General features: G+C 40.7%; 1 protein-coding gene across 1 annotated transcript; it reads right to left on the reverse strand.

Moving 5' to 3' along the window:
- Positions 1 to 32,642: 32,642 nt before the first annotated feature.
- Positions 32,643 to 60,503, reverse strand: cckbrb (cholecystokinin B receptor b). Its single transcript, XM_080477910.1, has 5 exons — positions 59,962 to 60,503; positions 45,263 to 45,514; positions 41,342 to 41,603; positions 36,980 to 37,107; positions 32,643 to 34,288 (listed from the first exon to the last, which is right to left on the reverse strand). Exons 1-5 carry the CDS (start codon positions 60,113 to 60,115, stop codon positions 33,744 to 33,746), a joined length of 1,341 nt encoding a protein of 446 aa, XP_080334036.1. The 5' UTR covers positions 60,116 to 60,503; the 3' UTR covers positions 32,643 to 33,743.
- Positions 60,504 to 60,948: the final 445 nt, after the last annotated feature.

Raw genomic sequence — 60,948 nt, forward strand, 5'->3', positions numbered from 1 at the left:
TATCACTATCATCTCTTAAGCCACCTTTCCATAAGGCTTTACTATTCAATTCAATTCAGTTCAACTTTATTTATATGGCACCCAATACTACACAGTCATTTCTTGGTGCCTTTAACAGAGAGAAATCCAACAATCAAATACTAGAAGAAACATTCTCAAATTTAGTTTAAATCCATCCTCATTTGAAATTTTGATGCAGCAATCTTACTAACTCAACAAAGGTCAACAATATTTGCTTCAGTTTTTATAAGAACTGCAATACTCACTGAGCAGCAGTTCATTATAAAACAACTTGAAAAATCGTTCAATATTCAGTCCCAAATTTGGCTGGGAGTTCAAGGACTAAAAAGTCCATTTCTGACTTTCAAGTTTAATTCATTTAATGAGCATAGCATTACAGAGTCACTTAACACTTGTTTCAAAAAGTTGCCATTTTGAATGGGAAGTTGTCAAATTCCTCTAGTGCTGGAATATAGTAAATTCACTCGAGCCATTATTGGAGTATATCTATTTTCCAGGCAGGAAGCGCAGCGGCTCCGTAATGGACTTTAAAGTAGAGGTTCGGAAAATGAGGGAGCGCTCCGTCTTCACTGTGGCTCGCTTTTAGCTGCGTGGTAATACTATCTACGCTGAGCGCCATCGGGTCTCTGAAAATGCTGTACAGTACATTAAAACTCACTGTGGTCTCTGCCCACTTTCCCATTCGTTCTTTTAGTGTGACAGTTAAGAAAAGGAAAATCTCCGACCACTTGCGAACACAAGCCCTTTCTTTCCTTTTTGAGGGCCCTGCTGTTCTTTTACTGCTTGTAAAGACTTTTCTGCTTTTCATATTTTTATTGATGACACAACACAATGATAACTTTTTTCATGAGCACCATCCTAACTTAACATGGAGCCATTTAAGTATTTAACACTTTTACTAACTGGTTAAAGAACGACTTAAAGAAGTAAATACGCCCTCTCACAATGATTTCAGCTGCTTCATTAGCCTTTTTGATGTGGGATTCCTAGGGGACGTTTGTAAAAAAAAAAACAGAAATCTTGTTTCATGACCAGATTTATAATCCCAGGATGTATCTTTCCATGAAGTAATATCAGATTAGATTGGGTCCAGCTCCCCATCACTTGATTTGGGATAAAGACAGTATGGATGCATTTTCCCTACAAGAAGAATGTCAAAAATACATGAATGTCCTTTTATAGCAGCCGTATATCAGTGGGGCCTGGATTTTCACTTAGCACCCTTTTTTAAAAATCTCACGCAAACTACTAATATTTGGTTGAAATATAAGTGTAGTGTGTCTGACACAAAAAGTACAAAGCAGTAATGGAGCCTGTTGGACAGTTGACAACTGTTGTTTTGAGATAATCAATTCATTTAGTCGACTTAAGAAAAAATGAAGGAACCTTGCAAAAGTGGAAGACTTTGTTCTCATTCATTCATAAGACGTAGTAATGATGGTGAGAGTGGTGGTAGATTGTAGCAGGTGACAACCATGATGGAGGAGGTGAGTAATTACTACGGACCAAATGAACTAATGGATTTGACAGATAAAAACTAGTGCAAAAATGTGGAAGCTACTACTAAATATAGAATATTTATTAAAGGGACACACTGAGAAATGAGAGCATACGTCGTGCACATTTTCCTTCATGAATAGAAAATAATAGAATACTTTTTCAATCGCATAAGGAAATTCTTTAAATTGCGGGCCAGCCTCCTTGATTGCTAAAAAAAACCCAAAAAACTATGGGGAATGAATGCTAATTGATTGAAGTATAATGTACAATGTCATTTGAAAACCTCAGAAATGTTTGCATTGTTTTATTACTGTGTCAGTTTTTGCCACATTTGAAAAGGTGGTGGAATTGGATTAAGGACTTTCTCTCCAACCGGCCCCAGACAGTGAGACTCGGCCCCCACCTCTCCTCCACCCGCACGCTGAGTACCGGCTCCCCACAAGGCTGTGTGCTGAGCCCTCTCCTGTACTGCCTCTACACCTACGACTGCAGTCCGACCCACAACAACAACCTCATAGTGAAGTTTGCGGATGACACTACGGTGGTCGGACTCATCTCGAAGGGGGACGAGGCAGCCTACAGAGAGGAGGTCCAGAAGCTGGCAGACTGGTGCTCAGAGAACAACCTTGCTCTGAACACCAAGAAATCTAAAGAGATCATCGTCGACTTCAGGAAACACAGCACCGACCCAGCCCCCCTCTACATCAACGGCGAGTGTGTGGAAAGGGTCCACTCCTTCCGGTTCCTTGGCGTCCTCATCTCCAACAACATCTCCTGGACAGAGAACATCACTGCAATCACCAAGAAGGCTCAGCAGCGGCTGCACTTCCTGAGAGTTCTCGGGAAGTACAACCAATACATTCTATGACTACAGTATGTTTGATCACTTCATCCACTGACACTTAGAACTCCACATGTGTTTGCAGGGGGTCTGTACTCCATTCAATCACCCATGAAGTGCATGCAGACTCAAAGCAATGTGTTTGTGTGAACATGCAATTTTGCCCCCCTTGCCCACAGTAAGCTGGGATTGACTCCAGCGACCCTGCACAGGACTCGGCGAGATAGACGATGGATGGATGGCAATTTAGCACCCTTGGTAAGTCAGGCAATGATAGTAGATCTGGTTCACTTCCACATTGAGAGACACTAAGGATACAGATGTTTCTGATTGCTGCTTATATCCAATAGGTGTACATGGCCTGGCCAAGTGGGACTGGACCCTGAAGTTGGCTCAGGATCCAATCCTCTCGACCGGCCTGGAAATGACTCGGGGTCCCTCATGACAAGCTGGACAAAGATGAGTCGACAGGTAAGGCTTGGCTGTTCTTCTCTCCATATTTACACCACAACCCCTTCGTTGTTTGTACTTTGAGGAGCACTCTAGAGGTGCCTGTGATATTTTCCTCTGACAAATGTTAAAACACAACCAAGGGCAGTTGTTAAGCATGCAATTTTGCTCTAACAAGCCCTCTGCAGACGTCGCGGTGGCTGCGGCTTGGCTGGAAGAGCTGTTTTTCTTCCATTCAAGATGGCTGGATGTTCAATCCCCATCTCGCTCTATCTGGGTGTTGTAGCATCAATGTGCAAGAAAATGAATTTGCTCCAAATACACTCTGGATGGCAATTAGAACTATTAGTAGATTCATTTGGGTGTGAAATGGGTGAAAGACTACTGTAGCTTTTAAAATGTGCTACAGAAACGATTTTCAGTTGCCATTTACATCACATTGCAATCAGAAACATCTTCATTTCAAATAACCATCAGCATACAAAGCTGCTGGGGAGATGTACAGATATAGGTTGACCTCAATATACTTGCCTTTCGTTCATACATTTTAACACATGTACGTTACCAACGAACAATCAACAATTAAGTGGCTTAAGGTGGGGACAGATATTCACATAGTAATGTTTTTTGTGCTTTGCCCTGTATTCATGTTTCCTGATCTCTGGTTTTACACTGCTTGTTTGTGTTTATTGCCTATTTGCTTCCTCTCCTCCCCTGATTACCCTTGACCGTTGTCCGCCGTGCCTATGTTGTGCACATAGGTGCCCTCTCCTCAGATCTGTTCCCTTGTCAGTAGTTTCCTGTGCTCCCCGGTCCAGTTTTCATCTTTGAGGCTCTGTTATTAAAGAGTTTCTTTTGAGTTCACCCCTGCAGTCTGGCTCCAAAAAACTAAGAGCACTAAGATGTCTCCAACAAAAAGACATGTTTCTATGGCTTCCTGACATATCAGGAGTCACGACTTTATACCCAGTGTCAACATATCCACATTCCGGCACGCTTAGAGGAGATGAAGTTCATTCATTAAATCTAATTACAACAGTTCATCGTGCAATAACTTTGAAGTGAGTGACAGAGATAATACTTGTGCTGTTTTCTTCACATGTGTGGTGACGCTTCTCTCTCACCACTGTGAGACAAACAAAGGATGTCTTTTTCCATTTTTTTTCCCACCAGAGTTTGTTGCTAAGTTACTGAGTTGCAGTACTGAAATGTTTCGAGCCTGGCGAACAGAAACTCGCCAAAATGCTAGTATTTTGTGTATGTATATGTGTGTATATATATATATATATATATATATACTTTTGAAGCCTTTCTATGTGAGGTTTGTATATTCTCCAAGTGTGTGCATGATTTTTTTTCATGTTTGTTCCAACAGAGCAATATCATGTCTTTGAGGTTAATCTATAGATACAAATTCATATTTATTTGTATTTATCTTGCAAAGCAGATGACTAATATTGTGGTAACTGAGGGGTAGACAGGAAATGTAAAAGTCCTCAAACTTCAGCCAACAAAAGCAGTTTGTCACATGTTCTTAAAGCACAGAGCACCAACAATTGGTCTGAATGTTCTCAAAGGAGTTGTTGTTGTTGGTTTTTTTTCAAGCTAAAATGTCACTTCACAGCAAGAGTAAGAAAGCCTGTAGCATTTCGTCCCTCTACTGAGTTGCTTTATTGCCTTTTCTTCGGCACACAGGAGCACAATGACATTTTCTAAAAACACAAAGACTTCACCCAAAATTGTAAAGAAAGACTTTCAGTTCCTGGAGTAGTTTATTGTATTTAAATGAGAAGCAAAATGGGTTTGTTCATCTATTTATTTATTTTAATCCTTCTTGTGTTTCACTTACATATACTGTACATACCTTTTATTCCCGTGGCTTTGCTTCTATACAGTAATTGACATCCCAACATTACTAAAGCAGTGGTTTGACGTTGACCTGCTCTCCTGACCAGGACAGTATGCGTTGTCAAAAATGTAGTAACTAAAAAAAAAAAACGTATATGCTCAAAATGAATTTGAGGGGCAAATATAGATAAATAAAAATTAGCATTGATCCTGAAACAAACTAATTTGTTCTCAAGTGAATCAATGTGTTTTATTGATTGACACACGGCTGCTCATTAGTGTTGACTCCTGAGAATGAGCCACTCATTGCTCAGTTACACACTATTTCATATCAATAAATCCAATTAAAGAAAACCAGAGACTTCAGACAAATATTTCTTTTAGATCTTTGAATCTTCCAACAAAACAATCACAACGTCGCTCCTCTGTTTCAGAAGATGGCACAAACAGATGTAATGCTGTAAGAACAGGAAAAAAACCCCAACATTGTACTCCTGATGTTTGTAATCCACCAAGCTGCTCTATAAAATTCAGTAAAACTATCCTGTTTTAAGTGAATATTTGTAGCTACATCTAAGACTTTAGTCCCCTTCACTCTGACACACTTCCACTGATCCACAGATAAAAGAAATAGAATGTTATTGGCCAACAAGCTATCTCTTTTTTGTTTATAGTCTAAGATCACAGAAAGTACATTCCTCAAATCATTACTGCGAGCGCAAGTTATCTGTTCTGTCAAGGTTCTGGCCCTCAATTTCTCAGATATTTAGTAAATAAATATCCTCTTGTACTGTGCTTAATGTCACTTGACCTTATTATCTCTTTTAGTTTGAATTGATTCATGTGATTATTCTGTATTTAAAAAATTTTTTTTAACAATTGTTGGCAAATATTTCTGTTCTCATAAGAAAAATGTATTGTTCCTAAATATGACTTGTTTTTGGTGTTTCTTTCCTATATTAGAGAATGACTTAAGGTATATTGGAAATTATAACCTACAACAATGGTGTTGTATTCACTTTGATTTAGCAACATTTGATTATTTTATTAATTGTGTAATTTGACCACACTATTTTAGATAAAAAAAATGATGTTGAAATATTTTTTTAAACAATATTTTTATTGGACTTTTTTTGAACATTATTTTATGCAAACAAGTATTCAAACAAAAACAAATCTAGAAACAAAAACACAAAAATTACACAAACGGTTAAAACGAAATGCTCAAAACAGAAACATATCTTAGAACATCCTGTTGCTCAAGAAAATCCAATAATTGTTTCCGTACACATTCAAATTCCTCTGACAATGTGAGTTTCTCCAACACAGTTCAAGATGCCGTCTCATACACTTATTGGAGGTATGTATGTTGTTGAAATGATTATAAAAAATAATATTTTATACAGAGACCTGCATTATAAACACTGTAACTCTCCTTGGGCATAAAATCAAATATGTTAATTAAATGTAACTAGCATCTCTTGTGTGTCACGTGTAATATTTATGTTGTTGGTCTTTTCTGCTGAAAGGTTTAACGCCTTGCTGTCTTCGTTAATGTGTTCTGCTTCAATGGAGTTCAGACCATAATTTTTCTTGGTTTGTTTGTATCCATATTTTTTGTATTGCTTGTTATTCTTGCCCCTGTACACATTTCATTCCAGCGAGGAAACGGCAAAATCCCCATTCAATTCACAGTTTATGCAATATAGGACATGAAAGGTTACGGGGCGTCAGAACACGCCCTGTGGGATATCTACACCTCGAACACAAACCCATGGACTGTTTACTTACTGGAAGACAAATAAGTGTTTCTGTGGGCATGTCGCCACAGATTAAAACATGAAGAGGAAATCCAATCTTCAGTTGGATTTGTACACACCTCGGTAAAGAAATGCTCTCTCCGAATATTTGCAAAAACAAAAATTTGCCTACAATACTTTATCTGTCCTTCGCCTGAACCTCCCCTCTATCGTCTCCAAATTCCTTATTCTGGCGCATAATAAACTATAAAGCATCATCCAAATGAATTTAACAAACTGTACACACTGCATGAGGTTTAGGAGATATTTTGTTGCTAGAACATCCAACTGGACTTTAGAAGACCAATGTGAAGTGGGGTTATTAGTCTGATAGATATGACTGGTTTTGTTCCAGTCATTATAAGATATTACGGCTCTATACTTTCAATAGTTCAAAGCGAATCATGCAAATAGCATCAATGGACGGTAAACCTCAATCAAATAGCAGAAAAAAGCTTTAGAATAGAGGCAAGATCAAATGTGTGGACAGTTGTGTGTCTGTACGAGTTTGTGGTTGCATATTGATTTTTGCATGTGCGTATTGATATATGGACATTTGCAATGACATTTACATGGGTACTTTAGATTTGTGTGTACACAATGCTCTATGTGTGTAACAACCTTGTCAATGTGTAATATGTCTCGTGAATGTGATTGTGATACACAACAAGAAGCTGCAAGCATGTGCCTTCCACATCCGCTTTTATTAGACCACTTCCTGTAATGTTATGTTTGATATTATTGAACGCTATTACAGTGTTGCTTAGGGTTATGAAGTCTGCTTATATAGCTGAAGATACAATACAGACCAAGAGTGAGCCTCTCAGTCTTTAACGAAAACAAATGATATCCCTGAGTCACACACAAAAAAAAAAAATCACTTCCAGAAATCCAACAAACGAAGAAACCTACTTTAAGTGGACCTTTGGAAATATACAAGTCCTTGTCGACACACAAAACGTATTTTACAAGTATATAAATTGAAATATCCTCGTAAAAATGTCCTTACACGCACATCTTGACACGTACACGCAAATATCATTATGCCTATATAAACCAGAATTCACTGACCTCACCACATGTACACCCTTTGTTAGCCACGCGGCGTGCAGAAGGGTGCCTTGCCTCCAATTGGTCGATTTCAGGACACTCTTGGAGGAAGCGGCCGCACAATAGTACGGAAGCGTGAACATTTCTGCCGTATTAGCAATAAAACTCTTACAGACAGTATTAATGCATTTCAGTCGACCCTCCTACCAAGTTCAGTCTTTGCTGACATCCTCCTCTAGTCACTTTCTGATGAGGCTTTTAATTGAGGGATGTAATCACCAAAACTTTATGAATTATGTGTATTTGTTCTACATTGAGCGTGCATTGTTTAAATTTTGCACTTTGGCATTCGGGTTTCCCCTTACAAGTATCTTCAGAGTGTTGAAGCATCTTGTGACATCCATGACCCCAGCATGTGGACTCTGTTGAAGCGTCGATTGGAGCGTCCACGGCAGAGAGTTAATGGCTGTTGCTGGAAGTTACTCCTTGAAATTGATGAGCTTGCAGTCGCTATAGGACCCTTCATCAGTTTGACAATATGTGCAGTTCGAAATTGAATGAGATGTCAACAGTTAACTTTTTCTGTGGAAATAAGAACCTACCCACCTCCTGAACGATGAAGTCATTTAATCTTTGCCTCTATTTTCCCTGTATCCCTGGAGTTTATTGTTTTTTTTTCCAAGAAATAATTGACTCAAGACCAGTGTGTCAATGAGCTCATCAGAGGAGTTAGGACAATCAGACAAACAACAAAACAAATCCCCAATGGATTTTTCTTGGGCTGTATGCTGCTCTGTTTGTAAATTAGTATGGCAGTGCTAATTCAAATAATAATAAGCACTTCTACACTGGAACTCACATACTTTACGTCTTTAGTCTCTGTGTCAAGCCTGATCCTCTTGGAGGTGTGTGTTACAGTAAGAGGAAGCACGTGAGGCTGTTTTCAAGACAGATGTGTGCAATTACAGTTGTAGTCTGTTATTAGGCTGCCAGCAACAGCAAAATATGTGTGAAGGTGCATCAGGGCTTACATCTGTAGGAAAATGAGGCTGTGTTTGCACTGGTGTTGTGGTTACTCAATACAGATCAAAGTGAGAATAAAAAATGGGAAACATCTAACAGTAAAAGTTAGTACTCTCACCTCACAGCGAGAATACTTCTAGTTCATCGTCTCCCTGTTGTGTGTGAACGCCCGTTCATACTTTCCACGTCCACGGACGTCTCTAGTATAGAGAGAGAAACGGCGGCGCGCTCTGTCTTGTTCGCAGTAAGTGGCATTGATGTCGGTAACACGTTAATTAGTAATGCGTTACTCTCATATGACCACTTTTGTCAATAACGAGTAATCTCATGCGTTAGTATTTCTAAACCAGCAATCAGATTAAAGTTTCTTATCCACGTCAATGTGTGTTTGTAGCGTCCCGCAGGACGTTGGAAAGGAAGACGAGCTTTTTGTCTGTAAAGCCGCTTTATGACTGAACAGAACCGGCCCCCACTCCATTCTCCTGCACACACACACACACACACACACACACACACACACACACACACACACACACACACACACACACACACACACACACACACACACACACACACACACACACACACACACACACACACACACACACACACACACACACGTGCAGTCTCTGCACGCTCACCGTACTGAATGTCAGTCGTAAATCGTTGTTGAACACAGTGTATAAACCATTACATTGTAACTCTGGATGTATGTTCAGCGTCATTTTCCTGTTGGAAGGTGAACCTCCGCCTCAGTCTCAAGTCTTCTGAAAGATTAACAGGTTTTCCTCCAACAATGTCCTGTATTTGGCTCCATCCATCTTCCCATCAACTCTGGTCAGCCTCCCTGTCCCTCCTGAAGAAAAGCCTCCCCACGGCATGATGCTGCTGCAACTATATAGGCCGATGTCACATATTTCTAGAATATGGCTCTGCACAGTAATGGATGAACTTTATAGAACTTGTTGGATGATTTTTCCCTCTTTATTTTCCTTGGCTTCTCAGACCCTGAGGGCTCCTCAGAAGAGTTGCCCTCTGCTGACGAGGAGCCGGCCCTATCTTCTGCTGCAATGGACGAAAGCGAGGCCTCTGCTGAACCCTCGCAGAACGCTGAGGAGAACAGTGAGGAGAACGCCAGCTAAGGAGCCGCAGGAGAGAAGATGGAAGGTGATGGAGCGGAGAAGAAGAAGTGAGTGTCACCAGAGAGATGCTCTGCAGTGTAAACACGGTGATATTTCACTCTATAATAGCTTTCCCATACGATCCTCACCTCTGCTGGTTGGCGGCAGGCTGCTCCTCTCATGGATGCAGCGTTGCTTTGCCGAACAATCTGACCTGTCACACCCACATTCATCCCCTGTGTCATCGTTATCAGACAGATGTGTAAGTCCATGAGCCCGCGGTCACGGAGGCTGGGAGGTGAGGAATTTGGTATTGCTACAATTTGATGATTCATTTTACTCCTAAATCTGGTTTTGAATCTCCCAAGAGAGTAGCATCCACTGCTTGAACCTTTTCCTCAGAACATTGTTTTCAGGAGAAATCCATGAGAAGGAAAGTTGGAAATTCCCCCTGAGCTGTTCCTCCTCATAGCTTTAGACCTCCTTTCCTTTTAACACTCCTTACTGAGGCAAAAAAATCATGTAGGAGGAGGTATTATAACACGAGTCTTTGAAATCCAACTGGACAACGTCGGGTTGGAAATCCACTCTGTCTTAGTGGGTTTAAACCCCGACACCCACCTGCATCCCGCTTTACCTTCACGGCAGCTTTGTGGAATGTTTCTGGCCCTCATTTATTATTGAGATGGATGGAAATCATGTTGTGTTCAAAACACATAGTGTAACGAACAGGCAGTTCGTTCCTCTTTTAAGCATTCACAGCACTTTATTCCAGCACTTTAAATGCTCACCAGCACTTTGAGCAGCACACAGCACTTTAAAATGACGCTATTTGCACATATAAAGGAAATTTGCACAAAATTGTTGTTTTTAACTTATTTATTGAAGCTTCTGTTGTCGTCCGTCGATCCGGCCGTCTGTGGAGGCAACACAACAATTAATTGATAAATTGAAAATTGTGCAATAGGTGTATTTAAAACTAGTTGATGTGTGTGCTGTGAATGTTTGAAGATGTGGGTGAGAGTGTTGTGTGGTGTGTGTGAGAGGAGAGTTTTCACTTACCTTCTTCTCTTGTGTTCAGGCCGGTGTCTGGGTAAAAGATTCCCCCTGGAAAAGGTCTGGGCTGAACCAAGAGGAGGAGCAAGCTGGGGTGTTTATTATTTAGGTGTTTGGTTTTTAGATATATTTGTTAATATGGGTTTTCTTTCCTTAACTTAAAGTTGGGGTTTTGGTTAAGAGGATTTTAACTTAGTTTTAAGACACTAATGTTAACTTTTATCACCTATGGAGTTTTAAATGGTTTCATCCAGTTGAGTGGACTGTATTTAAGGCACCTTTTAACATCATTCATGGTTCTGCTGCTGGAGAAGCCACACTCCTGAATCCTCCAATGCACTTTTTGTTGTGCACCTTTGTAAATTAAAAAAAAAGAAGAAAAAAAAAAAAAGATGTGGACCACCCAAAAAGCGGACTCTGTCATCTCTTATTTACTCACTGTTTAAGCCGCTCTCCGGCCAGTCTGAGGCCATATCGGGGATCTGAAGTTACACATAGTTTGTCATTTTTGTTTTCTGAAACTGTTGCTATAAGTGGCAACACTTCACTGGACCAACTCAGCCGCTCCAGAGATTCTGTCCCTCCTTCATTCAACTCAATCAGTTTAATCCAATTCAGTCCGTCTATTGATTTCACACTTTTTCTGATGGACTGTGCTTCACTTATAATTCAGAAACCTACATCCATCCATTCATCTTTTGTGTTGCTATAATTGTTTAATTCAGGGCTTCTGGGGGCTAAAGGCAGGGTGCACTCTGGGTAATCACCATCAATACACCACTCTAGAGTCAGCTGTTGTTCTTGAACTTGTGTTTTTGGAGAAGAAATTAGAAACTCCCCACAGCCATGAGGCAGACGAACAAACTCCACACAGAAAGGATAGAAAAGAGGAATATGTGTCTGAGGCGAGTGCGCTAATCACTACTCCCCTGTGCAGCCTTGAGTTAGAAACAATTGTGCATCAGACCAACTCTACAGTCTAATATAGTGTTTCCTAAAATACTTTGACATGAAACCTGAAAATGTAGGGTCATGTTGCCCAAATCCTTACATTGGTCCAGGGCACTGCTCCACTTCTAAAAAAGAAAAGTCTTAAGTTTTTCTTATTGATTATGTGGCGCTGATGCAACAACTCAGTGAGGTTAATGCTCCATACATCCAGAAACACATCAGCCTCCGTGCATGAAACTACAGGTGTTTTCTTTTTTAAATCAGAACTCAAAACTACTGAGATACTCAGAAAACAAAATGCTGAAGTTAGAAATGTTTGCAGGTTCAGAAATCTTGTTTGATGCAGCAACATCCCAAAATCTAACAAATGTTGAGATTATTACATGGAGTAGAAAATGAGTTTCCTAATAACAGCTCCCTCAAGCTATACATGTTTTTACATCTTGCTTTTAAACTAAACTTTTATATAGACAGAATTCTGTGTATTTATCTTGATATGAACCTCATGTCTTTAGTTTAAAGGCCTTTGGTCCATTCAGACCTCAAATTGATGCTCACCTGAGCTCAGACCTCCTGTTTGGTCTCAGTTTGCTCCTTTAGTGATTATCAGGGTTCCAATGGCAGCGTCAGAGATTTGCTCAGCCTTGATTTGCTTCTTACATGTTTAGTTTCTTCCTAAACCTTGGTTATAAAATAGTAGTTAATTCAGGTATAAAATGATTGCTGAGGTAGGACTCAGAAATTGGATAGAGCATCAATGGATCAGTGGCCCACTTGGTGACAAGGCTGTGATCAAGAGACACACTTATTGTTTAATCTGCTTCATGTGAACAATTCTTAATGGAACAATAATTTATTATTGTTTATGAAATTAATACTGGAGGAGGGTCAAATAAGCCCCCTGTGTTGTTTTACCTTGTGTGATTAATAGAAGGGATTAGTACGTTCTTGGGTTGTAATCTGAAGTCTCCTCAATGCAAATCTACTAAAACATAGTCCTGTTTACTGTTTGTGTATTTATGGTCAAATCCAGTTTTTAAAGGTTGGTTTGCTTGCTGACATTTGACACGATTTTGGGATGTTGCTGATCGATCAAACAAGATTTCTGCACATGCAAACATTTCTAACTTGAGGGTTTATTTTTCTGTGAGTATCTGAGTAGTTTTGAGTTCTGAAAAAGGAACACCTGTAGTTTCATGCATGGAGGCTGATGTGTTTCTGGATGTATGTAGCATTAATATCACTGAGTAGTTGCATCAGTGCCAGATCATCAATGAGAAAGACTTGGATTTTCAAGATTAGAAGAGCTGAAAAGCCCGCAGAAAAAGATGACGACAGATCACAAAGTAAGGTGCTTTATTTTGTGGACCATACAGTGCTGATTCAGCACCTGTGGACTTTCAGGCCACAGTTTTAGATGTCGTAAAGTCATTCATCACAAACAAAATTGAAGAAATTGTATATATTTTTACAGTTGATGGCAGCCATGAAAGGCCCAAGGGGGCGGAGCTTAAGTCCTTTCATCATTGTTATGTCACACTGAGCCTTTGTGACATCACCCAACAGAGTTTACAAACCGGGGTGGCTTGTCAAATATCTCTTATTCTCACGAGCGACCAGTCCGTGAACATTTTTCACCAGAACTTCAACTATTTTCAAACTACCAGTACATTAACTTCATTCTATCAGTCGTATAACTGGAGAAGTGAGTATATTGATTGTTTTTTTGCTAAAATAGGTAAAGATGAAGTTGAATTATCTGTTGATGGAGTTAGTATTGAGAAGGTATCAGAGATTAGGGTTGTGGAAATCATATTGGATGACAATTTGACATGGAAATCACATTATCATATGTTTTAAAAAAGCTGTCAAAGAACATTTTTAATTTGAACAAAGGTAAATATGTTGTTGAATGCTGTATTGTTCACTTATATCGCCTTACTTGAGTTATTGCCCACACGTGTGGGGTTATACATATATGAGCAATTTATTGCCTTAGTTTTTAGTGCAGAAAAGAGAAAATTGAATCTTCCACAGATTTCAGTTTAAAGAACATACCAATAGTTTATTTGATAAATCAGGGTCATTTAAATTTACAGAGATGATAGAACTACAAATTAGTTATTACAGGTGATGGCAGTCATGAAAAGCCCAAGGGGGCGGGGCTTAAGTCCTTTTATCAGTGTTATGTTACACTGAGCCTTTGTGACATCACCAAACAGAGTTTACAGACCCAGGTGGCTTGTCAAATATCTCTTATTCTCACAAGCGACCAGTCCGTGAACATTTTTCACCAGAACTTCAACTATTTTTAAACTACCAGTACATTAACTTCATTCTATCAGTCCTTTAACTGGAGAAGTGAGTATATTGATTGTGTTTTTGCTAAAATAGGTAAAGATGAAGTTGCATTATCTATTGATGGAGTTAGTATTGAGAAGGTATCAGAGTTTAAGGTTCTGGGAATCATATTGGATGACAGTTTGACATGGAAATCACATTATATGTTTTAAAAAAGCTGTCAAAGAATATTTTTAATTTAAACAAATGTAAATATGTTGTTGAATGTTGTATTGTTCACTTATATCTCCTTACTTACTTAACTTTTTCAGCATTATATTTTTGTATTTTCAGCTCCAGCATTGTATTTGCATTTTTCTAATGTCTTTTGTCATTTATCTTCAGTTTTTTTCAGAGGAGACAAGTAAACACTGCGAGGACAGCTATTACGACAAACAGACACTCTATAGAGCCTAGTTCACATTCTCACAGTCGACAAATCAACAACCATGACAACCACGGTACCCATGTCTTTCCCCTACGTACAGCCTGCATACTGCTACGGCCCACAGGCTGCGCAGTACTGCATCCCACTTTACTATGTCCCGGTGTACTACGTCCCGGTGTACTACGTCCCACAAAACAACGTCCCACAGCCTCACCAGGACGGCATCCCACAATCCCAACAGTGCGGGGTCCCACAAGATGCTGTCCCACAACGCCAACAGTACGGGGTCCCACAAAATGGTGTCCCACAACCTCACCAGTACGGCGTTCCACAATATGGCGTCCCACATCCTTTCCAGTACTGCGTCCCACAATTTGGCGTCCTACAACCTCACCAGTACGGCGTTCCACAATATGGCGTCCCACAATATGGCGTCCCACAACCTTACCCGTACGGCGTCCCACAGGCTCCACAGGCTCCACAGTTCCACGTCCCACAGGTGAGTGTCTTCAATTATTAAAATTAGAATAATTAGATTTGAATAATCACCTACAAATACAACGTAAAACTGGTACGTTAGGTCAAGGCAGGATCTAGACCAGTATTATGAATGCCCTCATACTTCAAGCTTCAACATTTTATACCACCTTAAATAAATCAGGGTATTTCTTAACTCCTGCTGCAACAGTGCCATCTGCTTTTACAGTACGTTTACCTCGACGACTCCTACAGAATCCATTCAGCTGCTCTGATTTGACTGAACAAAAGAAATTAAATTTATTTGGTGCACTCCAGACTTTAGTCCAAAAACTAACACTGACATTGTATCTATGAAGTGAAGTACCATGTTTTTGTCAAAAGAATATGAAGCCAAAATCTGCTGTGCTAACTCGAACTTTTAAAAAATGAAACAAAGACGCCCAAAGTAGACCTTTCCTGGTTTCTGAAGAAGGGCATTGTGACGTCTTCCTCCCTGTGTCCTTCTGTGGATGTTCAACATGTATTTTCCCTGTTTGTGCCATCTTGTAGCAGTCACCACAGAGTGGACAGCAACAGCAGCCTGAGATGCCTCAGACTCATGAGATGTCTGAGGAGGCTGAGGAGGGACAGCAGCCTGAGAAGGAACAGCAGCAGGAACAGGAACAGGAGCCTCAGAAGGAACAACAACTGCAGCAGCGAGAACAGAAACAGCTGACTGAGGGGCATGAAGAGGCACCACTTCCTGAGAAGGAACAGCAGCAGGAGCAGGAACAGGTGGGGCAGGAGCCTTCTCAGGAACAGCAGCAGGAACATGGACATCAGCCTGAGGAACCTGAAGAGGGACAGCATTCTGAGAGGGAGCAGCCAGAACAGGTACAGCAGTGTGAAGAGCCTGAACTGGAAGAGAGCCATGAGCAGCCAGAACTGGTACCGCAGTGTGAAGAGCCTGAACTGGAAGAGAGCCATGAGCAGCCAGAACAGGTACACCAGTGTGAAGAGCCTGAACTGGAGGAGAGCCATGAGCAGCCAGAACTGGTACCGCAGTGTGAAGAGCCTGAACTGGAAGAGAGCCATGAGCAGCCAGAACAGGTACCGCAGCATGAGGAGGTACAGCAGCATGAGGAGGTACAGCTGCATGAGGAGGTACAGCAGCATGAGGAGGTACAGCTGCATGAGGAGGTACAGCAGCATGAGGAGCCTCAGAAATGTGAGAGCCTACAGCAACATGACCAGCCAGAACAGGGAGAGAATTCTCAGCATCAACAGACATCAGAACAGCCTGAACTGCAACCGGAGCCTGAGAAGAAACCACTGAACGTCCTGAACGTGTCAGCGAACAGCGATGTTCAGCTGAATAAATGTGCGACTGCTTGGAGGCCCGGCTTTCAGAGAAGGAGCACTGTGAAGGATCCTGAGGCACAGGAAACAGAGGTACAGACTAACACACTACCTACACTACGCTAATATTCCTAAATAAACTCTGTTTAGTTAATGAGCTTCAAGCTAACATAAACTAACAGAATCCATCATAACTTAATTCTGCATAGATTAGAGGAGCAAAACGAGTCGCTCTGAATGAAAAAATTACATGAAGATATTTTTGAGTGGTTCATCAACAATGACCCAGAAAGATTGACTGAGACTGTTTACTTGTTCAGAGAAATGACATGACCAGGAGTAACAAGATAATTGTAATAATCGGTTCTGACAAGCTTACAAGCACTTCAGAAATGTCATTAGTTCATTTCAGTTCAGTTAATTATTGGATTTGTTTGCATGTGTGCATGTAAATGGGCCAATTGATTGATGATCTCAGTGATTAACCACATCTTCTAATTGGTTCCTCCCAGGAGCTCTTGAGGAAATTCCGGAGTATCCTCAACAAGCTGACTCCGGAAAAGTTCGACCGGCTGATCAAGCAAGTGACTGAGCTGCCAATCGACACTGAGGAGCGGCTCAGAGGGGTCGTTGAGCTCATCTATGAGAAGGCTATCAACGAGCTCAACTTTGCCACAACTTATGGGAAGATGTGCTGCTGCCTGGCAACTGTAAGTGTGCTTTATTATTTATTAGAATATAGAGAAACATCAGAGTGGACATTTTAAAACCAAGGACATTGGCTTCTAGTTGTTAATTTGTTTGCTCGGAAGATGTTGGTGGAATTCCTGAATCCAAACTGAATGCAATGTAATTTTCTACCACTGTGAATGATCCTGTCAGAAGAACTGTTGTCTTAAGAGTACCTAGAAATGATGGATGGATGTAGAAATCTCTGCTTTGTGCCACATTGTGGAGCGTTTGTAGTGGTTTGCTTCTTCTCCTAACCTCAACCTGTCTGTGGTTCACAGTTGAAGGTGCAGATGCCCGGCAAACCCAACAGCACCGTCAGCTTTCAGAAGCTGCTGTTGAACTGCTGCCAGAAAGAGTTCGACAAAGACAGAGTGGATGATGCAACGTTTGAGAGGAAGCAGAAGGAAGTAGACTCTGCTGCATCGGTATGCATTGATTATAATTCTTACAAAAATATGTCTGAATACCTCACCAAGGCTGATCTTCATATTTGCTATTTGCACAGTGCTAATCTTTGTTTGTCTTGTTTTCTCTAGTCGACGGAGCGCCGACGGCTTCAGGAAGAGCTAGAAGAAGCCAAGTGCAAGGCCCGAAGACGCTCCATTGGAAACATCAAATTCATTGGCGAGCTGTACAATCTGAAGATGCTGACCGGCTCCATCATGCATGAGTGTGTGGGGAAGCTTTTCAAGATCAACAGTGAAGAGTCACTGGAGTGCTTATGTAGGCTGCTCACCACCTCCGGCCAGACTCTCGACCTGACGAAGTCCAAGGTGAGACTGACAAAGCCGATTCATCGATTCTATGTTAATGTTTGAGCAGAAGTTACTGGTTTGATATTTGAGAAAAATACACTTATTAGCTCTCTTATTGAAAATTACAAAAATATATTTATGTTGGATTCAAACTTGCATGGAGTGAATGATGGTAGAGCACAAACAAGGGGGGTAACTTAGCTCATCTGCAGAAGGTGAGAATACATAAACAACCAAATGCATGAAGGTTTCCTGTTGGGAATTTATCCTAAACCAGCTGTACTGTACTGCTGAGATGCTTGGAGAGACACAAATGACCCAAAGACCATCAGGCTACATTTGTACTGTACTGCCGTCGCTTTCACAACAACAAACAGGGAAAATGCTATGAATCAAACCAGTCGAGTGAAATAAGTTGTAAATCCTCCAAAACTGCTATTTATTGTTGTGAAACAGAGAAACACAAATATAACACTGTGTCACCTTCTCCATGTTTTTTCCATCAGTCCCGAATGGACCAACATTTCACCCAAATCGAATCAATCATCAAGGAGCGTAAAACGTCATCCAGGATCCGCTTTATGCTTCAGGACGTGGTGGACTTGAGACTGGTGAGTGTTTGGTTTAGAGGTTTGTTTGGTTTTTTTTGTTTGGACACCCCCCCCCCCCCCCCCCCCCCCCCACCCCCCCGACAACTGATAGATTGTCCTATAAGTTGAAAGTGATTTTCTGGTAACACATGTGCATCTCAACAGTGAATTTTTATCGATTACGAACATTTGTTTTGTTTTTAATTCTCTGTGCTGTTTGTGAATTAGTGAAACAAAAAAAACTGAAGAATATGCTTTGGTCATGAAATTGCAGAATGAATAATGAAATACATTTGTTTTTCTCAGAACAACTGGGTCCCAAGGAGAGCCATCCAGGGCCCAAAGACCATCAGTCAGCTCCACATGGAGGCTGAAATGGAACATGTTGAAGAGCAGAGGAAAGTTCTTCAGCATATGGACTTCAAGAGACAGACAGGTGAGACCCACGGTCCAAATCCTCTTTAAGTCTTAGAATGACATCGGCACAACCCCAGTGACTCAGGAAGCCTGCATACAGGCAGACTTCCTGTCCCTCGGCCTGCAGAGATGCTATTGTGTCCAACGGCAGACAGGAAGAGTCCTTACTTCCATCCGTCTTGTAGCTGACGTATAATATGGCGTCATGTATAGCAGAAATAGTGAAACATGAATAATTCAATATAATATGAAAAACTAACAGTTACGCTTACAGTTAGCAGGAGCTGTAGCTACTTGGTAGGAACTGTAACAAGACATACAACCAAACTTAGTAAAATATTCAGACACACAATATTTTAAACTAGAGACACTTTTAGACAAGCTGAAATTCAGGACCAAGCCTGGATTTGGGGAAATACACTTTAAATACAATGTTGCTGGACCTCTGACGCCTGCGTAAAATTGTTGAAAAACTGTATAATATGGGACCTTTGATAAGTACACTTCTGTGGTTGTGTGTTCCCTCCTAGATCTTCGCAGCCAGAGAGAGCTGGACTATCAGCCAGAAGAAACTGTGCGTGAGACAATCTATAGAGATCTCATCGACCCCAACAAGATCCTAAAGTTCTTGAAGGTGAGACTCACTACAGTCAGGGCTGAGCTTCACCTCTCAGTAACATCACCAGCAGCTGGATGGAAACTCTAAACTTTTCTTCCTGCTGTTTTAACACAGGCTCCAGTAGGTGAGGAGACCCAGCTGCATATGCCGGATCACCACGCCTGGAAGCTTGGCGGCAGAGGATGGGGAAAATCCAGTGACTCAGGTAAGATCTCCTCCTGAGCTGCAGCTTCAATACATGGGAATGTCAATTGGGTAGAAAGCCGCCCAATCTGGCAGCACTGATCTTCTCCCCGACATTGGCCGGAAGTAGACACAGAAACAGCATGTTCTCATGGCTGAAATTCAAGACCAAGGCTGGGTTTGGAGAAATACACTTTGAATACAATGTTGTTGGACTTCTCACACCTGTGTGAAATTGTTGAAAAACTGTTTAACATTTGACCTTTAAAAAGTACATTTCTCATTGTGTGGTGGTGTGTTCCAGATATCCTCTTATGTCCTCAAGTGCAGCGACAGCAGCCACTGCAGAGCATGCAGGAAGCTCCTCAAACAGAGAAGAAGAAGATCCAGGAGACACCTCAGAATAAGACCAAACAGAGGAAAGGCTGCAGGGGACGGAGAAGAGCTCAGTGCTAATTCCTCCCAAAGGGCTTTTCCACCAAAAAGAACCAGGAGCGAGTTCAGGGCCGGTGCCAGAGCCAGTTCTTAAATGAGCACCGCCATAGAACCGGTTCTTTTTCCACCGTTAACGGAGCCAAGTGAGAGCCACGTCATTGCGTCACTGCAAAACGTCGTACGTCACTGATTTCACCAATGTAGCCCTGACAGCGCTCATATAAGAACCAGGAGACGGACTGTAACATCGGTTTAGTTCGGATTGCTCCATCTAGTTTGGTCTGCACCCGAGACCAAACTAGATGTTTGGTCTCGGGAGCCTCGGGTGCAGACCAAACTAGATGGAGCAATCCGGACTAAACCAATGTTACAGTCCGTCTCCTGGTTCTTGTATGAGCGCTGTCAGGGCTACTTTGGTGAAATCAGTGACTTGTCACGTTTTGCAGTGACACAATGACGTGGCTCTCACTTGGCTCCGTTAACGGTAGAAAAAGAACCGGTTCTATGGCGGTGCTCATTTAAGAACTAGCTCTGGCAGCGGCCCTGAACTAGGCCCTGGTTCTTTTTGGGGGAAAAACCCTCCCTGCGACTAACCCGGGAGGCCGAGGAGGAGTCGGAGGACAATTAACGAGGGAGACTCCCGGGAGACGTGTCGTAGTTGGACTGCATCCTTTCAGCAGAGCAAACTTTCTCGATGGATGCGTGAGCAGGACAAGGCTTTTACTGCTGGAAGTGTTTCTTCTTCTTCATTGTTTGAAGTCCATGATTGGAACTTTGGATTAAAGTTTGTGGACAAAAAAGTCATAATTCTCAGGATTCTTTCTTTTGATCAGTGGAGAAGAGGGTTGAAGGACACTTTTTCTTCTCTCTGGTCTCATGTGTGACATCAGAGCCTGGTAACATGAGGTGGTTTTTGTGATTTGGATCAAGAGAAGTTGGTTGAAGTGACCGGTATGAAGAATCACATGAAGCCACCTCACAAACCACACATTCACACACACACACACACACACACACACACACACACACACACACACACACACACACACACACACACACACACACACACACACACACACACACACACACTTCCACTCTTCACGCAAGGTGCTTCTGAAGTTGCTTGTTCTCTGTCATCATTTGCTTAAACTCTAAAAATCATGTTCCTCTTTTGTTGTTGCCTCTTTGTTAATTCATGTTCCTGCTTCACGTTACTGTCTAGATAGAGCTGCTCAGGCTGGTTTAATCCAATAAACAGTTGTAAAGTATTTGGATCAGTGTGATAACTGCAAATAATATATGTAGCACAACAAGGGTATTGTATGTTATCCCCCCCACCCCCCACTCCTCCCCCTCAACTTCTCCTCTCCCTCTTCTCTTCTCTCTCTCTTTGTGCGTTACCCCCCCGGTCGTGTACGGCAGCCATGCCAACTTCTGATGGAGGAGGCAACAGGAGGAGACCCCAGGTCTCTCCCTGTTGCAAGACCAAAAACTGTTCTGACTCCGAAGGCTCTCAATCACATCATATTGTTGGCCCAAGCTGCCGAACAGGACAAGGGCAAAAAAATAAAAAAGAATCACATGAAGCCGTGAAAACGCTCTGATGCTTGTGTGCATGTCACAACTTCTGTCAGTCCCATGCTTGTGATTCAAATAGTCTTATCTCAACTTGGACAAATTGCACATGAGGTGCATATTTCTCATGAGGCAAAAATAATTGTATTAATCCAGAAATTATTTTCCTCAGAGATTTAAAAAGTGCCTGTAATGGCCTCTAAAACTAGCAAAGGTACAAAATGAGACTGAAGGATTACTAAAAGTGAAAATCACAGGACTATAAGAGGAAAGTAAAGAAAATGACACTGTAGAGTAAATCTTTCTCATGATGGACATCAGAGGGAAATGTGACATTAATTAGTAGTTACATGTAAAGTTGGACCACACAACAGCCATTGAGAGATTAAAAATGGTGTACATTGTTGAAGAGATACAAAATGACCTCATAGAGATGCAAACAACCCAAATGTGTCTTCAGTCTCAATGTTTTGTGTCCTGTGAGACATCTGTCACAAATCTTTGTTTTGGAGCTGGTGATTTCTGACGTGTCCGTTGACTCACCAAACACAACAAGAACGCAGAAGAAGACGGAGCACATATAAATTTAGAAGTAGACTCCTGCTTATAGACGCCATTATAACTCGGAGTTGTTTAGGTCTATGGCTCTGCTCCACCGCCAGCTCGCGTCAGTAGCTTCTGCAGCTCGACTGGAGCATGTCATCCGTCATTGTTGTGGTTATTAGGTGACATCGCGGACCGGGGGTGAGGGGTGTTGATGACGTCATCGTTTTACCACAGATGATCGTCTTTGTCGTCCACACGTCACAGCCGAGCCGGGGTTTCAAAATGTCCCCACTCTGGGACCCGTGTTCAAAAAAAACCCAGTTTTCGGGTTAGTCTTTCCTTGTCTCTTCTCATCTGCTCCACTTCTTTCCAGCTATTAACGCAGAGATTAAAGCAACAGCATATACATACAACAACACACAAGTATCGTCAGAGTGTTGAGGCATCTTGTGACATCCATGACCCCAGCATGTGGACTCTGATGAAGCGTCGATTGGAGCGTCCACGGCAGAGAGTTAATGTCTGTTGCTGGAAATTACTCCTTGAAATTGACGAGCTTGCAGTCACTATAGGACCCTTCATCAGTTTGACAATGTGTGCAGTTAAAGATTGAATGAGATGTCCACAGTTAACTTTTTCTGTGGAAATAAGAACCGACACACAACCTGAATGACGAAGTCATTTATTCTTTGCCTGTATTTTCCCTGTATCCCTGGAGTTTAGAATCTTTTTCAAGAAATAATTGACTCGAGACCAGCGTGTCAATGAGCGCATCAGAGGAGTTAGGACACAAATCTCCAATTGATTTTTTTTGGGCTGTAATCTCGTAGGGCAGTGCTAATCCTCATCACTGCTGCAATATTGATTACGTGTACTGTCCCAATCAATAATCATCCATTACTCGGAACTTCACTATATAAATCATATTCATATAATAGTGAGCACTTCTTCACTGAAACACTTATCCAATACAAATAAAGTCCGGCGTTGCATCATGACTGGAAGGGTTTACTTTGTAGGCTGAATCACCGCATTGCTGTTCTGCTTCCAAGCATCAAGTATTTTGTGTCGATGAAGGGATGCTGTTGGTGCAATAGCTCATGGTCCCGATGGCGGAAGTGTTTTTGTGATATGGATTTATTTATATCTAATGGCATAATGTTTGTAGTTCAAGAAGGTAAATGGGGTCACTGGAAGGAGTTGCCCTTCCACCACTACATTTGATTTTAAATCCATTAAGACTACTCTGAGCAGAACATCCAAGTACACAAGGAAAATGAATCCGAAACAACTTGTGTGCACTCTACTTTGGGAAGTTTCGAGAATGACTGTGGTGAGGCCAGATTGCATCACAATCATAATCGCTCTAATCATTAATATAAGAAAATATTAAGCAATAACAAATAGTGCAAATCAGAACAAAGACGTTTATGAGAGATTCTGCGTGCTTCAATCTTAAATGGAGAGTTTGTGTGGCTGCTTGGGGGTAGAAGCAGTTTTTGAATTCTATTTGTCAAGGATTTTAAAGAGTGTGTATAAACTTCTGAAAGGAGCCTTGAGAACAGATAGATGGCATCATAAATGGAGGGAATGGTCTGTTCATGATGCGCTTCGCCACCCACACCACCCACTGCAGGTTCCTCCTGGAATCCACTGAAGAATGACGCACTGCAGCAGTAAGTCAGGAGGCTTGTTATGGCTTCTTCACCTGATGGGAGGTATTTGTATGCCAACTGCGGTTTTCTGAAGTCTAGAGCCTTTTTCTGGGTACGAGAGTGGTGTCATCCGCAGGTTTTGTGTTTCTGGTGTGGATGGGTGAACAGTCATGGGGGGAGGGGCTGATGAGATGACGTGTGATGTCTCCTCCTGATGTTTAGTGGTTGGTTCCCCGCCATTTCCCATATCGACACACAAAAACAATCACAGAAGAAGTTCAAATTCATCATCAGCCAAAATAGCCTTATGAACAATTTCATATAGACTTTATTAGAATTAAATAACAATGCACATAATTGTAAAACAAAAGACTACAGGAACAATCCATTGCTACGTACAGATTTTACAGTGTATGCGTCTCAGGAAGAAAAGAAAAATCTGAGACAGGCACTGAAGCGTTTGAGTGTGTTAAGTGAGCTACAACAACAAGAGTAAAACAAAATCTCATACTTGGGATATACAAATAAATGCAAACCATATGATTTTTATTCTGAGATAAAATCTACAGCATCTGCCAAGTCACACACAATGAGTAGTGGCCATAACAACAGTCAGAGCAACCACATATAAACGCGCCCATAAAATGGAGGCATGACTGTAGGGCTACACTGATCAGCTAAAAGATCATGACCGCCAAGTTGGGATTAGTAAATAACCCTGATTATGGGTGGAATATATCAAGGAATAAGTGAACATTTTGATGTGTCAGAAGTCAAATAAATGGCAAGAAAAAGGAGTTAAGTGAGTTAGACGAGAGCCAAGTTGTGAAGGCAAGACGAGTGGGTCAGAGCCTCGCTCTGCAGTGCTCAATGTAAGAAAAGGGGGGAAGAGGTGGAAAAGCAGTGATGAGGGTCATGAGACTCATTGAGGCACATGGTTCCATGGAGGCAACTCCTTGTGACTTGCAGGACCAGAAAGGACCTGGAATTTTTATGTGCTTTTTTAGTTTCTGCTATGTGTGCTTCTTTCTCTTTACTATCCTGTTGTACCACTGCAAATTTCTCCACATGTGAGCTAAATAAAGGAGATCTTATCTTATCTTATCTTATCTTAACATATTGGTGATAGAGACCACATGATGCCTTCAATGTAGTCACTGCTTCTGTAAGTCAGCGCTGTCTTCTCATCATAAGGGAAACCTCCACAAAATGCAGGTAATCACGATAATATGGCTCCTCGGTGTAGCTCAGATAATACGAACTCTCAAACGCAGAGAAAACACCTAAGGCCTCACAATGTTATAACGGCACTGACATACTACAACAGCCAAGAAAGCCACAACAAATATTTTCACAGATCATCGTCTCAATGTTGTGACTGATTTTATTCACTCACAGGCAGCCGACAATATCAAGCCAACACTGAATTGTCCAGTCTTGACTGTGCTCATCATCAGCCATATTTTCTTTCCCCCTCTTGGCTGGAGAAACTCATGCAACAAATGCCATTTCGCCTCAAACTGCAGTGACTCATGTCTACACGTGTGCGTTGTACGAATGACCCCCACATATGTACACAAACTTACACATGTGCACTCATAACACACTTAAGGCAACGGTGGCCTGGCAACAGTGACTATTCGAGTACATCTAAATGTGCCCTTGCACGCTTCTCTAACTCTGTTCATCCCAGAGACGCCTACGACAAGAAAAGAAAAAAAAAAAAAAAAAACAGTTAGAAACGTGACACACTACGAGACACACCATCCGATCTTTCATTTAAAAACGGATCGAATCAAAAATACAACAGGATCTTTACATTTTCTAAGTTAAACGCTTATTTCAGTACAGTCTCACGGCGTCGGCGCGGATAAATAGGCGACAGATGAGCACGTACAGAGACAGTTATTGAGTGATTTATCATGTGCAATTTGTGACTGCCTTCAAATAGCTTTTCTCACACTCAGAAGGATGGCTGCGCCAAACCAAAGCCTGCCTTGAATACAGTGGACACTAATTAAACAATATCCATATACTTAATTCTCAGACGATACAGCATTTGATCCTCATCATTACGTTCCACAATATGATTTCCACATGGATCATCGTAATACAATGACGACTGACTGATAAATCCTTAATACAACACTGAAGACTATATTAAAATGTAAATCAGAATGTAGAAGAACCAGAGGCTGCAAACTCAGTGTCGCTTTTTGTAATTTAATTAATTCTGAAGTTATTTGGGGATTTACAGTTATAAGAGAAACAAACCAAAGGTCTGAAAGATTTTTCCACCCTGTGTCTTAATATTTTCACACCCATCAAGATACAGTATGTAATCATTTATATTTTCTTAAATGTACTTTACCCATTGTGGTGTTCCACAGAGATCAATTCTTGGACCACTAGAGGTTATACTCACTGTAAAGGCTGTTGATGTAGCTGTCAACTACCAAATCTGTAAATGGATCCTAATTCTTGCTTTTATTAAAATCTAAGTCTAAAATAAATTACCCTGGACATCTTCATACTTGGAGATTGAGTCTACTGATATTTAGTGTATTTTCTATTGTGTCCCAACACAGAATGTGTTTGCAGTGATATTAGGCTTCCGTTGATAGTTGTTTCCACACATTCTTGACGTAAGGATCTAATTTGATGCAGAATAAATCCAGTGACTTGAGACATAACAGGTTTAATTCTACAAAAAACTACAATACTCCCCTAATTATAACCAACATGTCAGTTTCACTGACGTCAGAGTCCTGCGACTGAATCTTCCTCCACCAGCTGTGCTTTAGCAGTGATTCTGATGTGGTGCATGTCATCATCCACATTTTTGTTTACAATATTGTTTTTCTTTCAGTCAAGAAAATTCCTGCTTCATATACATTTCTTTATAAAACATCCACATCAGGGGAGTTTTATTAACGTCATTATTTTTTGGGGGGAAATTTGCTTCTGTTGATGCAATTAACACAACTCAACACAATCTCTTGGAATGGTACTTTTGCTGATGGGTAGGAAATAATCAATGTTAGAGTAGTTATACGCGTTTATTTAAACACACCTTTTTATCGCCACGTGTGGGCCTCGAAAGAATCCAGAGGTAATTTCTGGGGAATGACATTTGCTTATTTAGTCATTTTAATTAAATCCTTGCAAATAAAGCTGTCCTCAAATATTTATCTGTGCATGCGGCCACTTGCTCTGTAAGCTACTTAGCAGGCAGTAGGCAGTGTGTAAGCAAGTTTTTTATTTTCCGTGCTGTCAGTCCTCCTAAATAGAATTATCCAACCATGAAGATGGGGGAAATTAACATGACAGCATTATCACTCCATAAAATCACCTTCTCTGTGTGCATAATGTATCTACTACTATGCATGCCAGTTTACACAAGTTTCATTTACTATTCACATAACCTTTCTTTTTTTTTTTGTAATGAATTTGCTGGTCTTGCTGCCCACGTCAGGCCAATTTGCTCTTCAAATATCGGCTTGCATTAAAAAAAAAAAATAGATAAAATACAACCCCACTCAAACTGCCACCCCCTGTGCTCTAGAGATTCCCTCTGCTTCACCTGTGTGCTTATCAGTCAACAGCAGCATCCCCCCCCCCCCCCCCCCCCCCCCCCCCCCCCCCCCCCCCCCCCCTGAGCCCTGCTGCACAGTTTGTCTGTTAGTGCCAAAGGACTTTTTGTAATAAATGGCCACACTATATTGGGAGACCATTCCACTCACTCTCTAAGCCAAGCAGCCGCCAGAGGCTCAATCAGAGGATCCGATATCACATGTTGTCGGAATATGAACACACACAATCTCATGCAGTTCAAACGAAGAGATGCCATGATCAAGTATGCTAATGAGAAGCCACAGGAATGTTGGGGGTGGTAGAGGCAGAAATCAATTAACACAACAAGGACCTGTTCCTGCAGTTATTATGGAAATGAGACGGGCAGCAGCAGGAGCATAATAATCAGAGAATGGGGTGAACGTTTGTCACTTCATAAAGGCCACTTCATTGTCTTGACTTAACATGATTGATTACCCAGTAAAGGTGGGCTTGTTAAAGTGATCCGCACCCAGCATGCTCTGACACCCCTCTGTCAGCTAAAGCTTAAACAATTACACTAACCTAATTCCAACTTTCCATACTAATTGATCCATCACAGGATCGTGAAACGCGAGAGCCAATCACACCTGAGCACAGACAGACAGTGGCATTCACATTTCGAATAATCAATTAACCTCAACACACATGTTTATAGGCTGTAACATCAGTAAACTCTACCCAGGAATTGTCCCAGGATTCAAACCGAAAATCTATTTGCTATGAGATTAGTGAATTAACTGCTAAAACACTTTGCAGCCCATCAATAGAAATCATGTAGAAATGATTTATTTTTTTCTTTTAACACAATATTTGGAGGTAGTGTGATGGTTGACAATGTCACCTCACAGCGAGGAAACCCAGATTTGATTCCCTAGTCTGGGATTTGTATTTGTGTGTAGTCTTTCTCCTACAATCCAAAGTCGTGTGTGTGTGTGTGTGTGTGTGTGTGTGTGTGTGTGTGTGTGTGTGTGTGTGTGTGTGTGTGTGTGTGTGTGTGTGTGTGTGTGTGTGTGTGTGTGTGTGTGTGTGTGTGTGTGTCTGGTAAGAGCTATCAGGGACTTCAAACTGAGTAAGGTGCCCTTTCAGTTATTGTTGGTAGAAATCAGCTTCAGCTTCCAAACGTAGGAAAGGTAGGCATAGGAAATGGAGCAAAGACAGCTAAAAAAGAATTTGGTATTTGTCTTCTTGATTTGTTTTTTTTAACCACTTCTCATCCTTTCAATTTTGATATTTACATATACATTTGAATATCCATCTTTGTTCTCTTATGTTGTCCTTATTCCAGTGAAGCACTTTGCATGGAATGTACATTATAGATGAAGATTAGAATGATTCAAAACTGTTTTATTTTAATTAAAACAGCATGTGAATAAATGAAAAAGGCAAATAATAGAATGCTTGTTCATAATAAAAACTATTTTCACTGTCACAGTACTGGATTAATCTAAAAAATCTTGATTTTGTCTATTTTATGGTTCCTCCACAGGTCAGCAAACGTTTATTAGTAAGAAACATTAAGGGTTTGTGATCTGGAAGATTGAAATATATATATATATATATATATATATATATATATATATATATATATGATCAATCTCTGTATTAATTGCAAACTCAACCCCTTTTCAAAATAACACTTAATCCTTTAATTCATTGTCAATATGAAAACACAATGACTGCTGCTCCTTTAAGGCCTGAAGATGGTATCTTTGTGCAGATCTTCTCTGTAATTAGATCACCTAATGGACTTGTGAGGGAGAGATCAGAGTAACCTTCAGCACTATTGTTCACAGTGACATTTAACTATACATAAGTGAAATATGCTCATTAGAGATCCAATTGCTACCTTTTCCTCACATATTTTCATAATGAGATTCGATTTTTCCGAAGAGCATTCATTTTTGTGACGCGGGAAAGAATTAATTACTGCAATCTGTCTGTAATTGGCTTTGAGCTGGTACATTTAAGGCATAGTACTGTGTGTGTGTGTGTGTGTGGGTGTAGGTGTGTGTGTGTGTGTGTGTGTGTGTGTGTGTGTGTGTGTGTGTGTGTGTGTGTGTGTGTGTGTGTGTGTGTGTGTGTGTGTGTGTGTGTGTGTGTGTGTGCGTGTGCGTGCCTGGATTAGGTGAAGGAGCAAAACATAACAGTCTCTGTCACACCACAGGGAAATCAATCTCTTCTAGCTCTCTTGGACAGGGAAAAACACTTCCCGTTATCACTCTATCACTCATAAACACTCATAAACAACAGAGGCAGCTGTATGACAGTATTCCACTTATGGTGGAAATGATACACCACATGTCTGCAGTTCTCTTCTGCAGGAGAACGTCACCCACAGAGAAACATTACTGATTTTGAAACCAAATAACTGTGGGACAATAACCTAATTTTTAAGGCCACAACTTCAGCTTTATGAGCATATATTCGACCTCCGTGTATAGAGCCATACATCAGAAACCATGATGGCCCTGGGGTAACATACAAAGCTTCTTCGTACAAAAATATCACAGAAATATCACCAGCTGCTCGAGTGTCCGCTTCTATTGTAAGCTGATGGGGCTGAAGTCTGCACAGGGACGTGAGAAGAAGGTCGGCAATCTTCCGGTTGTCCTCTGTGAGTTGTCTCAATGTAGAAGATAGAACATCGATTATCATATAAACAGGTCTTGGTGTGTCAACAGCACCCTTGTTCTGGAATATGTTTAGATTTTAGCTGATAAAAGTGAATGTCGAAAACGTGTTTGGTAAATTGTCTGATGTAGCAATCTTATGCTCTTATATATATATATTCTCTTTTAAATTACATCAATTTGTTGCCAATATGTTGTTAATTCAATTCAGCAAAGATTTGCCAAAATGCTCACAAGAGTCTTTGGCTACCAGTTTTTCCATAAGAATAGATCAACCTGGAGTATTGGGTACGATGTTATCATAGCACCGTTCATCACTCTTTAGGCTGATTGCACTTTCAGCTTGCATGCTTTCTGAAGCAGCCTGTCCAGTGAGGGCTTTCTTTTCAAACAGAAACCTCTTTAGTTGTTGTAAACCACATTGCACATTGGGATACGTGCACTCTTATTGTGTGTGTTATTCTGTGTTTGTCAGACGCAATGCTTAGCGGCGTATCCGCCCATTTTCATATGTGGAAATCCTCAGTGGATCATGAACGTGCTGAACTTAAAACTCTTCTATTTGATGACGTTGGAGCCGGCTTGGGTCATCCTGGACCGTTTTCCTAGTGAGAGGTGCTCAAGGTTTATGTTGCTAGAAAGTCTCATTCAGTCCAGGGAGTTCTCACTCCTCCATGTATTTGTTGAAAAGCCAATAACTTTGGTGTTTTGTGTTGTTGTGCCTTCTGCAGGTAACTCTAGCTGGAATATCCCATGATCTGTAGTCTCTATTGTGGTTGCACAGTAGTGTAGTGATTAATGATTGATATCCCCCGTTCAAGTAAGAGAGCAGGTGACTTAAAATTGCTTGTGTGTGTGTGTGTGTGTGTGTGCGTGTGTGTGTGTGTGTGTGTGTGTGTGTGTGTGTGTGTGTGTGTGTGTGTGTGTGTGTGTGTGTGTGTGTGTGTGTGTGTGTGTGTGTGTGTGTGTGTGTGTGTGTGACTGTCTGTTTATCCCGCCATGGTGTACACTCCCATCAGTCATACTTGATAGTATTCCAGAGGGATCATTACAACCCCTCGCAACTCTAACTTGGATGAGACGGTCTAGTTGAGAAATTGATGAATGGTTTCTACCATTGGTCTGCAGCGTATTGTTTGTCTTGCTGTCTATTACCAATGTGCACATTCAACCTCTTCTTTTGTTCTCTTACTGTCCTTTAACCTCACGCAGTCCAACCAGATGACCCTTGAGTCTGGTTATGCTGAAGGTTTTCTGCGGATCCTTTCCAGAATAGTATATGCTTGCCATCTACTCATCGACTGCTCACCTTCCAAATGCATGTTTCCTGCAAATGTGGCCTCATTTCGGAGCAAATTAAACACGATTTTAAACAGTATGCATTTTATTGCCAAAAAGCACTGTTACAACACATAAATGATCTCAAAGCACTAATGTTTTTTCCTTTTTGCTGCAATGGATAGGCTACACGTTGGTTCTCCCACTATAGGGCAGTAACTATGCTTTATGTTGAGACCACATAGCAGAATAGTTCACAGAAGAACCCACACAAGCTGCAGACCTACCAATATTCTTAAAAACTGCCCACAAAAGCGGCTCATACATCTATTAGCTGCGAGACTGACAGCATTGTGCTTTGGTGCACTCAGTGAAATATGCTCAGCGATTCAGCCTGGCAGGGCTGAGGTTGTAACGCAATTAGTGTGAGGTGAGTAGAGGAGCCACAGTCAGGCACACAACAGTGACCTGACAAAGAGCGAGCTTTAGAAGCCTGACTTCCACTTGAAATCATGCAGGTGGGCTCAAATGGGGACAGGCAGCCAGGAACTTTCATTAATAAATCCAGCCGGTAAGGCTGCCATGAGCGCATTGTTCACTCCACTTATCGACTCAAAAGACTGGTTCGTGAAATCGCCTCTGCAGAAGAAGGAGAATTTTGGACTTTGAAGCTCCGAGCAACAATCTGATAGTGCAGAAAGACAATTCTGTTGCAGCATCGCATAGATATTTCAGATTTTATTACACATGCCGGTTGCTTCGATATTGGTAAACTTTAATGACACAAATGCACTTAAAACGTGTCTGGAATGAAACACCCATAATGTTTCTTTAATGGCTTTTTAGATTTTACCACAACATTTTACTTTAAAAACACACGACACATTTTCTCTTTCTCTTTGTGAGGCTTTGTGCCAAATACATCACTTTCTGTTGTGCGCACTGTATTTATTTATTTATTTTTTTTAAATGTCAAAATTCTTTCAGGATGCTCTCTTGAAACTACAGGTCCTACCGTCAGGAACTCGTTTTTTTGTATTCCGTTGCAATACAAAGCTGAAAGCACAAGTATGACTGATGATACAATTTAAAATCACAGCTGCAATACATTACATATTTGTTTTGTTGTTTGGACTATAGATACTGTAGATAACCAACTCATCATCATTTTCCATGTATGTGAATTTCTACACAAAAGTGATCTCACAAACCTTTGGAACATGAACAGTAAGAAGAAGCCAACGATTAATGACACAAATCAAGAATATACCAACATAACACTGTAAAGAGAAGCAGGCACTTAGTCAACAAGGCAAATGCATGAATCATAAAAAAAAAAAAGGCAGCAAAATATAAAACAATCAAAAGTACTGAGCAAACAGTATTGTAATTTCTATATTTTTTTTGAACTACGTTACAAAACTGCCTGTGTCACTACTAATGCTGTATGTATCCTATATATTTTACACACCATTGATATTTTCTCACCCTTTGGGCCATTGCATTGATTTACATTCATTTCTGTATGCTTATTCAGAACCTTTAATTCTTCAATTTAATCTTCACCTAATCTTAAACTTTGTCTGACCATGAAACTCAAAATGTATTAAGTTTTCCTTCTGGGCATCCAGTGCTCATCATGGAAATGTGTAAAGGGAATCATCCCCACCAAACTCGTAGAGCTGTTTTGACTCGGGTTTCCCATATGACTCCATGCATTTCATAGCCCCTTCCTTTAACTTTAATCTTCACGGGAATCTTAACCAAACTATAAACTCACCCATAAAAGCCTATAATAACATATATAAACCAGCATGGGGTCCTCCATTTTGGGGCCTAAAAAGGAGGTCAGATTCACATGTCGCTTTTAGTTTTAGGACCCCATTAAGAGATAAACGACAAACAGTACCGAGAGTCACACACACGCACACACACTTCTCAGGGACATTACATAGACTTGCATTCATCTCCTGCAGCCAGACTTTGCCATATTTACTATTTGCTTAACTGTGACTTTCACCTTTGCAGGACCACAGCCGCCCAATAAATCCAGTCTTTACCAGTAATCTTATGGTTTCTCTCTATGGGTCCCGACAGGGATGACGAGTTCCCCGATGCCAGTGTGTAAACACATTTCGTTCTTCACAACAGAAATAAAGGCAACACACACACACACACACACACACACACACACACACACACACACACACACACACACACACACACACTTGCGCACACGCACAATGCACTGTAAACATCTAAGTTGTCTTAGTCCATTGGGACGACAGACAACAGTTTACTCTGATTTATTTATTTATTTTTGTCTTGTTTTTCAAAAAGTTATATTCACACTGACGGACTGGGTAGCAATACTTAATTTTTTTAAGCTTCTACACTGCTACATTACATCGTCTGCTTTTAGAATTCACATTACTGTCCCTATGAGCTTAGTGCTGGCCTAAAAATGAAGAAAATAGCGCGCTGCGTTGCTGTTGCATCAGCCTCCCTCAGCAAGTTCCCATAGTGCTGACTGTAGTATAACTGAACTTGGACATGGACGCCCCCGTTGCCATGACATCCTCCTCATTGTCCCGTAGCCCACGGCGACGATGGCGGCGGAAAGGAGCAGCGCAGCACGAGAAAGTGGTAAGCAGACCTTTGCGGAAGCGCGTGTTCATGAAGCAGTAAATAATGGGGTTGACACAAGCAGAAGTGTAGCTCAATAAATGAATAAAAGCGATGGGCGCCCCCGAGAGGGCGTGTTTGGCGGAGACGTCATCGAACGCCCGCCACGTGTTGACGCAGTACAGCGGCATCCAGCAGATGAAAAACAGAACAACAATGACCACCAGCATACGAATGACCCGCTTCTTTGCCTTCAGCTTGGCCTCTGATGTGTTGCTGCGAGGTCTCTCCGCCTTGCTCGCCTTGCTCGACGCCGCCGCCATGGCGGACATCTCCATCGAGTGCGGCCGTTGGACCACGTTCACGTAACAACCGTCTCCATCATCGCTACCAGCAGACGCAGCGGAGGTCAGGCCATTCTTCACATCTGCAAAGGAGAGCAGGATGAAAAAAAAAAAACCCAGTCAAAGCTGAATATCCACATACAGACTTGAATTTATGTGTTTGGAAATCATATAACATATAAGTGGAACTTTAGAATATAAAGGTCATTAGAATCATCTGAAACAAATATCAATGATAGAATGAGTCTGATTACTGTGTAACAAAATGTATTGAACTGAAAAATAAAATGTCTTGTTGATTTGAAAAATTCAACCTCAAGACTTATGAATTTTTTTAATTTATAGAATGTGAACAAAAAACTAATTTTTAGGTGAAATTGAAGGAAAAAACGAAAAAAGCCTTCAAAGAATTAGCCGTACAATCACTCGCTGAGAAGTGAAACACATTGCAGCTGCTGCAGCGTTTGAGTTCCTCTATTAAGTCTTATGTATCAGGATTTTAAATACAGAGTCCTATGTCTTTATTTTACTCTCAAAGCAGACCGTATGACTGCTAAAGAACACGTAAGCTCCATCCTTTGCACACATAAAAAACCTCGTATCAATCGTACAGTATCGTTACTGTTCAAGCTGAGCCATCAAAACCAACTTTCTACTCTTCTCAGGAGAAATGGTGTCGAACGTTGTGGCTGTCTTCGAGTAGTGTTGAACAGAGTTTTCATTTAATCCAAAACAAACATTGGGGAATTGTTATTTTTTTGGAAAGATTTTCTTCACACTTTTGTGATGATCTGCTGCAATGTGATGCATTCATTACATTAAAGTTGATGTAATGAATAGAGGGAACCAATGCTTGGATGTGGAGAAACGGCAAGCATCTACAAATTCAGATTATTACAGTAAATTATTGTAATGACAGCATTGCCATTGCCTGTAAATACTAATTATGTTTGTAATTATTATGTAAATATATGTAAGTTATTTATTAAATAACATATCTTGGAAATGACTTCCCAATACTAGTTGAATGAAACAAAGCCTTTCCCTGTGCTTCCTGTTATAATGATCATCCCAAATGATTTTTTATTTTATTGCACCATTTTTCATAAAGTATTTTTGCCAAGGAAATGGTCAAGGAAATTGAGCTGGTCCTGTGTCCAGCTGATTGATTTCTAACACGCACTGATTGGGAGGATTCATTTTGTAGGAACCGCACCGTGCACAAGTAACCAGCTCGCACCACCACACAGAGATGGAACAAGATAAAAAAACCTGTCCAAATAATTATCCATAGAGGGAAACTATTATTGAAGTGAACACTGTATTAAAAACTTACAAGTTAAACAGAATGTACACAGTCTCTCTGTCAGCTTTTTTTTTTATCACTCGTATCTCTTGCCCTCGCCTCTAATTTCAGGTTTTTATGTTATTTTTGGGTTGTTATCTATTAATTTGGATAACATCTTTCTCTGTGAGAGCAAGCAGATGGTGATGCCCAGACCTGCAGCTGCAGGCCGATTCCTCCCTCCGCTCCACACAGCCACCATCCCGGTCACGCACGGACATGCCCACAAAAGGTTATGTTTTACTTAACCTGCACACATTATCATGATTGTAGATCTAATGAAAATGTTGCGATTAAAATGCAAAAAAACCCTCGTCATTTATGAAAAACTGTGAATGTCAGAAGTGGTTGGGGGATTTAAGGTTGAATGGTATTCGTTATGAGACAACCGAATGATAATGCAATCAAAATAGCATTATAGGGAAGGATTTATAACTTCCTCCGGGGGGGGGGGTAATTAATTTCCCAAGAGGTGTGCATGAAAAAAACGAGGACAACTATGGAGTTCTACTCAAATCTGTCCAATGTAATAATTTCTGTTTTTTTAAAAATCAGCTTTCATATGGTTTATACATCAGTCAAGTTTTTATTTTTATTTGTTCAGGTTGGCCTGATGATGGTGATTTGAATTTGTGTTTTCAACACAGCAAAGGGAGGTGACAGCACGCCGACAAGCATGATCTATGTAACCTTTAAAAAAAAAAGAATTCCAATCATCAAACTGAAAACAAAGACGTATTTTATGTGAGTATTAATTCCTCACAATGTCCAGGTCTGAGCCAAAATACAAAACTCATTTTCAAATGATATGAAATGATCAATAGTGTAGTTAAAAAGACACAATTTAGCATTTTTGTCCCCAAACGACCTGCAACCTCTTGTGAATGCGAAGTATGAATGTATTCAAACAAAATACTAGCAGTAGAAAGTACTAGGTTCTGACAACTCCTACTTGGAACCCAAAAGGTTTACCCTCACCCTGACACAGAGTGTGATTACTCTCTGCAGAGCTCTTTACTCTCTAGAACACAGATGAAGTGTTGAACTGAAGCCATAACATCACAGAACAGGACAATCACACATTGCAACATGACATCGGTCAATAGATATCCCACCAGATCCACTTGATAACGAATATTCATGCCAGCAGCAATTCGTCTGTCCTCATGCCACTCAGATAATATTGATAATTACTTTTCATTTATAATGAATCTCACACCAAAGTGTGGTCAGTACTTAGTCAGTGACGTGTGATAATCCTGGTCTCAGAGGAGTGACAGCGAGTTGAAGAGTAGAGCTGCTGGTGCTGAATGTTCGAATGACACCGTCACGAGGAGTGTTGTTGATATTAGGTATTTATAGAAACCCCTGTCTTCGTCGGGAGTTAGAACTGGGTTGTGCTTCCCATATGCTTTGTCCGTGGCCTCACCAGTCGAGTCTTTTTTGTTGCCCATCTCAAACTGGATGCCTCGGTAGAGTTCCCTGGAGATCAGTCCGTAGGCCACAATCATGACCACACCTGGAATAGCAAACAGCACCACCAAGAGCAGACTATACCTAGGAGAGAAACACAACAGGTGCAAAAAGCTCATTGTTTGTAGATCACATGCGTTCATGCAAAGCCCCAGATTGAATACCCCATGTAATTAATTACCATTACTATGATTCATCAAACATCTGTTTAAGACAATTCCTCGCAGTATTGGAGGAAAAAACGCAGGTCGTAAAACAAAACCTTCGACTGAGGTCATTTTAAGATTCTCCTTTTTTGTTTTTTTTGTTTTTTTAAGCCAAAAGATCAAATTTCATTGTTGCAAGAACGAGCAAACCTTGAGCAATTTCCTCATCACAGATTAATTCCACTCGCATGCCGAAACACACGTATGCATGCACATTACCAACCGTTCTATGTCAAGTATCATTCAAGGGAATTATTACTTCAGAGTAGGAGCTTTTAATTTGTGCAGCTTCCCCCAAACACTGTTTCTTGTCAAACAAATCAGCTATTCTTGTAAAGTTATAACCCAGTATTGACAGACCAGATCAGATGTTAATAACAGAGACAAAATAATTTGCCTTTTATCCAAATACAAATAAGAATAAATACATTCGCCATCCATAGTTGTTTGCCATCTTGTCTCATAGCTTGAAATAAGGCTTGGGGCCTTTTTGTATTAGGTTTGCATTTTCTACTTCTGAGTACATCGTTATCCTGTTTCCTCCAGAATTAAAGTGGTCACTCTAAATTGCCTGTCAATCTGAGTGTGTGCTTCATACTCCATTCTGTTCTGTTTGTCTCAGCGTTGTCTCTGTGAGGGATGCAAGGCCGGACGATGCCTTCCTTCAGTGTCAGCTTGGATTGGCTTCAATTACACTCGCGCACACACACACACACACACACACACACACACACACACACACACACACACACACACACACACACACACACACACACACACACACACACACACACACACACACACACACACACACACACACACACACACACACACACACACACACACACTTCCACTAAAGTTGCTCAAAAACACAGCAAAGTATAAAAATAAGAAAGCAAGGAGCAACACATCAATTAATGAAGGTAGCTAAGACCACATCTTTCAACGTAAAAGCTTAACAATATGCACACATACAAAATAATAAAACGTCTTCTCTGTATGAAAACACAGATACAGTGCCTCTGCTGGACTGAAATTACCCCGAGGCCTGTTCCCTCTTGAGTCCCGAAAAAAACAACCCACAAACACCGTCTGTTCTCTTCATCTGTTCCAATGTTAAAACCAAAAAAATTCAAAAGAGCTACACAAAGAGCTGCTACAAAACAGACTCCAGGCCCGAATATGGAAGTGGATGAGATGTTTCAGTGTAGCGTGTCTTCTTGAAAGTACACAGAGCCCCACACACCCCTCAGACACAGACAAAGTTCATCTCAGGTTTATTTGATACAAAACCGGCACGCTGTCCAGTGCGGCCGGGAGTAAAGCTGTGTGAGTGAAAGTAATGTACGACCTGGCAGACGATTTTATGATAAGCTGCATTTTACAAGCCGGTGTGCTTCTTATTACCCTGGAAATGTGACCGATGATGTTGACCAGATAAAAGAAAAGCATGCGTAACCCATTTTTAAGTTATAGCTCTGCTAAACTAAAGATATCCCAAGTGCTTAAACTGAACTGCATCATCAGGTATTGATGGAAGTGTTGTTACAAGAGGTAACTTGGTATTTCCTCCTAAATGTAGTTAAAGTGTAAAAACGAAGCTGTGGTGTAGCACAGTCTCCTGACAACAAAAGATATTCCTGGATCAAGTCCCATTTTGATGGCCTTACGGTGCAGAGTTTCTTTAGGGCAAACCCACAGTATAAAGCTAATTGGTGGCTCCAGAATTGCCTGTATCTGCTATTACCTTAAATTGGATTAAGCCTTATAGAACTACCGGCTTTGATGTAAAATCTCATTTGTTCTACTGTTGGTTTTCTTCCTGTTTGATTTGCTAATGAAATGTACAGAGCAGTGCATGCTTTTATAAGGCTTCAGTGGAACCTTCATTAAAGAGAATTGTCGGAGGAATCCTTTGTCTGAGCAAACAGTCATCCAGATTTTAAAATTAGCATCAGCTGCAGGAAGTGAATTTATTTATTTAGATAAAGACCATGTGACATAGGTGACTGGACTTTGACATTATTTAACATAATGTGATTGGACCTTGAGATGATCCTCACTGTGGATTGCTTTGTTTCCTGCTGAAATAAAACCCGTCGCAGCTCATCAAAGGGGGGAGTAACTGTCACTCACAACAAAGACTAAGTGCCATGATCCCGCCTGTTAATCTTAATTAGTTGATTAGTTCGATTTTCGGAGATTTACAGAGAGACAATCGCACGCATGCATGCTTATGCATGCTTATGCATGCTTATGCATGCACGCACACCTACTGGCAGTATAGTGTGAGTCACCATTTAACGTATCAAGCATGTCCTTGGATTCCAGGAGGGAGAAAAACAGGGAGAAAAGCCACTCAGGCGCAGGAAGTGCATGCAAAGTGCAGACAGTGAAAGGACCTCTCAAGCTGGAACATTTGAATCGTCTCGTTTGGAGCTGGCAGTCTGATCCACTGACTCAAAAAAGGTGGAAAATAAATTAGTCAAGTTAAATCGAAGGGCCGCGTAGTGGTTAATGTGGTTTGTCTCATGGCGACAATGTTATGGAAATAAAATCTCAGTTTGCATGTGTGGGTTATATTCCAGGTATGCCAGTTTCCTCCCGTACTCCAAAACGTTCATGTGAGGTGAATGTAGGATGTATATGGCTGTCTTCTGTGTCGGACTGGCAACCTTCAAAGGGTGTAATTAGTGAAGACTGGCAACAAGTCCAGTCAAATCAAACTCTGGATTGATTTATGCTTTATGGTAGTTTATTTCTGACGCTCTAAATGTATCCCATGTACACCAAAAAAAAAACAACAATGCCAAAACTGTTTAAAAATTAGGTCTAAGATCATTTGCAGACAAGCTATTAGACTGAAGTTTGATTGAGGTCAGAAATTTGATGTTATAGAATATATACAATATCTATCGTTCAGTCTGGACTAAAAGGCCAAATCAGACCAGACCCAAGTACAAACTTTCATTTCATTCAAACTCAACCAACTAACTTATCATAGCAAGAAAGAATGCATCGAGTTATGTCTGTATCCATTTTGTCTTATCTCGCTCAAGCCTTTATCATGCAACATTTCATCATCCTGAATTTCACCTTCGCCCATCTGCCTTGATTACTGTCACTTTTTCAAAACCTGTGGTATAAAATTGCTCGTCCGACCAAGAGATTAATAAAAAGCACATACTGCATAATTGACAGTTATGCAGTATTGTCAACAGTTTATTTCATAAATGCTGCATTAATGGAGTTTACTGCTGCAGGTTCACTGCATTTCTGGTATCTACAGTACCTCAAACATACAGGCATGCAAATGCAATAAAGTCACATGCAGAAATAAACAGCTCCGAACTATGAAAATAATAGACTGATGCATGTTAAGACAGACTTTAAGATGGTAATTTATGCCAGTGTTCGTAGGGAGAACTTCTCTGTTAAAAGCACCTAGAAATGACTGTGTTGTATTTGGTGTTATATAAATCCGTTGAATTGAATGGAAATTCGACTTGTGCATCGACTGCACACATTTTTGCATGTCGTGGAGCTTGGAATATGAACGTGAAATTAATATTTTTAGCCTTTATAAATGACCACGCAGGAAAGCGTTACGCCTTTAAAAAACTGAAAGGCGGATGGAAAGCTCATTAGAAACAGCTGAAAACAATTCACGAATTATGTGAAAATATAGTGACGTTATGTATTTGAATCAAACAGGAGGACCTTGTGCCCAAATCCATCCTGGAGCAAATTCGAGCAAGTCAAAGGCAAATGATTGATTGATTCATCTATTAATTGAAATAGTTCCAAATAGCAGCTTTACTTTGTTTATTTCAAACTGTATATATTATAAAACACCTGAAGGTTGGTTGAATATTAGGCAAACAATCTTTCCTTTTGCTTATAATAGTAGTTTTCCTTAAACCAATGTGTCAGATGTGCTTGGTCACAATGTAGCTTTACAGATGATGAGAATATGGATATCAGAGGGTTCCAATCATTTTTGGAATGGCAAGGAATTGTTATATTTACTGAAAGGTTCAACAAGCTTTTCTCTACATTCCACAGCAGCAACACTTGGGAGATGTTCGAGGGTCTCGGCTGTAAACACTCACCATGTCTGTTCCGCCGTAGCGGTGGGCAACTTGTGGCGACACTTGTGTGCTGTGGTGTTGTCATTACGCTGAAAAGACTCCAGGTGACTGATGATTGGGTAGGGAGTCATGATGATGAAGGCCAGCACCCATGTGGCGGCAATCACCCGATAGGCGTGGGAGCGGGTCTGCCACACCCTGGACTTTAAAGGGTTACAGATGGCGCTGTAGCGCTCGATCGCTATGGCAACCAGGCTAAATGTAGAGATGCTGACTGATATACCTGCAGGGCAGAACATTTGGAGAGGGAAAAAAAAAATTTAAAAATCAAGTAAGCATATGCAGTCCTGTCTGTCCTTGGGTACTCTTTATTTTCATGAATGAAAAATTATTTCCGCTCAGCGCTCAGAATATAATTTAGGTTCATAATAAAAACAAGTCTGTGGATGTGAAAGTGATATCTGCAATCACAACAAAGCACAGTGCTCTGCTGAGACCGTCTCAGGAATATAGTGCAAGGTGGAGGGGGCTGAGATGGTTATCCGAATCTTGTGGTGGAGGAAATCATGTTGGCCTTGGCCACTGATGAGATCTGGCAAGTCCCTGCTGACAGGGGAAGACGGGAAATTACTCTTTACCTGCCTCATCCATATCCTCAATGAAAATCAAACTGTGTGAGTGTGTGAGAGAGGAAGAGAGGAAGAGGCAGCACCCAGGAGAGTACTATCCTGCCTCAGACCTATGAAGGCAGCTTTAGGGCAGAGCCCAGTGGAGCAAAGGACAATCAGGAGACAGTCTCACGAGGTCAGTCCACTCTCTCTCAATGCACCCTAATGATTTCCTGCATTCACAAGTGATGTACTTTAATTTATAAACCTTTACAGTTCAACTCTCAGGTGCCTCTATTCTCAAGGGCAGCACAGCCCTCTTTGATTTAATGCTTTTTAAAAAAAAAAAGATATTTCTAATGCCAATCCTTTCAGTGTAATTGTCTCCCCCTCGAGTTCAGTGACCAGGGATGACAACACGAAACAAATGACTTACAGTTGTGGGGGTCTTGGGGGGCCATAGACCTGCCTGAAGTTGAAGGTTTTAAAGCAATATCGACCCATTTTAAAGCAATTTGATCTATATTTCATACAAAAACTAGATAATAAGTAGACCTGGAACACATCTTACACAATAAAAGAAAATCAACTTGCACAGTCGTCCGCTACAGAGTCAGATTATGAAGTCCCACCACATTTCTGGACAAACTGTCCAAGCGTCTTGTTGATTTCATCGATTTTTCCCCACCAATTTTAACCCTCACCATGACTTCTCATTGTCACCATTCCAAGCAAACTTTGTTGTGGCATCTTTGCCAATATCTGATGCCGATGCTTCTTGGTCTCATAATAAAAACTTCATATTTCTGTGGAAAATATTGCTAGCAATCTCAAATCGCCCTGTGCAATGCGGCTGACTCAGCGCGAAATGAAATTGTTCATGCTCAGCCAATTACTGATCTGTTTACTACTTCATTGTCTGAGATACAATTCATTTCCTGTTGTTAGCGAGACAGACAATTCGATGCCAACCTGAACTTATCCTTGATCATAGCAATGAAATATAGGTGCCCCCCCCCGAAAATATTTTCAATGGACTTAAACGTTTCACAAATTTAACCAATTTGAAATTTCAAATCAGCAGAAATCCACCGATCTGAAGAAAGTGAGTGACTTCCATTCAATGTACATATTTACTAATATTTTCTTTAATTCCACTTTATAGACAAGCGCATGTAAAATATATTAATGATAATATTTCTTTGTCTTCTTGCAGGTTTTGAAGTGTGTCCCTAATTGGTTCTTAAATTTTTATATATCGTGACGAGTTTAATCTTTCAGCATCTATTTGTCTGATAAAGACGCTGGGATTCTGTGATTAGTGCCACCAAAACTACTTTTTTAAACACGACAACATCGACATCACAGGCAAGAAATTGTTGAATATTAAGTTGACATTACTGTAGTATTTTCTTTTCTATATTACAAATCACAATGCATATATCTGATTTTTTTTGTTTTACCTGATGCCAAAAATCACAATATGATTCTGAAGAACACAACTCAAGACACTTTTGCACTTTTTTCTCAAACAAAATCAAAATTGAAGAAATGGACTTGATATTTTTAGTGCATGTTCACCTCTTTGTAATTCTCAAATCACTTGTGCATTCTGGGGTTCAATATCGTGTCCAAGGGTCAGCGCCATTAAATGGACGCAGTTAGATGGGGGCAACTGAAACGCCAGCCTTTATATTGAAAAATGACCCAGACCAACTGAACTACAGCTGCCCTTTGAAATGTTAAATGTGTAATTATGTTTTGACCATGGAGAATTGAATTTCTTTTTCTAATTTTAGATATCTCTGAGTAAAATAATGAGTAGTTATAATTACAATATAGATTTATCCCCAACATGCCTAAATGTCCCTTCTGGCTTTTAAATGACCTGACAAAGAACTCATTAAACAGAAGCATGAATACTTCCTCAACTTGGTGAATTACCAATGAAGAGCCTTGAGTATTAATCAGAAGTCAGTAGTATAAGCACATCCAAGACCAAAGCACCTCGTGACACTGTGAATAATTAAAATGGTATCCAACATCCATTTTTCAGCAACTTTCTCATTACATTAAGTTCACAACACTCAATGAGTACATAAATGAATAGATTTGAGATTGTATGTTGCCCTCTGGGCTTTTTTTTTCCTTCTCATTTCTCCCAGACTGCCTCCTTGTTGTGCATTTCTGTCTCCTTTGTTTTGAGCTTTGCTACAGGATCCCTGTTTCCTGGTTCAATCTCTCCATCGTCAGTCTCAAGCTTCCTCCTTTGTAATAAGACTGAGTTTTGTTAGGAGTTGCAATCGCTGCACCCATCTTCCCCTCTTCGACAGATCAGTGATTTTCTAAATCCTCCGTGGAATCTAAGAGGGTTTGCTCACAAAAAACCGATGGTCTCTCTCAGTTGTTTCTTCTCTGGCTCAAGCTGAATTTTAAAGTCTGAGCTTTCAGCCTGTTGATCCTGCAGTTTATTCTTCGAGTTGGTGATCTCCTGTGTAAGCTGATTCACTTTCTATCCCAGGTGTTCACAGAGTGTTTTCAGTTGTTTCGTTCAGGGTTCATTTCTTTCAGCCTTTGTTTTATTTTTATTTTCTTATGTCTCCCTGTCTTATTAGGTTCCTTCTCTTTTTTTATTTAGGTGTACCGAGAGCTGTGCAGTCTTACTCTCTTGAGCTCTTTCAGGTTAGTTACCTCTGAACTGAGCTGGTTGACTCTTTGCTTGTCATCTTTTTGCAACTCCTCTCTGTATTCCCATTGTTTTTGCCATCGTTCATTGACATCAGCCATTGTTTTCTCACTATAGTCTCACTTTTCTTCTGCAGTTGTCTCTTGTTATCTGTTGTACCTCTACAAGATGCCCACTCTAAATTATTCTGACAAGTAACTGACATGTTTAATCAACATTTCTAACTGCACAGAGTGTTAAAATATCTCAATTTATCTTTTCTCTTCTTGGTCTCCTGATTATGACTGTCAAGATAATGTCTTTCTTGTTGTTTTGAATATTGTATCGACCCCTCTTGGGAAAATTTGCATTTCACCCATATTCATGGGTAACCTTAACCACACATGCGGGGAGCAGAGGGCTGTCACAGTGCAGCACCGTGGGGAGCTGGTGGGGGTCATGGGTCTGGCTCAGTGATCGACAGCGGTGACCTCTCAGAGGTGGGATATGTAGAGCATTTGTAATCGTTTTCCTAAGCATTATATTTGTTTTCACAAAATCACTTATAACATCAAGCTGCATTTATCTGTAGTGCCAGACAATAAACATGTCAATCCAGTATTGGAGAAGCAGTCCCTCCTGTTCCCTCACCTCAGCAGCTTCTCTTACCCATGAGGTAGGACACGATCTTGCACATCGCCGCTCCAAAGATGAAGTCCTTGAGGATGCTGGGGATCAGTGTGAAGGGCATGCAGAAGATGGCCATCATCAGGTCACTGACAGCGAGCGACAGCAGGAAGGTGTTGGTCACAGTGCGCATGCGCTTGTTGACTGTAAGAACCACAATGATCAGCATGTTTCCAAAGACGCTCAGGAAGAAGATGACTGAGTAGAGTAGGATCCGCAGTGTGTGGTCCTCGTCTGTTAAAGGCAGAAGAAAAGGAAATGTTACACGTTTTCAGTGGCTCCGAGCACTGTCGTTCGGGGCCTGACTCTGCAGCTTAGTTACTGACTTATGGACCCCCCCACCCCACCACCACCAAACATCCCTTATACCGTTTGATTTTAATCTATTCTAATTTATTGCTTCCACATTTGACAAAAAAATTTAACATAAAAAAAATCTAAAAGATAAGGCTTCTCTCTTGGCATGAAACACCATGCAGACAAAGTTCATTTGCCCAGATGATTCGAATAATCAAAGGTAGCATCTGTGCCACTCAATCTTGTCCAAGCACAACAAAAGCACGGAAGAAAAGAGGCAAAACCTCATCCATCAACTCATGACATATAGTGTTTACGGATGTGTGTGAAAGCATAGCCATGCTATAAAGGAGCAGTCTTCCTAATTAAAAACAGTCTTTTATGCATTCCTTCCTGTTTATTCAGAGTTAAAGGTCTGGTTGTACTGCTCATGGCATGATGATGGATCAAATGCCATTTTGCTGAAAATGAAACACATTGATCTGAATGTGGAAAAATGAGGGTCGCCCTGTTTTGGATGTCTAATGTTCTGGTTCTGGTGTTATGCCCAGTTCTACATCAGACACAAAGAAAAAAAATATGTGGAATGTAGTCAATCGAAACCTCACTGAGCCAGTGAAACATCAGGTGCACACAATGAGCTGCGACGGGATGAAAGCTGGTGAAAGGCTGGAAAAAGCTTTGGACGGAAATCTATGGGAGGAGCAGGCTGAACCTGAGCGTGACGATCGCTGAAAACAAGCGAGACAGGAGATCAGCTTGAGGAATAGTCCTGAAAACACTCAGGAGTGCCGACCAGGGGTGTCCGACATGACCTTGGAGGGCAATTGCAAGGCTCCATATTGGGATTGTTGAGATTATTGATGATGTGGTAGAATGACGTAGAGCAGTGGTTGTCAAACTTTCCACAGTGTGTGCCACTAGAGAGAATATGGAGCTCTCCATCGTTATGGCTGACCTGAACATACAGTAGTGGTGGCTTACCTCATTAGCTATGGACTTATTCCATATACACTTATATGACATATACATTTCATATGTTTTATATTTTCTATTCAAAGTTTCATACTATTTTTAATATATTTTGCCCCAAAATGATGGTTTGCCCCTACGTACCACTAGAGGGAGCTTGCATTCGGGTGCCACAGTGTGAGAATCCCAAATTTAAGGGATGTGAAGGCAAGTTCAATTAAGCCACAACACCGCATGGTGTCAGGAGCGCTGTGAGCACATGGATCAATCTGAACGTTCGAAATTTTCCATCTGGCAAATGATTTAAAAATGAGCTCAGAAGAGAACCAGATCAACAGAATGATTTACTGCATTGGAGACGATTCAGACGATATGCTGCAGGGGTTAACGATTCTCGCAACAACAAAAGGAATCTATGGCAGGTCACACTGAGAGGGTCCACTTTTGTTGTTGTTGTTGTTTTTTATATAAAGTCAACTATTATTCAAATACAAATATTTTCAACATGTTTACACGGACCATTGAACGTTTGTAAAACCCACAAATCCTGTTTTCTGATGTAAAATGTTCTCGTTTGCAGAGAGACTCCTCTAGTAATCTTGGACTACATACCAACCTTTGTAGACTATTTTATACTGTTTACTGTTTATACCTTTTTACAAATATGAGTCTTGTCTTGGCAGAGGAATGGTTTGCTGGATAAAAACACTCCTCTGCTATTTGAGGCTGAGATTTCTTCAGTTTATGATATGGATTTTCAGAAAATGTAGAATATTACTGTTCCCTGTAAGGAGGTAAAGGCTTTCCACACAGAAAGAAGGAGACTCGTTTCCATCATTTAAGAGGATATTGTGCTGAAGTACATTCATTTCCTGGTGGCCCTGACCCTGACCGTAAGACTATCCACAGCTACCTCCAATGATTGATTTAAATTATGGGAATGTTTTTGTTATTATTACTATTATCCCAGGGGTCAGTAGGCTTCCACTATGTGAGGCAGTGTCCTGGGCCGTCTGATAGGAACAACAAGTAACACAGAGGGTCCTTTCCAACACGACACAATACAGTATATTTATCACATTAACGTCAGCATCCTTCTTTCTGTTCTCTTTAGTTTATGGTGCGTCACAACTGCATCACAAGTGATCTCCACTTTATCAAGAAAATAGCTATGAGTCATGTGCCCTGAAAGAAAAGGAAAAGAATGAATAAAATGCTATGTGTACATTTATTGGCCACACAGACGCAAGTTGCAGACCTCTGAACTACACTATCATATGCTGGTCTGTCCTATGATCATATGAAGAACACTAAACTGACTATATGAGAGTTACTGCAATACTTTTTTAAAGTATAAATTACAGTTAGATCTGGCATGTTGTTGTTTGTGACTCTTAGTGTCTCTTTTTTGTTAATTTAGGGCCAATTTCCAGCAGTCATACACTGTATTGATGTCATATGGTTTTGTACTGTGATTTGCAATGCATTATGGGGTTTTTCAATGCGAACCAGAAGTAATCAGGGCTTCAAGAGTATGGTAATGTGATAAATAACACTAATCTACAGTATTTCTTTAAAATGCGAGGCTTGTCTAACTTGTGAGGGACAATTCTCCAGCTGGATTATTGGGATGAAGAAGACCGACTTCCTCTGCATCGGCAAATATCTATAACTAAAAAAATAACTTGTCTTTGTTTCTCGACCAGGAGATGCAACTGAAGTGATGTTGAAGAGCAAGCGAGTGTGTGATTGTCAATGCCACTCATCAGAGAGGCTGAGATTTGAATGATAATAATAGTAATATTTTTCTGGGTTATTTTTGTCTTGGTCTTAGTTTTATGTTCCTTTTTTAGCCGTCATTTGTTGTTATTCCTGTCTCTCTTATGTCTCCCCCACAGGGGTCCTTGTGTTTCTGGTAACTGGTGTTATATTTATTGTTTGTGGTTCTGGTGTCATTTCCTATTTTACTATTCCTTGTCACATCTACAGTACATTCTAAGTATTTTATTAATGGTTTTGTTCTACATTAGGTGATTTATATGCAAATACATCAACTCTCAATGCCAATATTTCTTCTGTACAGTACAACATACTGTCTGCGCCTTCAATCATTAGCAGCTCGGCTGGATAATATCCTGTTAAATCCATGGTGTTTACTTTCGCTCTCATCTTCACCTTACTCCCCTGCTTGGATGCAAAACTCTTTAATCATGTTTCCTGCTGTGTTTGTATCCTGATAATTAAAAAAAGACCCTTGTGTTGCACATCTGCAGGAGACAATAGGCAAATCATATCACACATGAGTCTGTCTTTTACGGACACAGTTGTGGAGCTGCAACCAAACACACTAATGTTCTGAAAATAGACCACCAACAGTTGCACAGAGACACTGACAACAGCCTGCAAATACATGTTAGAAAAGGTTTGTTCTCTCGAAGATGGTTCTGCTACACAGCTTTATCGTTTTACTTTCATTTGTACTTTCTGCAGTTCACTCTGAGTGCAAACGTTTTGGGTTTTTGTTCACTGTATTTTTTTATTCTCTTTTTTCTTGCTTTGATCTGTACTGTTTTCTATCTTTGGGGGTCAACTGCAGTTTGCCCTCTTTGCTTTATATTGCAAGCCAGGTCTTCTGGTTTCACTTTCAATTAAAAGTGAAAAGATTTTACCCAAATATACTCTAAAAAATAGCTACACGGGGGAAAAGCAGGTCAGGCAGTGACTCATCTGTTATTTGTTCGAATAAAACTGTTGCGTTGAGTTCCGACTGTCACATTTTATTCAACAGAAAGCAAGGTATAACGCCACTAACATGGATTCCCTGATCGGAAAACCTCAGTTCACTCAATTACAAAGAGAACTGAATCACAAAACAAAGCACCTGAATTTCCCTTGGTCATTGCTCCATCTATTGAAACCAATCATCAACCTAAATCAGATTAAATTGGAGTAATCCACCTGAGATGTAAGTATGTATAATGCGCACAGCTGGTTGGGGCCGCTTAATCCGAGATCTAATTATCAGCCTGCTTATCAGGAGGCAGCAGAATGTGCAGAAAATCTGGCAAAAGAGTCAGCACATGTAGTTACAGAAGCACATCTGAATGTGCACATAGGAAAACCTGCCAGGGTTTACGGATGATATACTGTCAGTGTGTTGCAGGAGCTATTCTGCGTGCTGAGACGTACTATGATCCACAACCGAGGCCAAATGAACCCAAACAGTAGACTGGTGATCACTTGTAATACTCACGGACTCCACTTGTAAATCCAGAATAAATTCAGTATTTTTTTGTTTAAGCTTTTAATGACAATTGAGGATTTTCAAATGACAAAAAAAACAATGAAACCAGTTGTGGGCAAAGGATTATGGCGGGTCTCTAAGACAGAGGCTTGGATGAAGGTGGGACTAACCCTAACCCCTAAATGATGGTCCCAAAAACAACATAACAGCTGTGTACAAAACACAAAAGCACCAAATCATTTCCCCCAATATACATTTTGCGTGGCTCACACTACCATCATTAAGAAATAGTCTTAAACTGGCTAAAGCGAAATTACAGCAACATAACCATCAAATAGTTATCAAGGTAAATGGGAAGTGAAAGACAAACTTATTTACAACATGACATTGTGACTTATTGGATGGTTGATGATGAAGTTGAACTTTTGTTGAGTGCATTCTCATTTCACCCTTTTCCCTTTCTTTTGTCTTCACTTAAACAACAGTAATAGCGATTAGCAGGACGAACACATTTCGGCACCTCAGGCAAAATGCAAAGATTCTGTCATAGACAGGAGGTCAGTCTGTTAAAAAACAGAATGATTCATCAAATAAATTAAATTAAAGATAAAAGACAGCAGAATGGTAAGAAAAATACACAAAATGCAGGAAAAATATTTAGAAAAATACAAAGAATTACAGCAAAATATATAATGCACTGTGATGTTAGCCACGATAGTGAAAAATCAGCAGTGACTCCTGTTGCAAAAAACTCACAATCTATGAGTAAATGATTTGTTTTACACCCATCTGTTGTCCTACAACACAGTTCTCTCTGAAGAAGTGCAAAGTGGCCACTTTCCTATTTTAACAGAATTCCTCCTTGAAAAGAAGTAGTAGGCTCAAACAAAATGAGCATCTGCTGTTTTCGTTCACACATTTGTGATCCATATTATTATCATCATCACCATCATCATCATCATCATTATTATTATTTCTTCGTTTTGTGTTTTGACACGCTTCTCTTTCTCTTACAATCTGTTTTGAATAGCTACTGTTATTTCCTAATCGTTACTCTTATCTCTCCCCGTGCCTTAACATTTGACCTTAAAACATGTCAAATGATGCCTGATTTTTCTCGACAGAGGCTTAATTTTTTTTTTTCTCTACGAGGACATAAAGCCTCCATAATGGGAACTTGTCCACAGATTTGAGCACAGGAAGCACAGGTTGTTTCTGTGTGAGGCAACTGACGCACCTGGAGAAAACCATACAGGGAGAACATGCAAAGTCCATACTGATGGACTCCCAACCACAACCTGGAGGGTTCAACAACACTACACCACTGTGCAACCCAATGTCCAGCTTGCACGAAATGAATAGATACACAAACATCATTATCATGAAGTTTCTAACGCCTCACCAGCAAATCAATAAAGAGCTGAAACATCGGTTTGTGAGCAGCCAGACGTCACTGCGTCTCCGCCGACAAAGGAATGCAAATAGCAGCATCTGAAGTTGTTTGATTCGGTATGTGTACAAGCATTGCAAGTGCACGTGCTTCCACATGAGAGTAGTGGAAATGTGCAGACACATGATTGGCAAGAGGCTGCAGGAAGCCGCTCCTTTGTTTGTGACTGACTCTCACTCGCTCCGTGAAAAATGTTACTCTGGCTTCTGCCTAATCGGAGCCAATTAGTTTCCCTGTGAGCTCGCTGATAACTCCCCGAGCACACTTCCAAGTTCCTTCGGGCAGGCCATTTCCATTTTGCTTTTTCAATGCGTTACCTGCATTCACAAGCAAACGTGCAGCTCCAATATGTCAGTCTCGTGTTTCTCAGCCTCGATAGGGTGTTTGTTACTGTAGAATGAAATTGTGTGCCTGTTGAATGGGATTGAAATGGATGTTTTCCGCTATGCAGACCTGTAGCGTCAGTTTGATGAAGACAGAAAAGTCTGCGACTTCTCTGAACGCTTTTACTTTTATATAGAGATATGTTGCTCGTCATATAAATTTTTTTACGGCTTCTTGAATCTGCTAACGCAATCTCTTGAGTAATTTCAGGCCAGGATAGGTTGTGAGCCAACAGTAAACAATAGGCATCAATTTGACAAATGTGATGATTAAGTGGTTAACTTCACAGAGCAATGATGTCTTTTATTTGGAGTTTTGTTTGGAGAAAATGTTCGTTTAACTTTATTTCTAATCCCTACTAACTCCTCCAGTCTCCACTGCTGTGAGGAAACAAGTTTCCCTGCCTGCTGTCTGGCGCTGCAAAGATGGAGAACGTACCGTTGCCTGCTGGCAGATTAATATTGTTTAACCAAAACAATAAGGTTACAGGCTGAGTGTAGAAAGCTACAGATTTAAATCATGTCTTTTCTGCACAACTCATTTCCTCTTCTTATTTTAATGCTGCAATTTCTATTTATTTGTAAATGACTAACAATTGTGTCATTTACTTTTAAAGTGACAAGGACGATTGACAAGGGAAACTGTGGAAAAAATAGGAACTAAACTACTTAACAATACCATTTGGTTTACAACAATTGTGAAAAAAAAGTGCTTTTCAATTATTTTTTTAAGTGAGTTTACACAGCAGCAGTTTCCTGGAAAAACGGCAGCTTAGAAATTTTAAGAACGCACGTTTAATAGCAAATCTCTCTCTTTTTTAAAATCTATATACTTTGCTTGTCTTGCACTCTGATGGCCCCTGATGAGTCAAACTCCTCTTGCATGACTAATATTCCATTTCACAAAAAAAAAAACCCAACCATTATCATGACCGTGAAATTGTCCTTATACTGCACTGATCATAACTCCCTATTTCGGGTGGTTCCCAGGAAAACATGTACTTTTCTTTGAAAAACGAATTCACATGAACTCACCTGTCTCCTTAGAAAAAGACTCTGTGTTTTTCAGTTGTCTCTGTATGCTCTCATGCTGTATGCGCCAACTCCTTTCTGCAAGAAAAAAATTCAACTAGACACCCATACTGGTGTTGTCTCTGTTCATCTCTTTGAAAAAGCCCCCTGGCCATCAACGCTCCTATACTAATTCTTAGAACAAAAAGTTCCAAGTTACTGTCTCTCACTGTGCCATGTCCAACTCATGTGGAAATACACGCTTGTATTATCGCAGCTGCGCTGTCTGGATCAGTCTGACTCACTAATTAAGTTCAGAAGTTAGAATCAAATATTAGAAAGTCAAATGATAAGCAAACACAAATTTGTTTTGGTCTGTGTGAGTTAATCAGGTAAAACATTAGTTTTTTTTAAACTGCACATGCTCCCGTGAGAACATTAGAATTTTCTGTCGTCAACACCTTAAGAGGACATTTCAGGACCGGTAACATCTGCTGCTGAACTTCAGGAGTGTTATTGCTCACAGATAAAGTGAACAACACTGATAAATGTGAACATTACATCTTGCCCGTGTTAATTTAGACTTTTCCTTTCATGATTACTCCAGACACAACTTTTGGTCGACCTGGCCTCAACGGCACAGCGCCCTGTTCTGCACACTGATTGGTCACATGTTAGCTGTCAATCATTAGAGTAATGGAGTCTGCGGCTGACATATTTTCTCACCTCACTGACTCGTGTCTGTGTGTGTGTCTGTGTGTGTGTGTGTGTGTGTGTGTGTGTGTGTGTGTGTGTGTGTGTGTGTGTGTGTGTGTGTGTGTGTGTGTGTGTGTGTGTGTGTGTGTGTGTGTGTGTGTGTGTGTGCTTTGTGAGAAGCCTCTCTGAATTCTGTAACAGTACGCAACTGCGTTTGTGAATAAAGTGAGGCCACCAACGTGAAGCGGGGCGATACATTCTGCCTGACATTAGTTTATATTGTATTTAAGTGATAGCGAAGACTGAGAGTACTCTCGTATTGAGACACTTAAGCTTTGCAGTGGTTGTATATAACTTTTTCAGCCTATGAAGAGGTCTCCAAAAAAATCTTAACATTTAAGTGTGTAACCGTCCTTCACGTTGCTGCCGCCATAATCTATTTTACATTGCAGTTAAGAGGGTCTACATTCGTTTTTCTAAAACCAATTTTCATTTTAAACTATAAACAATGTCTCTCTTTAAAAGAAACTGTTCCAATCTTTTTTGATGCAGGTAACGTTTCAATGCTTTGAGATGATTGCGTCACAAGTCTACAACAAACCATCAAATGATGACTCATTGATTAATGAACTGCAAAGAGAGTTACAGTTGCAGCTACTGTCACTGAGGGAAAGTGGTCAACAGTTCCTATGGAAACCAGAGGATCAAAAATATTGGTTCTGTCACATCTCTGTAACACGCCTGTACTGTTTACATGTCACGTCCAAAACCTTGCGGCGCAGCCAGTTGCACAAAAGTCCCTCAAAACATTTGTTTCTGACACCTTTAAGGACTTTCACCACACGTGTTGTTTCTTGCGTTTGAGGCCCCATTATCACAACATTATATAGTGAAAATTTTACATTTTTGTTGCAGCATTTTGAAAACAGCTCCCAATGTGGAACTTTTTGGAAAAACTCACACAAAGAACATTGCTGCTACTGCGCATGCGCACCACTGCCGCAGAAAATAGTTCTTCTGCACCTGCACGTGTAGATGGACAATAACGACGATGGTGGCCTCCAGAGTGTCATGACTCCCAGCACATATTCTCTTGGTGGTTTCAGAGTTGAGAAACACCCGGAATAGCAATACAACTTCCTCACCTGTCCATACGAATGTCCGTGTACTCGCGATTGTTAATGTTTATATGCATGTGTGTGTGGCTTCATTCCAAAAAACAACTTACTACATCAACTCACTACATCATTTTCAGCATTTCTACACACAAATCCTTTATGACGCTAAAGCGCAAAAACGATGTGTTTTCACTTGAAACGTTGTCGTTTAGGAGAGTAAAGATCTGAAACAGGCTGTTCCGACTGTTCCTGGCAACAGGCTGCGGATTCCAAAACTTGGACAGCAAAACTATTAATGAGATACTATCAATCAAAGAACCATGAATCATCTGGTAATAATCAATCCATAAATATCTGTGAGAGATTACACTGATCCCAGGGTTTGACTAATTAATCAGCACCTGTCGCAGACTGCTGGCCAACTGGCGGAGAGATTTCTTATTTGGAGAGCCTTTAAACCAGATGCGCACGCTGGCAGATGTGTGACTGTGGTTGTATGATACAGGATCACTTTTTGATTACACTGAAATTCATTTTGCATCGCTGGGCCTATCCAAGAGATTTCCATAGTTACAAAGGTGGCGTGTTCCGCAAAACCATAAAACAACAACAACAACAACTCTGCAGCCTAAAGTTGCTCAGTTGGGAAAAGTCCTGGGGTATATTTTGCTCAAGTTAATAGAAATGCAATGTAAGCTTTTCAGGATCTTAGCATTTCCCATAAACCTCGACAGGATTATTTTAAAATATTCAAATTATGAACTTACCCTGAAGCCAATAAACCCTACAAGATATATGCTAAGTAGGTGTGACATTATAATAACATGTAAGGGATCTATAAGGGAATTAATGCTGTTGGAGTTTCAGAAATGCTTCGGCACTTTTTGAGCAAAAAAAGTGCTGAAGTGTCTTCCCCCATGTATCATGTTTATTGTAAAAAAATAAAAATTTATTATTAATATCCTAAATACAATGATCACAAGTGTTTTATGTGCTAAAGGATGAGAGAGGGTGAAACTTGTTTTTGCTCTACATTTTTGTTTAAAACTATTTTCTCCTGAATTGTGATGTTTTTCACTTAACACCCTAACCCATCTTCTTTATTCTTTTATCCACTTGAAGAGGGGCGGGTCAATTTAGAGTCTTAAACGCTAAAGAAATGTGTTTGGACTGATTCAGCAATAATGCACACATGGGGGGAACACAAACTCTCCACAGAAAGACCTGGTCAACATACAGCGGCTTCATTTTTAGTCAAGAGGCTCTGGCAACTCAGAAACAATGATAACATGACATTTGGCCGCTAAGGAAGAAGTATAAGAGGATAAAATAATAAATAAAATAAAAAAAGCTGGGTTAACTTGATAACCATTTATTTCATAGTAATACAATCTTATTGACATTTACTTTAGATGCTGATGTGGCCACAGCATGTATTATTTAATTGGAGAAAGTATGAGATGAACCAAACTAAACTAGCATTATGTCCCCTGCTATATTTATAATTTAATGCCGGCACTGTTGGCGTCTGCCACAGCATTCTTCGTAATTCCAATCAAATGTAAATGCAAAATAAATTAATTCTAAAGTGCATGCATTTTGGTCCACTGCAAGGACTTTCAGACATATGGTCCAAAAAAAGATTTGTTTAACAACAATAACAATCTTTCAGAATCATGCATAGCAAACAATAATTCTCTTTAGATATTAATAGAATGTTTAGAAGATCATTATCATTTTCAAATGCATGCAAAGTGCTGCTTGCTGAGGAAAACTCTTCCTCTCTTTAACTGCTGTACACCAAAATACTGTGCGCTGTGGTTGTTTTGGATTACTGGTGGGAATCATAAGAGGGTGAAAAACAACCCCAAAAAAGTCAAAATAATAATTTCAGAACATAACTATCAATAGCTAATGTTATATTATGAATTCACCATAATATAAGTAATGCATGTCCCCCACTTAAGGGAGACGCAGCAGCCTGACCCGGAGGTCAGGGCTAATCGATTGCACTTTCAGTTCACGTGCATCGTGCAGGTGATGAACTGGGAATAATAATAATTTATGATTGACATCATGCACTAACAGGAGTATTCAAATAAGGGTTTTGCATGCATTATTTATTGTCTTCACCGTGGAGCGATGCAGCGCAGTCATAGATCTAAAGTCCACATATAAAAGTTGCAGAGAGCCCGCTGAGGAAAAAAAACTTCACGACTTCGCTAAAGTCTGAGCTGCATCAAACATGTGAAGAGGACACACAATCATGAACAATGCAAATGTGTTAAGATGTTGCAAATCGCATGCATTGTACATTAATTTATCAGCACGTACTCCTCGCAGAGCTTTAAGTTGGATAAAGCCTGAATAACGATAGATTCATAGCTGGACATTCAGTAGCTTATTGCACTTCCCTCAGCCTGCTCTTGCAAAAGTGTACTGCGGCCATGAAAACACACACGGAGAGGATTCTGTGGTAACATGGCAGCGGGACATGATCCACTACCTGGGAAAAGAACCTCGGTCCACTTCAATATGAAGGCCTCATTTCAGCATCCAACAGAGATAATTATCGATGCATCGTGCTGTCACACAGTGCAATTTCGAAAGACATGAGAGAAACTATTCTCTAAAAGAGCGAAGCCATTTCTCACACGATATGAATTCTTCTTAACTAATCATTTAAGGACCTGTTTTCAGTCAGAAGAGCCAAATGAGGAAAAACGGAGTCTGCAGCATGGCTACGTCTCACCACTTATTCTGGGTGATTAGGTCTTCTCTCTGAGCATGTAAACAGGATGAATTACTCACTTAAAATTCCTTTATTGGCACAATCAGATGTTTTCCACCTGCAATCATCTGAAACAGAATAGAAGGCTTGGGTTCACACCGTCTCATCCACATTTCATTAAGCCTCATTGCCTCCACATACCACATTGATGATGTTTGCGGTTTTGTACTCTTGTGTTTACAATTTGTCCCACTTTGGCTTCATTTCTAAAAGACCGTAAGTATTAATATAGCAGCAAGTTGGGTGTCAGTGAAAGACGGGCCGGAGGATTTTCTCACAAATTAGGCGTCGTAGTGATTCATGCAAAAAGTTAATAGCAGTGGAAGAGGATATTATTAGTTATTCAGTGAAATTGTTAATAAATTAATAATGAGGTTCATATTACATCCTTTAATATTTAAAGGTTGATCTGCCCCCCCCCCCCCCCCCCCCCCCCCCCCCCCCCCCATTCAGCAGTAGCTATAGAGGACATTATATGGACCAGGCGGCACCACACACCCTCGAATACGTATGCTGTGTGTGTGTCACTTTCCGTCCCCGGGGGTCCGGGTGTCACCGCGCCTATCAGACAAAAGCGCGCAACGCTTCTGTAAGACCCAGGTATGGGTAAATGTCACAGCTAGTGGCTAATCCAGCATGGTAAATGTCATCTAAGCCTTGTCGCTAAGCCAAATGCTCCCCCGAACCGTCGATGGAGGCAACGGGGGAAAGGGGTTTCTGTTGATTGACACCAGGCGACTCATGGGAGGCCCTGGCCACACTGGTCGGAACACAAAACAACAGGCTTCTTGCTCAGCCCACCGTGTATTAAACACCTCACCTCCCAATAGGTAAAATATGCAGTTATGTGTCCTGGAGCTCAGAAGGATTTTAAAAGCCATCTCAGCCTTTTTATCACAAATGATGGTGCGATTCTCAAAGTGGCCTTTAAAATGTGTTTTGTTTATCATGAGCCATGTCACAGGACAAAATCAACCACTGTCTGCTTCGCTAACATTTACTAATTTACCGTCCCTGCTTCTTGTACGGTCAACAGAGATATTGGACGGCCATCACCGGGTATCAAGCCGTGAAGTCCTCCAAAAGATTGTAGGTGTTTGAAATCTTACAGACGCCATGACAGCGACCCACGTGAAAACAGAGGTGTTTTCTGGCTGACGTCAACACAAGTTACAGAAAAAGTACTCGAGCGGGTATTCAACAGTGATATAATCTCAACGTGCAGCAAAACACAGAAACCATGTGATGGACAGCGGGAGAGGAGATGACAAGAATGAGTGACTGTGGTGGAGATGCAATCAATTTTGATGTGACAGGGGGAGTAATGACGGTGTCAGCAGACGGTATGGTTCAGATGTCTTTTTTATTTCTCATTAGATGGGTGTGACGCCTTGTCAGAAGATACAGTGAGATCGCTAAAGATGGAAAAATAATAGTCAGTGCTTGAGAGGAAATGATAGATACATCGCCCGGGCAAAATAGTTAAATGTTTCCCCATAAAAAAAAATGAATTAAGATGTAAACTTAACTGCTGCTGCAAGTCTGAGTCGATCTAATTGTCACTCTAAAAGCTGAGTACTTCTAATTATTGATCACTGGAAGGTGAAGCTGTCTCTCCATGATGGGCATTTCTAAAGCCTGAATGATCATACATGGTATTGAGCAAGTTCCATTCACTCTCTCATACCTGTGTATCAAAGGTCGTTTTCATTGTCGGCACATGCAGCACAAACAGCTCATCAACACATGGGAACAGTGATGAAGAGCTTTAACAGTGTCGAGATGGGTGAAAATAGCATGTGTTGATTGTGTGGCGGGAGGAACAGGCACTGGGAGGAAATTGGAAGAGTGGCAACACGTTTTTTTTCATTGCTTGTTCAAGGTGAATTCAAATCATTTCAGTTGTATTACTATTGCAGAGAATCAGTGACCAATGTTCCATCCTTGGACTTTCAATTTTGATAAAGTGCTTGAAAATGTTTTGAAAATACACAGATACAGCAGAGTGGAGCCCGGTGACCAGGAGGGAAGGGCTTTTATGAACAAATCCCCTCCAGCATTGCAAGGATTAAACGTGATTCTCTCTCCCTCTCTCTCTCTCTCTCTCTCTCTCTCTCTCTCTCTCTCTCTCTCTCTCTCTCTGTCTCTCTCTCTTTTCACTTCACTGATTCTGTCTCAAAATAGACCAAAACAAGACCAAACTTATAAATCTCAATGAAGTGAATTGCTGAAGCCAACTTTTCCTCTTGGTCAATTTGAGCTTCAGATTTCACTTGAAGCAATAAATATCAATTAACTGATCTGACAGGCAGAAATAATCGGTTTTGCATAGGTGGAAATCGGGTTGGGGGAGGGGGGGGGGTGATCACCCCCTTTTACCCACTCACTACTCCACGCTGACAAAAAAAATCCCACCGTTTCAGTTCATTTCAATCACATAGAACCACCTTATTATAGCTTATTTAATAAACCTTGCAAGTTAAATTTGGATTGTAGAAAAAACAAACAAAAAAAACACTCTTTTGGAGGAATCCAAATACTCAAACTCCTTCATGGTTGCCTCTTTGATGATGAAGTGGTGGCTGAGTGGTGTGTGTGTGTGTGTGTGTGTGTGTGTGTGTGTGTGTGTGTGTGTGTGTGTGTGTGTGTGTGTGTGTGTGTGTGTGTGTGTGTGTGTGTGTGTGTGTGTGCGCGCGCGTGTGTGTGTGTGTCCGCTCACCTCGCTGCCTCACACGTTGCTGTGTGAGGAATGTGGATGAGTTGTTGCAGGCGATGCTTGCGCTCTCCAGGCTCTCGTTCCTGGTCCCGTTCTGGAGCGCCTCAGCCTGCGCTCCGACGCACAACCACGTCTCATTCCGGGCATAGAAATCCATGTCCTCTTAAATATTGTTTCTTTGCCAAATTAAAGTAACGTCGGCAATTGTTAGAAAAGAAAAAAAAAGAAATCCTCTCAATATCTGCCCCAGCTTTTTAAGGAGTAAAATCAGACCTTGAATCTATATTCCATCACATCTGACTAATGAGGTTAAGTTGATTAATGTCTTCGTGAAGAAAAAAGAAAAAAAAAAGTTTATTTCCTTTTGGTTTTCCGGCTCTCATGTTAATGAAGACGCACTCAGACGTTTGCGTCACGCGTGTTAATTAAAAGAGTCGCGCGTCCCGCACCGCACCGCACCGCACGAGGGTGAGAAGGAGCGGCGGACCACTGCGCTCTCCTGCTAAATGAACCGCGCGTGCATGGAGAGCGACTGACCGCGGGATGGAGGGCTAATGTTATAGTACTGAGTTTATGTTAGTGAGAGAGAGAGAGAGAGAGAGAGAGAGAGAGAGAGAGAGAGAGAGAGAGAGAGAGAGAGAGAGAGAGAGAGCGGTCCAGTTGCAGTCAGTCGGGATCCACCACCACATAACACATTTATCCTTACGCACAGATTTAAGGAAGGAAAAAAAACTAAACAAAACCTTGAAACAAGGCTTTTCTCAACCACGAAGGCTATAAGTCTTTCCAAAAGTAAGAAAGCTGTAAGCATCACTTGTTCTTACTTTTCCACTGTTTGCCACATCCCATTATATCCGACTACAAATCTCCCTGACATAAGATGCACACCCGTTGGGACTTCTACACTCAATTTTACATAATCCAGGGATTTTTTTATTGATTTATTTATTTATTTACAAAAACTGTTGAGGAATTTAAGGAAAATTCACG

This window comes from Lipophrys pholis (assembly GCF_963383615.2).
Source record: "Lipophrys pholis genome assembly, chromosome: 13".
Taxonomy (NCBI): Eukaryota; Metazoa; Chordata; class Actinopteri; order Blenniiformes; family Blenniidae; genus Lipophrys; species Lipophrys pholis.

Coding starts and splice junctions, on each gene's coding strand:
- cckbrb (XM_080477910.1), bottom strand. CDS start 60,115: ATGGATTTCTATGCCCGGAATGAGACGTGGTTGTGCGTCGGAGCGCAG. Junction 45,515..59,961: donor GCAACGTGTGAGGCAGCGAG/GTGAGCGGACAC, acceptor TGCCTTTAACAG/ACGAGGACCACACACTGCGG. Junction 41,604..45,262: donor GATCGTGTCCTACCTCATGG/GTAAGAGAAGCT, acceptor TCTGCCCTGCAG/GTATATCAGTCAGCATCTCT.